This window comes from Chanos chanos, chromosome 5 (genome assembly GCF_902362185.1).
Source record: "Chanos chanos chromosome 5, fChaCha1.1, whole genome shotgun sequence".
Lineage (NCBI taxonomy): Eukaryota > Metazoa > Chordata > Actinopteri > Gonorynchiformes > Chanidae > Chanos > Chanos chanos.
This window is the reverse complement of record NC_044499.1, coordinates 52,190,571-52,252,922: the sequence shown is the minus strand read 5'-3', so window position 1 is coordinate 52,252,922 and position 62,352 is coordinate 52,190,571. Positions and strand designations below refer to the sequence as shown.

The window sequence follows — 62,352 nt, the reverse complement described above, 5'->3', positions numbered from 1 at the left end:
TCATTTCAGCATAGAACAGCACAGAGAGAGATGTAAAAATGATCATTTCTGTATTTAGACTCCCAACACTGTTTCTACTCCAAAAGTAAAAGAAGAAATTGCGATAGACACCTAGTGAAAGTAAGCATGCTTAATGTAGCTGAGAGACGTCTGTGGAAGGAGGACACAGCGGACGTCGTTCTCTTTTGTGTTCTTTTGAGCAGAGCTCACTTCTGTCTCTGTGTTTAATAATAATGTGTTTACACTATCAGGGTTTAGACTCTCAGGCTTTAGGCTCTATTAAGACTGTGGAGAACCCCACTCGTATCGTATCGTATCGTATCGTATCGTATCGCATCCTGTCTTGTGTCTCATTTCTCTGATTGAAGGTGATGCGTATCTCCACAGTGGTGAGCCGGGGACTCTATGTGGCCCTGTTCCATCTGATTGGCTGACAAGGACCCTGTGAGCTGTGATGTCTAGGTTATGACACAGAATGACTGAGAGAAAAACAGCCTGATCTGTCTGATGATTATTTTTCTCATAGCTGATATGTAGAACATCCCCACAGGTGGTAATCATGACCCTGTCTCAGACACACTCAGCCGCCCCAATCCTTTCCCTCTCTGTCTGCTCGCTGATGAAAACTTCCCTGGTGATATTCAGATGTGATATTGGTTTTTAAAACAAAGCTCTCTGAATTCATCTTCTTTGCCAAATCCTTCAAATAAGCATTTTCCTCAACCACAATCTTCATTCCCACCAAAGGTAGTCATGCCGCTGTCCAGTGCCAACGTGCCTCACACAACATGCCCCTAAAATTCTACAACTGACAAAGCATCATTTTCCTCCTCAACCATTTCATCATAAAATTCTCACACACTTAATTACAAAGGATGTGCTAAGAGAATAAATAAAGAGGAATAAATTAACATGTTAATAAATATTCACCATTATTCAGGGTGATCCATCCATTCCAGAAAAAACATTGGCCAGCCTTTGGTGCATTTTTGAGACCTACGAGATTTTCATCAAAGGTATGGCACTAATCATGAGATTTTACATTTGACCTTTTCTTCTTCTTTTTTTTTTTTTTTTTTTTAAGAACATGGACTTTTATTCAAACCAGACTGAATCAGACAGTTGAGACAAAACAAATAAAAATCTGTAAGACAATGGCTCATTGTAGCAAGCATAGCTAAAGGAACTAGTTTCTGCTTTTTTTCATAGCATTCCCTAAATGCAGATGCAGTTGGTTTTTACAAATTCAGTGAAAAGAAATAAATAAAACACCATAAAAATTGCATGGCACGCGTGCATTTGGTTATATTTCTAAGTACAAAACTGAAATCTGTAAATGAACAGATAACGCTCCAGAGGTGTACATCTGAGGAGAGAAACACATCCATTTTAATCCATTTGAATTCTAGTCAGAGACAAAAATAAAGTAGGTCTTTCTTAAGAGTGTACCCACTGCACCTCCCCTCTGTCTCTCCCAAAGCCCCACTATACAGCGCTGCTCTCCTGTCCAGTTCATTCCACTCATCCAGTTCTCCCTGCAACCTCCTCTTCTCTCCAGTGTGTGTGTGTGTGTGCGTGTGTGTGTGTGTGTCTGTGTGTGTGTGTGTGTGTCTGTGTGTGTGTGTGTGTGCGTGCGTGTCTGTGTGTGTGTGTGTGTGTGTGTGTGTGTGTGTGTGTGTGCGTGTCTGTGTGTGTGTGTGTGCGTGTGCGTGTCTGTGTATGTGTGTGTATGTGTCTGTGTGTGTGTGTGTGTGTGTGTGTGTGTGTCTGTGTGTGTGTGTGTGTGTAGAGGAGCGTGTATGTTGGTGGTCTCAGTACCCTGAATCCCAGTCTGTCCACTCATCCCAGTAACATCCCAGTAACATCCCCGTAACGTGCCGTGAGCCTGGCTGGTCGAGACCATCCGTCGGTAGGCAGTGCACATGTCCCAGAGTGCCCGTGCAGCCCTCAGGGTGACCGTCTCTGTCCTCTCCACATTCATAGCTGTAAAGTTGTGTTCCTTTTCTCATCTGTTTTTGCTTTTCTTTGATCTTTTTTGTTCTGTTTTTAATTGTCATTGTTGATGTCTCTCTCTTTTTTTAATCAATGTTTGTTTCTGAATACATTTGGGTGTTTGGGGCAGTGATGTACGCATGTCTGGCATTTTTGTTTTGGTATATTGAAGGCTTTTCTTGTTGTTGTTGTTGTTTTTTTCTTTTTTTGAGAATTGTTTTCCGCGATAATATGTATTTTATTGTAAATATTGAAATGTGTACTGTGCTCCCACTCCCCACCTCTACTGAGATCACTCACCATCAATCAAGAGCATCCCCAATGATTCGTATTCTTTAACTGGGCTGAAATTTTTCAACAGTAATTAACTTTCCAATTTATAAAACCATCTGTTCTCTGGTCAACAACCTACAGTCACTACCTCAGCTTCTGAAGCTCTTCTCAAAAATGCCAGACAAGGGTACAGCTCTGCTCCGAGCCTTCTCCGCCAGCCCCTCCCCCTCACCGATCCAAACCAATCAGCAAACGGCTCCTCTCCTCGTCCTTCTGGTTTTCATTCTTGAGGTCAGCGAAGACCTGGGTGAAGTAGTGTGGGTCGGAGTTGATCTGCAGCATCTTGGCACTCATCAGGTTGATTATGGACAGGCAGCGGTCCCAGAATGTCTCCTTACAGCTTTCCACCAGGAAAGGCTTGAGAGGGTAGGAGATCTCGTTTCCCATGTAAGAGTAAGACAGGTAGAGGCAGGTCAACAGCACCGCTTGCAGCTCGTGTTCTGTCGCCACCTCAGACGAGACCACGTCCCGACAAAGCATGTAGACGAAGACCACGTTGGCGGGGGTGATGAAACCCTGGTCTTGCCAGCCCTGCAGCAACAGGGACCGATCCACACTCCGCAGCCACAGAACCGGGTCGGTCGGGGAGAGGTGTTTGAGCCGGTAACATCTCCGGCACAAAAACTCCCCCAGACAGCGCAGGAGCTCGCTGGTGGAGGCCTGAACCACCACGCGCTTCGGCGTGCCAGCCGCCGCGGTGGACCCGGAGAGAGGCGCCTTCTTGACGGAGGAGGCCCCGTTGTTTGAATTTTTGGAGCTGGGAATGGAGGGAGACGACTGGTCCTGAGTAAAGGTCGAGAGGTTGGCACAGGATTGCGACTTCTTCAGGTTCTCGTTGTTCAGGTGGGTGACGTTGTTCTGGTAAGTAGCGTTGGGCTGAACTTTCTTGGAGCCCTTTTTCTTGGTCGAGACAGCCACGATGCGTTTCCATGGCAACACGTTAATGAGCGAGTGCCGTTTCAGGTTCTTGTCTTTGGCGTTCTTGCTGTTCTGAACGGCGGTGTAGTGGCCCACCGTGGCTGGCCCGTCTTCGAAGAACGCGGCCTTTCGGTAACTGGGAGACAGAGAGAGCACGGTGCCCATGGTGCCAGGCGGGAGGGGGCTCGGTCTGAGGCCTCGCTGTGGCTTGGGAGACGACCACTGAGGATGCCTGGAGTCAGAGCTACGGGTCTTTCCTCACTGCTTCCAAGAGTGGAGACCCAGCTACCAGGCCCACTCTGTCTGATACATCCAAATACAAGGAGCTTCAAAGGAAGGCTAGTGTCAGGATCAGGGTTTTCCGCAGTGCCTGTAAAGAACAAAATGGATGAATCTTTACACATTAGTACTACTGAGATCATTTATTGCCTGAAATTGCTTGTTTTTTTTTTTGTGCAACGCATTTCTGTTGATGTGTCGTCGCACAATCAGACTATGATTTGATTAACCTGATGTTATCAGTTACCCACAATCCTGTCATCGAGAGTAGACTAGTTGGATTTAGAAAACCAGACACATCTGAGCCTTTTATCGGTGATACACGTTTATGTGGACATGACTAGATGACAAAGCAGTTCGTTATGCGTCATCATAACTTGTCATTTTGTTTTTTGTTTTTTCCCTAAACAGTTGCATTCAACATCACTTTGTAATTAAAGAAAAACTGTGATACCCAATACTCAAGAACTGAGATCCGGAGATCAGCATAGAAGAGTCGCGTCAGACACTGGGTAAAATCGTTCCTTTTCCTCCCTTCTGTTTTCTGCGTTTACCCAATGAACAGCGGGATATAGTGAACTACGGACTATGACAAGGATTAGCTAAAGCCAAGAGAACATCCCAGAACGCTCCATTCAAGTTGACGGTAAAAACACTGTTATTTTTGGAATGTCGAAATCCGTTGCGATTCTGATAAAGCAGGAAAAAATAACTGGCGCTCTTCGATGCAATAATTTCCCAGGAAAAAATATATTAACATCGAATAGGATCAAAACACTGACGCATCTGTGCGTCCTCACTTGATCGGAAGCCTTTATTGATCTTTACAGTAACCTACTTTTTTTTCCTCACGGAAACAAAGATGTCCAAATTCGTTTGTGTTTAATCGACACCAAAGGAGACCGATGAAATTGAATATACTTCTTACATGGCCAATGCAATACAGTAGGTAGAGGATCAAAGTGAAGATAAGGAGGAATCCATCTCCACTCCAATGCCCATCCTCCATATTTAGCTTTAAAATGGAAGTCTGGACGTAAACACCCTTACAGTTCAACAATACACACACCACCAAGCAAAAGCCTCAATGCAGAGGGTATATATATATGTATGTATGTATGTGTGTATGTATGTGTGTGTGTGTGTGTGTGTGTGTGTGTGTGTATATATATATATATAAAACATATTCTTAGAAAAGATAATTGAATAAATCTCTTTGCATCCGTCGAGACTTTAAAACTGTGATTGGAAAACTGATCTCATGGACATTTGAGGACTGAACATATCTTAGTTTTATTACCATCAAGATTAAAAAAAATGCTCTGGTTTGAACAATGTAATAATCTCCCAGTTCCTCAATTAAGATCCCTTTGAAATGAATAGAGAAATATGCACGGTGTTGCTGTCGCGTTTGTGTGCGCCTCATTCGCTCGGCTACTGTCCAAGGTTCTGAAAATGTGCGCCCAGTCATAACAAAGATGCTCGATACAAAACACGGACATTCCGATGAGTGGCGTTTTAAAACGCACCCTTTATAGCTGCTTTTGTCAGGCAACAAAAACAGAGGCTTTATTTTCGAGTGTGGATAATTATTCGGATAACAGGGATTCGCATAGATATTACAGAGTAAATAGATCGTAAAACTCGTTTAGAAAATAGAGAAAATACCGTTTAAATTAGATTGGCTCTGTATATTTGCACCAAATATTCCTGCTATTTTGCTGTTTATAAAATCAAGACAATGCGGTAAAAAAAATAATTATTTGTGCTACTCACAGTGAGACGTCCCTCCTTGGCGTGATGTGAGGGAAGAGCCGCAGTAATGGCTGTGTTTGTGTATCCTTTGTTGCGCATTAAGCTGATAACAGATCAACCATCTTAAGGAATGTGTGTGATGAAAAGAATGCGAGTAAATTCCGATGAAAGAAAAAAAAAGCCTTTAATCAAACAAGGGATTCCGCGCCTCGTCTGTCTTGACGGAGGTCTCCACAGGAGCGCCTCTTCTCTGCTGATATTAGTCTGTCTCTCTGCTGGATGGAGATGCAGAGAGCTGTGAGCGGTGCGATTGGTCCTCTCTGTGAGAGGTGTTTGCTAGGCTGACACCAGTTCTGTTGTACAGGGAGGACTCAAGCGGAAAACAGCAGACGAGCGCCGCTCCGTGCCCTGTCCTTGGTGCTGCCCCCCCCCCCCCCCCCCCCCCCCCCCCCCCCCCCCCCCCACACACACACACACACACACACACACACACAACTCCGCCCAATTTTCTGTAAACAAACCACTCATTCTGTAATAACTGTAGCATTGTTGCTCAAATTAGCCTACATGTTGATTGTGATCCCGTTGTGTTTTTGTGTGTGTGTGTGTGTGTGTGTAAGTGAAATCGCGAAACACAAAAACTACACTTGGCAAACAGAGGCAAACCATTTACAGATGTTTTCAGGGGAAGTGCAAACATACAGAACATATTAACTACAATTTTTTTTACAAACAGCACCTTCAGCATCTGAAGTGGTAATAGGTGATTAAATTTAAGTATTCAGCATTAAGGATGTTTGATGGATCATAGAAATTTTGATTTCAAATCTAAATCTGCTTTAATAGAACCCGTCTGACATTTGACATTATTGTAATAGGCCAGAAGGCGCAGGTCTGTTAAGCGGCAGATCAGTGAATTCGTAATGCATTGATCGTTTGTTCTGTTTCATCTTTCATAGGACCTTTCATAGCAGCATGTGCAAACTGTATTCATCAACCTGTGTGTGTCTCGTTATAGAGGCCTACCGCGCGCATCAGTGGCATGGTCCCTCGTGTGTCAAGTCTGGCTGTAAGGGATCTGTGGCGTTGTGTAAGAGATGACATTTTGAAGGTTCTGTAATGTGACAGTATAAAAATATACATAATATAACATAGAAAACAAACTGCAGTGGCAAAACAATTGTCATAAATCAAAGACTATGGAGGAAATAAAGCTAGCTGTAGGCCGTCGTAAAACTACAAATCACAGCTTCCCATTACATTTCCTCCCGGCATGCTTGTAGGTGATGCTTTTTTTTTCATTCTCGCGAGTGTTTAGGCAAACTGATGTTTGAATTGGTAAGATGGCGGCCGCGGCGGTAGTTGAATTTCAGAGAGCTCAGTCTCTCATCAGCACGGACCGAAATGCATCTATCGACATTTTACATTCAATCGGTAAGTTTTGTTAGTGTATGATAACCCATGAAAACCTGGACTTTAAGTACTGTTTTAGTCAATTTTGCCTGAGTAGAAGCCCGTGATTGTTGCCTCTGAGCCGGCTATCACGGTGCTGACTCACTGTAGCGTTGCTAGGCTAGCCCAGTTTGAATGACCATGAACGGGATTGTTAGCAGTTATGCTAGCTGTTTAGCAAAGCTAGCCAAGTTTGAGTGTAAATGAATGGGTTTGTTAGCAGCAATGCTAAGTGGTTATGTGCTGACAAGCTCAGTAGGCCAGAAATGAGAAGCGTCGGTATAGGTTGTGACTCACTATTTAGGGATATAGTTGTGATCTTACTTTATGCATGGTTGTATTTTGCGTTGTTTGCTTGAATAAATAACGAAAACCGTAAAAATGTGAGCAATTAAGGAGTGAAAATCGTCAGTGTGTCTGAACCAGCCGCTCGCCGATTATGCAGTGACATTAAGACATTGAATAAGCCTTAGTATAATAATTTGAAATTGTTTGGATTATTTCTTTCTGTGTGTTTGGATTTTTCCATGCTCTGCTCTCAGGTTTTTCTGCCCAGTGTTTTTGTCAGCTGTCCCGCTAACTTTAACTGTGTACAGAATGTGAAACTAATTTGGATCTCGTCAACTCGAGATTTTGTTTATTCAGAGAACAGCTGCCAAGCCTGAGTCTTTGCTCTGACGGAGGTTTTGCACCCTGCCAAAGTGAATAACCGGCCCAAATTTAGCCTGTTATTTTCGTCCAGATATTACTGTCGAGATGTTCTGTGCTTTGTTAAGGAATTTTAATTAACTGTTAGCTAGTCTACCCCACTGACTTTTTCACGATTTATCTGCACACACATCGTAACAGGAGGATTTAGTCTACTGTTGATTTTAACGTGTTATTGTTATTGGGATGGCCTGTGCACTTGTTTTTAGCGTAAGTCTCTTGTGTTAACATCAAGACCATTTACTAATTTTATTTTTTTGGCTACGAACTTTTAAACATATGTGAGTGTTTTGTTAGTCCGTCTGGGGTTTATTCTCTCCTTCCTGTATGATTCACGTCCAGAACAGTTGGAACACTGTCTCACAGCAAACTCTTTAGCTGAAGTGAGTCATCTTGGGCCACAGTGAAGTCAGTCATAAACATTGTGTTGCTGGGTTTTGTTCAGTGGGCTGAGCTTTTTTTTTCTCTTTTTTTTTCACCTCCTGCAGTGAGGAGAGATGTTCAGCAGGACGATGAGGAGGCGGTGCGAGTTAAGGAGCAGAGCATCCTGGAGCTTGGGGCTCTCCTGGCCAAGACTGGACAGGCTGCAGGTAGGAGTCGAACCCATGCGGTGCTGGGCGAGGTGGAGAGGGCAGGTAGGAGTCTGCCTACGCTGTGGATGGAGAGACAGTGTTGGCAGGAACTCAGTGATTGTGTCTGTGTGGAATAAGAAGAAATCTAGGTGGTATAAGTCTAGTGCAGGTGAGTCACTGGTAATGCCTCAGGTAAATTTTGCTCCATCATAAAAGACAGGCACAGTGTTAGCCTTAGCTCACCTGCAAGAGAACCTGACTCTGTTTCCGGGGGGGGGGGTGGGGGGGATGGGAGGGGGTTAGTGGTTTGAAACCAGCCAGGGTTGTGTGTGTTACGTAAGCTTGTCATTACACATGGCTGGACGTGTACCAGGACCACTGATGTCTCAATCACTCACAGTTTCATCCCCCCCCCCCCACCCCCCATCATAAAAACTGTGGAGTAGCCTATAATGAAATCAGAACTACATTTACCATACTGTTAGCAATGGTATATTGCTGTATAGCAATGGAATATTTCAGTATTGAATTCCTAAATTAACCACGCCCCCTATTTGGAAGTGGTTTGGGAAAAAAAGGGGCTGCCTATAACCAGTGAAAGCTCTTCCACACTGTTTGAAACGTTGTCCGTCACATTCTGTTTTCATTCACTCTGACAGTACAATCGATGAAACAGCATCTTGTCCTGTCAGGCATGTTGTGATGATCTCCATATTCTTCTCTCTCATTAAGGAAATGTGTCAGTTTTCATGATTTGGAGTAGAACTGTGTTTGTTTTCAGGCTGTTATTTCTTCAGTATGGACACAGATCTTGACTGTTTGTCTCTTGGCTGAGTGTTGACACGGCAGGTTGATGCAGACTGTTGTCTTTTTGGAGTGTGACCGGTGTGTACTGTCCCGTTACAGAGCTGGGGGGCCTGCTGAAGTTCGTCAGACCCTTCCTGATCTCCATCAGCAAGGCCAAGGCGGCCCGCCTGGTGCGCTCTCTGCTGGACCTGTTTCTGGACATGGAGGCAGCCACAGGCCAGGAGGTGGAGCTGTGTCTGGAGTGTATTGAGTGGGCCAAAGCAGAGAAGAGAACCTTTCTCAGACAGGCTCTGGAGGTAAATCAGCTCACGCGCTCACGTCTCTGGATTGTCATTGTTACTGAGTCCCAGTGACCGGTGTTGGCCGGTCCATTCCTTTAACCTGGTCCTGCAGAACCAGGTTCGGTCTGACATTCGCATGTCATACGGGGCTGGCTGGGTCAGGGACAGAGGTAGTAAAATAAAACTGACCTGGGTGTGTGATCTTTCTCAAATGGACTGAGAAACTTGGCCTGGAGTCATCAGATTCAGCGCTGTTGTTTGATCTCAGTGCCTCTGCTCTGTGTGCTTTGGAAATGTGAGTCTGTGTTCCCCTCTGTTAAAAAACAAAACAAAACCTTAATCTAGACACGTGTAAGTTTCTTCCATCTTTGAAGTACATCTCATATTTTATTCCTGTCAGATTAATTATCCCACTTGGCAAATATTCTCTTGTTTTATGAAGGAGAAATGTCTAGGATACCATTTTTGGAATTTTGACACCCCCCCCTCTATTTCAAGACCTCTTTCATACCTTATATGTAGATATTTTCATGTCATTGAAGAAATCTGACCACGCCGCTAGCAAATAACTCTGCTTTTTTCCAAACATCTCCTGAGAGCGTTCTGCTTGGTGGTTTGGGAGAGTGTGTTAGTGGTTTTGAGTGACAGCGACGCTGGCCAGTGGATGTATAGTGTCAGTAAAGTCTAACAGTCCCTCCCCCTCTGCCCAGGCTCGCCTGATCTCGCTGTATTTCGACACTAAAAGGTTCCAGGAGGCTCTTCAGCTGGGTGAGTGTCGTACATCAGAACACGTTCACTTTTCACTTTCAGTTTGCACTGAACACGAGTCTCCACATGACTAACGCGTGTCTCCACATGACAGTGTTTGACTTAACGTTCACCCTTCTCCACTGACTTATTCCCACTTCACTTTTTATTAGCTCTGGTCAGAGGCTTTTCAGTGCACGGTGCACTTTTGGGAAACAGGCTTTATTGAGAAGTTGTTCATGTCTGAAGAGAGGTGACTGATCTGTTCAGTATCGTTTGAATGCTATGACGGTGAACCTGGGGCAGGTTTATTGAAGAGGAAAAGCTCTTTGTGTAGTGTGGAGGCTGGGAAAATGCCTCCCCTGATTTAAAACGATGAAACCATCCCTTCCTAGGCTCCCAGCTCTTGCAGGAGCTGAAGAAGATGGATGACAAGGCCCTGCTGGTGGAGGTCCAGCTGCTGGAGAGCAAGACGTACCACGCCCTCAGTAACCTGCCCAAGGCTCGCGCCGCCCTCACCTCCGCCCGCACCACCGCCAACGCCATCTACTGCCCCCCCAAGCTCCAGGCCGCTCTGGACATGCAGTCAGGCAGGTGTCTGCGTGTCGTCTGTGTGTGACGTCTCCGTGTAAAAGCTGTGTGTGTGTGTATGTGAGAGAGAGAGAGAGAGTCTGTTCTCTGTGTGAAGATGGCGTGTGTGTGTGTGTGTGTAACTGCTGTCTGTATGTCGTACAGGGATTATCCACGCTGCGGAAGAGAAGGATTGGAAGACGGCCTACTCTTATTTCTTTGAGGCGTTTGAGGGCTATGACTCCATCGACAGCCCCAGAGCCATCACTGCCCTCAAATACATGCTCCTCTGCAAGATTATGCTCAACACGTAAGATCTCTGTTTGTCTCTCTTTCTCTCTGTCTCTGTCTCTCCCTCTCTCTCTGTCTCTCTCTCTCTCTCTCTCTCTCATATATCTGTCAGTGGGTACACTGCTGATCTGTCAGTGTGAGGGAAATGCACTGTCAGATGAGCAGTGAGACAGACGTGAGGTAGATTGTAATGTGTTGGTTGCATGGCTCTGTTAGTGTGTGTGACTGGAGCTCTTAGAGCTGAACTGCTGTGTTGTGTTTCAGACCAGAGGAGGTGCAGGCTCTGATCAGTGGTAAACTGGCTCTTCGGTACGCTGGGAGACAGGTACAGATCCTCTCTCTGTCTGTCTCTCTCTCCCCCTGCTTTTTTCCCTCCCTCCTCAGTGGCTCTCTGACACAGACCTGGCTGATCTGTCTGACTGCAGCTTGGCCTGTAACACTGCCCAAAAACACATCCAGGCAATCAGCTTTATATGTTAATGACCTCCCTCAAATCTCTCTCTCTTTCTCTGCTCTTTCCAGACAGATGCACTGAAATCTGTAGCGCAGGCCAGCAAGAACAGATCATTATCAGACTTTGAAAAGGTGAGATCTCTGGGCTGTTTAGTCATATAAGGATGTGGTCATATTCCCTCTCTCAATGATTCTTACTTTCATCTCTCTCTCTCTCTCTCTCTCACACACACACACACTCACACACACACACACACACTCACACACACACACACACACACACACACACACACAGGCTCTTACAGAGTACACAGCGGAGCTGAGGAACGACCCGATCATTAACACGCATCTGGCCAAGCTCTACGACAACCTTCTAGAACAGAACCTCATCAGAGTCATCGAGCCTTTCTCCAGAGTGCAGGTGAAGGCCGCCGCTCACACGCCACATACGTCACTCAGATCTCTGTTGGACATGTATTCTCCCCAGCTAAAATAAATCTTATAATCATATACTGTGAGCCCAAATGTACGCCTGTGTTTAGATTTTTCTTTATTTTTTCAGCACTTTTCTGTTTGAATCATTGTCTTTGACCGTTTTCTCGCTTCTCTCCTTTCAGATCACACACATATCAGGTCTCATCAGGCTGTCAAAGGTAATGACCTCTGCCCTCAGTGTGACTCCTTCATCTTTTACTGTGGTGGAGAGAGTTTGTGCTCTTTGACCCCGAACACATGGGCATCATTTGACTCAGTGTGTAGCTAAATTACAGCAGTATCACATCTGCCAGTATACTTCCACATGCATACACACAAACCTGTACTCACAGTAATGTACACACACACACACACAATGTCTACTCACAGTAATGTACACACACACACACACACACACAATGTCTACTCACAGTAATGTACACACACACACACACACACACACAATGTCTGCTCACAGTAATGTACACACACACACACACAGATTTCTGCTCATAGTAATGTACACACACAAATGTCTAGTACTAACAGTAATGCGCACACACACACACACACACACACACACACACAAGACTCATCAGTCTCCAGGTCAGACAGAGCGGGAGCACAGTAATGACACATTAAAGCTTTAGCTGTCAGTGTGCTGCTGGTGTGTGTTTAGTCTCGTGCTGTGATGTGCAGAGTGCAGTCTGTATAAAGTGTGTCTGTCACTGTGGGTCCAGACTGGAGGTGTCGCGTGGTCCCACATCAGTACATTCACACTTATTAAACCCTGAGTAGGAAACTGGAAACAGCACGCTGCTTCTCTGTACTGCTCCAGCTCAGAGGACATGAGACTGTCAGTGTTGTGTGTAAATATGGTCTTATTTAAAATGACATCAGGTGCTTAGGCCCAGCACAGCATACCTGCTCTCCATCTCTACCTGTACTACAGAGTTCTGTTAACACACACACACACAGAGATGAAGCCACAGGGGTAATGTGCTCTGTTGTTTGTCTGCAGGAGGATGTGGAGAGGAAACTGTCCCAGATGATTCTGGACAAGAAGTTTCACGGTAAGTCTGGTCACAGCCCCGCCAGTCCGACGGGTCGAATCATGACCTCTGTTTCGCCCTGCTGTGTGTTAAGACAGCTCTGTCTGTGTGCTGGTGTGTGTTCAAGCAGCTGTCTCTGTGTGTGTGTGCGTGGTAGGAATCTTGGACCAGGGTGAGGGAGTCCTCATTATCTTTGAGGAACCAGCTGTGGACAAAACCTATGAAGCTGCGCTGGAGACCATTCAGAACATGAGTAAAGTGGTGGATTCGCTCTACAACAAAGCCAAGAAGCTGACATAGGTAAGAGAGCGGGAGAGGTGTGGGCTGACATAGGTAAGAGAGCGGGAGAGGTGTGGGCTGACATAGGTAAGAGAGCGGGAGAGGTGTGGGCTGACATAGGTAAGAGAGCGGGAGAGGTGTGGGCTGACATAGGTAAGAGAGCGGGAGAGGTGTGGTCTGACATAGGTAAGAGAGCGGGAGAGGTGTGGGCTGACATAGGTAAGAGAGCGGGAGAGGTGTGGTCTCTCCGTGGTCCTCGGCCGTCTTCATCACCACACTCAGGTGCTGCATTTAACCGACTACATGTTCAGTGTCAAATTAAAGCTGGAGTAATGGGGCTCAGTGAATCACTCAAACACCTGTCAGACTGTCTCAGCCGGCTTTACCACGGTCAGGGTGGGGGGGTTTTATCTTTAGTCAGCAGGTACTTGTGTACAATGCAGGGTTTTACAGCGAGTTAACCATTCACTGCCCTTCACTGTTGGTCCTGTGGTATGTGTGTGATGTAAATTTGTACCGATGTGCGCGTAGTTTCTGGAAGGCAAGTCTCTTCAGCGGAGGGGTCAATGACCGAGGTCACGTCTCAGTCGCACAGTCAGCCAGAGATCATCTCAGTTTGACAAACCAGTGAAATTTCTCACTTAATGTAACAGTGGTGACAGACGTAACACTAAAGCTGGTCTTGAACACTACTGAAGCAGTGTGAACGTGTGTTTCTGTCTTTCTCTTACAGAAAAAACGACAAGACAACAGCTCGATGAAGCGTGTGTGTGTGTGTGTGTGCGTGTGCGCGTGTGTGTGGCGCCAACACGTGGAACCTTTTTTTGTAAGGCCAGAAGGGACAGCGGAATTCAAGACCCAAAATCCACAACAGAATTCATGGTTTCACCAACGGACAGCTCTTACCACAACAGAATTCATGGTTTCACCAATGGACAGCTCTTACCACAACAGAATTCATGGTTTCACCAACGGACAGCTTTTCCCTCATCGTTCAGTGGACAAACCTCATCCAACTCCTTTTTATTACAGTTATTATTAATATTTTTTTTTTTCGTTCTTTTCCTTTTTTTTTGTCCAATGTATTGTTCAGCGGCCCCTAGAGGCCATCAGGGAACATTGCACAACCACAATAAAATATTGAGAAGAAATCATTACACATAAATACACAACTGTCCTACAGATGATATCTCCATTAAACCTTCAGAGGTGCAGTACTGTCCCAAGGCCTCCCCTGTCCTCGAGTTAGGAGCAGCTTTGGTCAGGTGGGGTTTTTATTTTTGCTCCCAAGAGAGAATTTTTATCAGTGTTTCTCCGAGCGTGGAGGCCCTGACCGAGCCCGTGTGTGAGGAGGGACAGGAAATGACCCTGAACTTTACGACTCGTCATTAAGCAGAAATGCAGTTACCAGCTGTCACGTCAGAGCCTGCTTGTTTTTCTTTTGTCTGTTAATGTTCTCTTTTCCCTCATTATGTTGTATAATAGCACAGATTTTCTGGTTTCATCTGAACAAGTTAAGAGAAGAGGCATTATCTCTGCCCTCAGAGCTCAGTGTGGTCGAGCGTCCTGCTGAAGACACTGACCACTGCATCCTCACCCTGGATGCAGAAACACAGATTCTCTGGTTCCTTCCATTCTCTATGTCAACACATGCCCCAAATATTTCATTTCAAGAAATTCACAAATAAATCCTCCGTATTTTTAAGTCTCTTCCCTGCCTTTTGGAAATGTAATGTTTATTTCACGTTTCTTTTTTCCCCCCTTTTTGAGATGTTTGTGGTTTAATTAATATTTTATGCTTATAGTGTTGCAGCAGGAATTTGGTTGAAAATATGGAATGTATTTGGCCGGTCTGGTCTGGTTCTGATTTCTTTTTGCATGTTATTGTGGTAGTGGTACCTAGCATCAGCCTGAGGGGTTGTGGTAGTGGAGGTGTGGGAACGGCAGCTGCGGTAGAGCCCCTGTTTTAGTGCCCGAGGAGCGGATGGGGAGACGGGTGTACCTCGGTGAACAAGGAAAAACAGAACTATGAAATCCACACCGGAGGCTGGAGCTTAAGTGTCTAGTTTACTAAAACCTTTCGCGTATGTACATTGGCTTTGCTTGTCCAAAGAGCGTAACGGGGTCGGTGATTGGTGCATTACAGACGCCTTGACCAATCACTGATCAGTTATATAGGTTTATATTGGTTTCAGTAAATCTTACTCTTAGTCGGACTGTACACTCGATATTAAATTGTTGATCACAGCCAATAGGGGTTTTATTTATATTAACTTTAAATTAAAAGGAGTTCTGTTTTGCTGTCTTTTGAAACCCCGTAGATCGGCTGGGGATGGTGCGAGTAGAGGAAATGCATGCGCGTTTTAAAGGGGTGTGTGTGTATTCCGTTATCATCATATATGTCTGGTTGATCTGCCATGTTCAGACTTCCTACCGTATTCAAATCGAGCTTCAACAAAAAGTATTTACTTTTTAAGTGCCATAGGCTGCACTGAGATCAATCATTTATTTATATTTGAAAGATTTACGCATTTTTTGGAGCTGGTTCATTGGTCTGCTACCGAGCCATGTTCTCAGAACCGCGCTTACTGACAAAGCAGCGCGCTCACTAAAGACCGTGAAAAGGAGAAACGTTCATGAAACTGAATAATGGACGATGAACCAGAACACAAACTAAACTCTGTTTAACGTTAGACGGCGCATCCGCTCATACTCTTAAGTCTGCCGTTGTTTCGATGCCACATACAACTATTTGTATATCGGCCCCTTTTAATCCGTATTTTTCTCTCTCTCCGTTTTCAACTACATTGGTCACTCTTAGGCAGTCTTCAACCCCTGGGTCAATTGCCAAACGAGCCAACACCAACTTTCACTTGCCTGTTCTTTTTATTTACATCACTATCAAATGTACACAGATCGTGCTGACCAACAACGACACAGTATATCTGATGTTCAGATAAGTTCAAATAAATTTTTTTTCAAATGGTTTTCTCTGGTCTTTCTGCCAGTCGAGCCTGGTCCATTCTTTTTATTCAATGAAATGGAAAATTAACATAAAAAATTACACAAGAAGAAATTACACATGTGAAACTAACGTTAATATTTAGCTGACACGACACTGATAAACACTTATGCTACTGACATGGAGCTGCTAATTTGAACTTTATTAACTTCGCTCTTGAATTAACGCAGAGTAGGCCACTGTGACTGAAGAACAACTATATCCAGTATTGATCTGTAAAACCGCTGAAACTACTACAAGAGAGGTGCGACTTTCAGTGCTAAACTGGAAATAGTCCTTTGTTGATACTAATAATTTAGAATGCTGTTAAAGGCTAACAGATAAAATAAAGATGCCTTCCGGCGCTGTTGGTAGCCGTCTCAAACGTCAGAGAGCGCCTCCCTACGCAGCTGCGCTGAGTGAGCTTTGTACGCACCAACTACACGCACTACGGCCGTCAACTGGGCATTTTTACTAATCTACATGCTGAAGCGACTCTGATCAACGAAACAACATGATGATGACTAGCCGGGTGAGTACCACTGTCTGAACTGAATAGTTACGCACAGACGCCTTTAACCCGTCACGATAATTTGAGCTCGAGAGTTACTGAACTTTCAGTGTAAATTTGGAGTAGTCGAGCCAATTGTACTGTGTGGCAGGAACTGAACGTCATGCAGTACCTTACGATCCCGGAAGACGATTCATACACAGTGGATTGCTTCAGTACACATAAAGACTCGACGCAGTTTGCGAGATCTTAAAGTAACATGTTACGTCCTGTGTACTCATGGTATAGTCTAAAGATCGCAGAATTTTGCAGATCTGTGCTGCACGAGTGGGACATAAACATGGCCGATGATCTTATGACTGACTCTTACCAGGAACTGAGTTAGCGGCAGCGCTCTCCAAGTGCTAAGATTCAAAGTTTAAGGGAAAGTCGTTAAAACAGTTTTCGAAGAGTTTGTTAAGTTAATAACAGAAGCTAATAACACAACAGATATTTTGAAGAGCATGCGTGCAGACAGCCAATGACTTTATTCTTAACTACTGAAACTTCGTTTTTCAATGAGCAGCTACATGCTTGAGTTACAAAATGACTACAGACAATAATGTGTTTCCCTGAAAGAAGTTAATTTCCCCAGTAACGTTGTTTATTAACAAAAAATATTGATTCTGAGATGGCCTGAATGTAAGTCAGTTCCCTTAGATCGTCGAAAACGTATTTAATCTTTGTAAATATTGGCTGACTGGAACATTTAAACCTGCTCCTACATAGAAAACGCTTTATTACAACATGCCTTTCTGGAAAGACATTAACTGCATTTCAAACACTACGGTTTCCTTGTTTTAACTTTACATAAAGATAAAATGCCACCTGTTGTTGCAGGGACAAGAGCAAATCAACTTGTCAACCCCAGGGCTTCATAAATAGGAACTAGATATGTCATTTTCTTTCGGGTAAGCCGGTGCAGTTGATGTAACACCCTGTATTCCTGTACACAAACTCGCAAGACTCTCAGACCCAGTCTTATGAATTCACAACCGTCTGTCACTGCACTCAGCTAACATGTCTCTGTCAAAAACGGCTCTGGGGTCAGCAGTGCAGAGTATAGACCTTGTTTTGTTTGAATCAATGTTAAGGGAGTATTTCAGTCTAAGTCTTAGTTTAAGTGGCTCTGTTATTTTAAACGGGTTATTTGTCATGAAGAATATTGGATTGAGATGTTGCTGTTTCCTGTGCTTAGTTTGAAGCCCGTTTTGCGGGCATACACTGCGTGGCTTAGCATATTCTAAAACACAGTACATCCTGCACAGTCATACTCTTATGTAGGCGATTCGGTGTCCCAGTGACCGCTCTCGGTTTGCTGCTCAGCATTAGAGAAGATTAGAGTTAAATCAGAATGTATGGAATTCACGACACACACAAGCAACAACATTGCTGCTGTGTATCCTTCTCACACCTACCGCACAGTTCCTGTGGTACTGTATGTGTTTTCACATAAACGGGCTAGTCGCCGCTTCATAGTATGAAAAGGGTACGGGTGGTGCCACGTAGGCTCCAGTAAGTTATTAGACACATGTTTGGATGAAAACAAGTCAAAAGATCCTGTTGGTCAGATCATGATATATTTGTGGTGTAGTGTTTATAATGGACACAGAGGTGCTGTTTATGTCAGGTTTTGGTTTGTTTGTTTCAGAGTTAAAGACTAGTGACGAGAGGATGGACTGAAATCCTGAACTGTAGCTTGCCAAATATGTTTTTCATAAATGTTTAGTTGGTTATTTATTAGACTTGTATCAGTTCAGCTGATGTGATGTAGTCTCCTCAAGCAATACACATGGTTCTAAAAATAAACAAACAAATAAAAAAAGGAATTTATGGGTTACCAACCTTATAGACCTGGTATACAGCCCTCACTTACACCTGCACTCTGAGACCAGAGTCAGTCTTTACCTGACCAGTTTACTACACTGTTACACTGAGTAACTACACTCTAACCATTGTCGCCGCCCCCCAGAGCTGTTTGCTTGATTAAAACGATTTCCTCCTCTTCATGGAGCCCGGTCTTCCGTCTCTTAAGACAGCAAACGGGTAGTGCAGGTTTTATGAAGAGGATGAGTGATTACTGGGGACATTTGTCTGGAGCATGTGCTATAATTCACACTGCTGGTAATATTCTGTTTCCCTTTCCTGTCAGATTGACTGTACCACCTCCCAGTACACTGGGTTTGCTGGACAAATTTGCACTACATTTGGAATGGATTGTCCAGCTCATGACTTGCCCAGCACTACAAAATCAACTTTCGTTCCGGCCCTGTCTGGAATCCCTGTGAAATCTAAATCACAATAACTTTAAACAGTCAAGTGATATAAACACGGAAATTCCACTGGCCTTACACTGTGCTATTGCCCAGTTTGGCGACATTTTGCCAAATTTCTGTCTTTTTTTTTTCTTTTTAATTAAAGACAGATCTTGAGGATGTTGTCTGTGCCCTGACGTCTCAGTCAGAAGCTGTAAATGTCCCTGTTTTACGCTCTTAATGCATCAAAGCTTTTAATCCTTTCTGGGGAGAAAAAATGCCAAGGGATGCCCTAGACCAGTGATCCTCAACTCCAGTCCTGGGGGGCTGACTGTCCTGCACATCTTTGTTTTAAATCTTCATTATCACAGTTAATTGAGCTAAGCGAGGACTTGATTGTTAATTAATCAGTGGAATCAGGTGTGTCAGTCCTGAGTTAAGACAAAGACGTGCAGGACAGTGGGCCCCCAGGACTGGAGTTGAGAATCACTGCCCTAGACATTTTGATGGAAATTAGTGTTAGTGTTTAGTGTTTGTTGTGCGGGGCATGGGGGATTTCGCATCATCCATTTGGGACAATTAACATGCTCAGTGGTCATGAGTGTTTCCTCGTCTGATCTCCCTACAGCAACCAGAGTCGCCCTATTGCTTAACCCCTCACATCCATCAGACGTCTCAGTCGGTCAGTCGGTCTGTCAGTCAGTCAGTCAGTCAGTCAGTCAGTCTATCAGTCTATCAGTCAGTCAGGGCAGCGGTTTTCCCCTCCAGCCCCGGAGATGCCCTGTCCTGTCGATTTGTTTGAACAATCCATTGATAACGGCTTTGATGATGAGCTGATCTGGGGAATCAGGTGTGTTAGTGCTGGGGTGAAACCAAAAGGTGGAGGGCAGGGAGACCTTGAGGGAGAGATTGGCAACCACTGCTCAGCCTGTCCCTCAGAATTCCCCTGCCCTGCACATTTTGGTTTAGCCCAACACTAACACAGCTGTTTCCCCTGAACACATCATCAAACCCCTGATAGCTCAATGAACTGTGATGATGGAGGGTTCAAACAAAGACACGCAGGGCAGTGGGTGTCCAGCACTGGGGGGTGTTCCAGAAAGCGGGTTTAGTGAAAACTCTGAGTTAGTTAACTCAGAGTAAGTAGTAAACCTACCAATGGAAGAGCCCTCTGGCTTCGTACTCCTAGAAAAACAAAGCCATATGGCTCTTCTATAAGGAGGTTAACTAGTTGGTTAACTAACTCGGAGTTTTCACTAAGCCCGCTTTCTGGAACACCCCCTTGGAGTTTAAAAAAAATAAAAAATAAAAACGAACATTGACCCCGGCTGGTGGTTGTGTGAAAGCAAGTGTTTGTGTTTCTGATGAGGGAACATTATTCTCATGCAGAATTGATCAGTACTTTTGTTTTACCTTTTCACACTAATGTAATACAGTCTCTTTGGTTTTCATGGAAGGATATTGCAGTGAATCATGTGGTGCTAGGCCTAATTTAAATAAAGGACATCTGTGATGTTTTATTGGTCTATGCTCATTACATCTGAGAGAGAGAGAGAGAGAGAGAGAGAGAATGGTAAACTGGATGCATTAGGTGGTAAGTGACTGGTCAGTGCAGGAGGTACAGTCTGTCTGAGAGAGAGAGAGAATGGTAAACGGGATGCATTAGGTGGTAAGTGACTGGTCAGTGCAGGAGGTACAGTCTGTCTGAGTGGGGTAATCGGCTGTCGTTTGTTTGTTCGTGTTCGTCATGCCGTGTGAACAGGTCTGTTGGTGATAAGTCCCAACATTGCGAGAGGCTGAGTGGTGTTAGCGAGAGATTCCGTGCTCATTACAGCTGGGTTATCGGCACAGTCGAGCGGTGACACTGTCTGATCTCTCATTCTACACATGAGGGAGTTTCCCCTTTAGTCTGGACTCTTCTGTGCAGTGTGACAGAGAAGAGCTGTGGCATAGAAACAGGCAAATCCTAAACAATGAGCATTCGATTTGTGTGCTTTAAACTTGTCACGCATATGACATTGCCATAGTAACTCTTCATTTGTGATTTGCAGTTTTTTCCTTTTTTTGCCCCACAGGTTATGCAAGCGGCTCGATGCCCTACTGATGAACTGTCTCTGACAAACTGCGTGGTGGTCAGTGAAAAGGATGGTTTCCAGTCTGGACAGTAAGTTCACCTGTGTGTGCATGTGTTTGTGTGAGACAGAGAGTGAAAGTGAAAGTGAGAGAGAGAGAGAGAGAGAGAGAGACAGACAGAGAGAGAGACAGACAGAGAGAGAGACAGACAGAGAGAGAGAGAGACAGACAGACAGACAGACAGAGCGGCAGAGAGAGAGAGCGGCAGAGAGAGAGAGCGACAGAGAGAGAGAAAGAACATCGCCTGAAATCTTAAAGCACCACCAAGCAGAAAAGCGTACCAGCATGGGAGGTTTTTTGTCATTTGTTTTTGGATGTTTTGATAATGCATTAGCATTCTTGGAGTAGGAAGAAAACCACATGATGTTTAATTCCCGTGTATTTTTTTCGTAATGTAAAATTTTGGGCTACGTGTATAACTCATAACTCATTGTTTTCACTCCTATGTAGGCACGTGATTGTGAAAACCATGCCCAACCACAAGTATGTGTTCACAGTAAGAACCCACCAGGCTGTGGTGCCAGGAACCATCGCCTTCAGCTTACCCCAGGTACTCTAGACATCTCTCTCTCACTCACCATTTATCTCTTTTTTAAATAGGGCCCGATGCTGGACCAAATTTTGTTTACTTAGAGATGTGTCTGTGCGTGTGTGTGTGTGTGTGTGTGTGTGTTTGTGTGTGTCTGTACTGATGTTCTCCGCTGATCGAATTTTTGTTTTTGTTAACAATCTTTGGCGGTCAATCTCCCATAACCGCTCTCACAGTCTACTGAGTCAGTGTAGCTCCCTCAACTCAGCGCTGTGCTCGTCTGTCGTGTTTGTTTTTGTTGGCTTTCCAGTATGACTTTTTTCTCATGCTAATATCTGTCACTTACCTGTTTTTACCTGCCTGCTCTACCTAAAACATGACAACAGCTTGGCCACTCAGGTACTGTGATAACTTTCTCATCACGGCCTTATTGTACAGCGAGAGACCCCTGTGTGTGTTTGGACTGAACTGCTTCAATAACTCCAATGCCACGAATCAGTGGCCACTCACAAAGTGCCCAGAGAACCTGCCCTGGTTAAAAGCAGAGTTCAGCTCACTGCCCCGCACTGACTCGCTGTATAATACGACTGCATGTCAGAGGAAAGTTACAGAACTGTGTTTGTGGAGACATGTACACAATAGTACCTGTGTAATGCAGTGTGTGTGTTATCTAACTGCTTTCTCAAATAAATGAACACTGATTTTTCTGGTACACATTACTCTGGCTGTGAGTGAATAAAAGCTAATGGTTTAATGATTTATCTCTGTCTCTCTCTCTCTGCTTCAGAGGAAATGGGCTGGACTGTCAATCAATCAAGACGTGGAAGGTGAGTTTGGCCAGCATACCCAGTATGACTCATGGCTATACCAGTGCTCCCCAGTTCCAGTCTCACTGCTTATAGCCCTCAGTTTATCATGGTTTTTTACCTGTAAAACAGGTGTGTGTGCTCCTCAGCCAATCAGAGACTGCGGTGATTGGTTGAAGAACCAGCAGGGTTCTTGACCTACAGGACTGGGTTTGGGGAACTGTGATCTGTACCCTAAATGGAGTGTATGTTGGGCGTATGGGCCGCACCCAGATCTCTGCATTAGCTGGACAGGTATTTTGAGCACAGGGTCAGGGGTCAGGAGGACCACGTTTTTAGATCATGGTTTGAGAGTAGGTATTTTGCAGCCTGCTTATTGGACTGAGGAGCTGAAGAATGATCACAGTTCATTTTCAGATTACTTTCGGAGCCTCAGTGAAGTGGTACCAGTGGATACCATCACTGCTATTCAAACACATGGAGTGTTCTGAGGAGATAAACGAGGGATGAATTTCATGGAGCTGATTTATCTTCTAATAGAATTGCAGGGCGATTGTAGCCTCATTACACACGGCCGGTTGACATTTACCTGTTAGCGCTGTTAAGAACATGAGCAGTGTAAGAGATTATTAGTGTCTCTTTGGGACTCACTGTCTCTCCTGTGCTCGCTGTCCTCCAGTGAGCCCATATAACTTCGAGAAGAGTAAACAGTATGTGGGAACCATGACGATAGAGATCGACTTCCTGCAGAAGAAAACGGCCGACAGCAACCCCTACGACTCCGACAAGATGGCTGCTGAGTTCATCCAGCATTTTAACAGCCAGGCATTCAGTGTTGCCCAGCAGGTAAAACCCAGAGCACAGACACGGACAGGTGACATGAATGTTTGATGTATCACTCACATCTCCATACCCATACTGTGTTTGCATTTCCTAGTGATCAGGGTTAATCTGCATTTTGATCTCTGTGATCTGGAGAAAGTAGGTAAACAATAGAAGTGTCACCTGCAGAAATGTTCACGGGGTAGCACTCATCAGACAGACGCGCATAAACTGAGTGTTTATGTGAGAACACACTGAGCCTGTCAGTGGATGCTACGCGAGTTCTGTTGGATTATGGGAAATATGTGAGGGAGGTTAAAGTGTTAGATTAGTGAGTTCTGTTGGATTATTGAGAATATATGGGTGAGATTAAGATGTTAGATTAGTGAGTTATTTTGGATTATTGGAAATTAATGAGTTAGGGTAAGGTGTTAGATTAGTGAGTTCTGTCCGATTATTGGGAATATGTGAGTGAAGTTAAAGTGTTAGATTAGTGAGTTCTGTTGGATTATTTGGGTTATTGGGAATATGTGAGTGAGATTAAGGCGTTAGATTAGTGAGTTCTGTAGGATTATTTGGAATATATGACTGAGGTTAAGGTGATAAGGTGATTTACCACAAACATGGTTTCTCTTTGCAGTTTTCTACAGTTGGGCACAGGGTGTCACAGGGGAATAGAGAACCGTAGTTTTTTGTTTTATTTGCTGGAATGAAATGGATGTCAGTCATTTGATCAGATGAGTTTACTCCACCTTATTTCCATATGGCACTATGGCAGCGACTGCAGCTCAGCCATGCGTACAGGCCAGTCACTATCATTGCCACCAGGTCTATCTGTGTACTGTGGCATAGGAAATAGCCAGTCAGAATGATGTCATGGAAATGTCTCAGATTGCTGATGTGGGATCAGTTTTTGCCTTTCACAATCATAATAAATACAGTTCATAATGGACTTATAGGAAACTGCTCCGACATGAGCACTCCTACTTAGAATCCTGGTCTGGTCTGTTTCTCTGAATCTGTCCCTTTCTCTCTCTCTCTCTCAGTTGGTCTTCAGCTATTGTGACAAAATCTTCGCACTCCAAGTGAAGGAGATCGAAGCCATGGATCCCAGCATTCTCAGGGGGGAGCAGGGCTCCAGTAAGAAACAAAAGGTACGCGCTAACCCCCCCCCCCCCCCCCCCCCCCCCCCCCCGGGGGCTCCGCTTATGCTCCATCTGCCCTTCCCGATTTACGTCATTATTATTGAAACGGAAGCCCAGTGGTATGACCTCTCTTTAGCACTGCAGTCTAATGGGTTTATCACCTCCACACATGGACTCTGGAGTATGGGCCTCCTGACTCCTCTGCTCTCACTGGGGAAACACATGCTGACTGTAGAGGGGAAATACTTGGTAATTGGTCGTATAAGCTCTAATTGTCTGCTGACTTTTTTTTTCCACTCTGTTGTTCTGGCCTTTCATAGATTGAGATTGGTTTGATGCATGGCAACAGTCAGGTGATCTTTGAGAAGGCAGAGAATTCTTCCATCACTTTGGTTGGTAGGTCCCAGCACAACACACACACACAAGAATATGCCTTTGCAGACCCCCTGGGCTGTGTTAATGCCTTTTCTTTGTTGAAGTTGCAGTAAATCCTTCCATCTTTGTGTTAGGTGCAGTGTGCTTGCTGTGCAATACCAAACTTCACCACAAGATGGCAAAAATGATCTATATTTTTGCACACTGTTGTTGTTGCTACAGGCCCATTTTTCCAAAATGTTCAGGAAATCTATCCTTCAACAGAGCCCTCAACTCACCCTTATACTTCACCAATTTGACTGAAACTACAGGGAACATTCTCCTTGATTTTCCATCGTTTTGTTCCATCTGAAGTTATTTTGCCAGTTTTACCTGTGAACGGTTCAGGGCGGACCAGTTTTACCTGTGAACGGTTCAGGGCTGACCAAGCCAATAATTGGATGCAAAAGCTGTATCTCAGAGGTGATGGAGATTGTTGTTTTAACATTGCCCTGTAGTTCTGTGTCTCACTGCTGTTGGCATCTGTGTGTGAAGGGAAGGCCAAGAGCCGCGGGGCACGTCAGTCCATCATTAACCCAGACTGGAACTTTGAGCGTATGGGCATCGGAGGACTGGATAAAGAGTTCTCGGACATCTTCAGACGGGCCTTCGCCTCTCGGGTCTTCCCACCCGACATCGTGGAACAGATGGGTACGTATCGCTTCTTTTCTCCCTTCTTCCTCTCTTTCTCTCTCCTCCTAGATCTGTCTGTTTGTCTGTCTTTCTGTCTCTCTATCTGTCTGTCTGTCTGCCTGTCTCTCTCTGTGTTTGTCTCCTCAGCTGTTGATACGTGTGTGTGTTTGCCTCTCTGATGGACATACTCCTGCAAGAATAAATGGGGTTAATGGGGCATTAGGTCACTGTGAGCGGCCTCAGAGCAACTGGGCACACATTCTCTACTGCTGTGAGGTGGCAGCGTTCTCCCTTGGGAGGGCCCAGACTTCTCTGATGTACTGATGGTGGTGGAGACCACTGTCTCAGTCTTCCATCAGTGTTTGATTGGGTCGAGATCTAGACTGAGATAACGATGGCATATGGTTTACATCATATTCACGTTCATCAAAACACCGTATCTCTAACCAAACTATGTCGTGTTTGAGGAGTTTGTGCATTTGACCTCAGTTGACCCTAGTGTTGACCTTACTGTACCAGTATCACCTCACACGCTGAATCTCCTGCCAAACATACCTGAACATTCGGCCCTCTCTCCCCAAGTCTCTGAGATCTTTTCCTTTGACTCTCATCGCCAGTGTAACAGGGGACTGGGCTTGACCATCCACCTATACGTTTTTATACATCCCTCTGTCTGTCTGTGTATCTTTCTCTATCGCGGTTTAACTCTCTTTTACTCTCAACCTCTGTTTTTCTTTCGACATCTGCATTTATTTCTCCACTCTCTCCTTTTTTACATCCTGTGTGTTTTGCTCTGACCACAGGCCTCAGTCCCATTACGCTGTGGGCAGAGTGACTGATGAATGTCTCCAGGCAAAGGGGAAGTCAGTCAGTGCACTGCTCCAAAGTAAATACTAACTATGACAAAATTATCCTCTCTCTCTCTCCCGGGCTTTCTCACAGCTATTAACCTCTCCATCGGAGAGAGAGGGAGAGAGATTAATCAGGGTGTAGCATATCACGCAGCGTTGGGAGGAACATTCACTGAACAAGATGACATGTTGAAGACTGGTCTAGTCGTCTGGATGGATGTGATCGGAGACAAGGGCGCTTCTTCTTTTAAATTGTTCTTTTTTTAAACTTGATAAACTTTTGTGAGGCACCTTTCCTTCAGGTTTTACTCACTGATTTGTCTTTCTTCTCTGAGATGTAGTTATTGAAGATCTCAAATTGCATTCTGAATTGAGAGTATCCTTTCAAAAATATTTTAGATGGATTACACCCATTCTGTCCACGGTCAGACTTAATCCACTGCCAAAGCACTGAGAAAATATCTTGGCTTACCCTAAATAAATATGCTGATAATATGTAATATGCCATTGGAGAATGGAGTCTCTTCTCAGCTTTTGAATAATGTTGTCTGTGTTTGGGTTTGACTGTCCTCTTGGTGGACTACCTGTGGATTTGGTGAATGCACAGTGCGACAGGATCTCTCCTGGCAGTGATCTGTGCATTCGCCTTAGACTTGTTCCCTCCATGTTGATGCACACGTCTCAAGTGACCCTGCTGATTCACGCTGCCTAAGGGCAGCTTACCTTAATTTGTCAGGTGCTTTAATCACATGAACACTTGCTTTCTCACTCTCTTTGTCTGTGTGTGTGTGTCTCTCTCTCTCTCCCTGTCTCTCTCACACACACACACACACACACACACACAGAGACTCTCGCAGGCAGACTGGTGCTGTCACTGTGACTTCACAGGCCAGTGTGGGAGATGATGACCTTTACTGGTGTTGATGTGTGGTGAGGCTTGGCCCCTGGCGCTGGGCAGCTGGCTGCAGTAATGAGATGGCGGGTGGTGATAACACAAAGGTGAACAGCTAATTGGGGCGTGTTCAGAAGCCCAGGTGCTGAGAGAGTCTGCCTGGACGAGGGGGGGGGGGTGCCTAGGGATGGAGGAGTTCCAGGGGTACAGACAGGATCGGGGTGAGAATACCCTGCCGAAATGCCCCAGGACCTCATGACTCAGACTTCAGCCCTCTTACCCATTAAGTGAGGCAGCTAGTCGACCTGGTCTACACTATAGCCGTGGAGCTGACCCCGCCCTAAACTGCGCCTGTCATCAAGCGTAAATGGCTCTGGTGATACTGATCTGAGCTCTCCCAGTTATCTACAACCTGTCTAGCCTCTCTCTCTGTCCCTCCAAATGCCACTCTGCTACAGCTGCCATCAGACAATTACAGCGCTCTGTCTGGGAATCGGCCCGGCTTGGACTCCGCTGCTCCCAATGGCATTTCTGGAAAATAATCGGACCCTTGTGCCGCTGTGAAAACATTTGTCCGGGAAAGTTTGCCTTGTTGATTTGGCCTGTCATTCTGTACGTGTCACAACAGAAAGGGCTGTCTTTAAGCTTCTGCAGTCTACCATCAAATTACACAAGCCCCCCCCCCCCTTTCTCTCTCTCTCTCTCTCTCTCTCTCTCTCTCACCCTCTGCCCCCCCCCCATCTCTGTCCAGGCTGTAAGCATGTGAAGGGAATCCTCCTGTTCGGGCCTCCGGGTTGCGGTAAGACTCTGATGGCTCGGCAGATTGGGAAGATGTTGAACGCCAGAGAGCCGAAGGTGGTAAATGGCCCAGAGATACTCAACAAATACGTGGGGGAGTCTGAAGCCAACATCAGGAAACTCTTCGCCGACGCTGAGGAGGAGCAGAAAAGGGTAAGCCGTCGGCAGCGTACGCCCAAGCCCTTCATCAGCCCCGGTGCTGCATCACGCGTAAACACGCGGTCTTGGATATCTCTGTTGTACCATCGTGATTAAGGAGTGTCATCCAACGCTCAGTCCTGTTGCTGTTTCTTCCCAAAGGAAACGTCACTCATTAACATCATCATTAACATTATCATTAACGTCACTCATTAACATTATCATTAACGTTCACATGAAATAAAGGAGGAAATTCATGACGTTGATATTTGAAGAGGCATAAAGATGAATAAATGGGTGAATGTTACATTGAACTCAAGTGTGGAACTTCAAGCCTGCAACCTGTGACTAAACAGTTGAGCAGTTTAGCTTGTGTGTGTGTGTGTGTGTGTGTGTGTGTGTGCGTGTGTGTCTGTGTGCGTGAGTGTGTGCGTGTGTGTCTGTGTGCGTGAGTGTGAGTGCGTGTGTGCGTGTGCGTGTGCGAGTGTGAGTTTGCGTGTGAGCGTGTGTGTGTGCGTGTGGGTGTGCGTGTGTGTGTGTCTGTGTGAGTTTGCGTGTGAGTGCGTGTGTGTGAGTGTGCGCGTGTGTGTGCGTGAGTGTGTGTGTGCGTGTGCGTGTGTGAGCGTGTGTGTGTGCGTGTGCGTGTGTGTGTCTGTTTGTGTGTGTGTGTGAGCGTGTGTGTGTGTGTGTGTGTGTGTGTGTGTGTGTGTGTGTGTGCGTGTGTGTCTGTGTGCGTGAGTGTGTGCGTGTGTGTCTGTGTGCGTGAGTGTGAGTGCGTGTGTGCGTGTGCGTGTGCGAGTGTGAGTTTGCGTGTGAGCGTGTGTGTGTGCGTGTGCGTGTGCGTGTGTGTGTGTCTGTGTGAGTTTGCGTGTGAGTGCGTGTGTGTGAGTGTGCGCGTGTGTGTGCGTGAGTGTGTGTGTGCGTGTGCGTGTGTGAGCGTGTGTGTGTGCGTGTGCGTGTGTGTGTCTGTTTGTGTGTGTGTGTGAGCGTGTGTGCGTGTGTGAGCGTGTGTGAGTGTGTGTGTGTGTGAGTTTGCGTGTGTGTGTGTGTGCGCGTGTGTCTTTTTTTGAATATTAAATTTAAATGGATTGATGTTTAGCCTAAAGCAGACATTCCTCGTGTTTGCTGGTGTGGTGTAGCGTTACCTGAGCAGGGACGGTCGCCTTGGCAGCCGCAGACTGGATGTGACTGAAGGAGAGTGACGGGTTCACTCGACACCTCTTAATGAGCCCTGTGCTATCTCTGCGTAACCCCTGAACCCAGCTCAGAGACACTCACCTGCGCTAAATGTTAGGGCTCAGCTCTGACAGGGCCAGAGATGAACAGATAAACCTTAATTGTCTTCAACTGTCCCTGCGTTAGCCTAGCGTTAGCGCTATCCCTTCTCACAGGACCAGTGGGTCTAGAGCTTAACATGAGGCCAGTTAGCAAGCTTTTATGAAAGGTACCATTTTCCTGAGGAGATAACTGGTAATAAAAATGAATGCTTTCTATTTGTGAGAGTGAGAATGGATGCATTTGGAAGATTCTTTGTGGCTGAAGTTACTGTGTTTGGGTCTGTCCTTTAGCTGGGAGCTAACAGCGGCCTACACATCATCATTTTTGATGAGATTGATGCCATCTGTAAGCAGCGCGGCAGCATGGCGGGCAGCACGGGAGTTCACGACACTGTGGTCAACCAGCTACTGTCCAAGATTGACGGAGTGGAACAGCTCAATAACATTCTGGTCATAGGTGAGAACCTCCCAGAGCAGTCAGAAGCGGTTCTTTTGGATCGCAGATGGTTTCTGGATAGACTTCATATGGGTTCATTCAATTTGGTTCAGTTCAGTTCAGTTCAGTTCAGTTCAGTTCAAGTGCTTTACTGGTTTAACTGTCAACAACAGCAAAACCAAAAGGAGATAAAATATAGAAACTTAAGAAACAGTATGAAATGTTAGAATTGTTTCTCTCTCTCTCTCTCTGAATGTCATCCCTCCCTCGTTCTTTCTCTTTTTTCAGGTATGACTAACAGACCTGACCTGATTGATGAAGCCTTGCTGAGGCCTGGGAGATTAGAGGTGAAAATGGAGATTGGTAAGGAAAAGCAGCCTGCAAACCACTTCAGCAGTCCATGCTAACACTAACCCTGCCTCTGAACAGTTCCAGAACAGAACCACTGAAGCCATGTTGAGCTGCAGGTTAAAAGCCCCTGTTGCTATAGGCTAAACCTAACGTCACTCAGTTCCCTCAGCGTCACAGTCAAACTGCTTGTTCTCTCAGGTCTGCCGGATGAGAACGGACGCGTTCAGATCCTGAACATCCACACGGCGAAGATGAGACAGTCCAACATGCTGTCCGGTGACGTGGACGTAAAAGAACTGGCCATAGAGACAAAGAACTACAGTGGAGCAGAGCTGGAGGGACTGGTCCGGGCCGCCCAGTCCACGGCCATGAATCGACACATTAAGGTCAGTGTGCTTGGGCACTGGGTGTGTTCTGGGAGGGGCGTAGGCCAGTTATGCAGGTGACGCTCAGGAATAAGGATGCTATTATTCCAAACCTCAAATAACAGATTTTCTCAAATTTATATTTCTGAACAGATGTGAAGTGGCAGATAAGCAAAGCCAGTTTTGGTTTCAAATCCTTCCATGTTGTGATACGTAATAATCAAAATAAACAGTCTGCATTGCTGAGGCCAAAACCACACATACACTCTTTCTCTCTGTATAAAAGTATAATCAGATGTGTTGACTGTAATTGGCACAGACACACACTCACACAGCTAAAGTGAAGGAGCCGGCTGTCTTGGTACACGCTCACACACACACACACACACACACACACACACACACACACACACGCGTGCGCGCACACAAACACTCCACTCATATTTGATGGTGTTGAAACATTGTGTCAGGAGGTTGCACAGGTGTGGTAGCAATAGTCTTCTCTCTATCTCTCTCACACACACACACACACACACACACACCCCCTCTCTCTTCCCGCGTCCCACTCTCTTTCTTTTTTGACCTTTATATTTTCTTGAAGAGCTTACAGCTTACGGTGTGGTAGTGTGTGTTTAGTGTGTGTGTGTGTAGTGGGATGTGTTGGCTGTGTGTTTTGTGTGTGTGTGTGTGTGTGTGTGTGTGTGTGTGTGTAGTGGGATGTGTTGGCTGTGTGGTAGTGTGTGTGTGTGTGTGTGTGTGTGTGTGTGGTGTAATGTTCTGGTTGTGTTCCCATAGGCCAGTGCCCATGTTGAAGTGGACACAGAGAAGGCTCAGAGACTCCAGATTAGCCGAAGTGACTTCTTTGCATCTCTGAATAATGACATCAAGCCGGTGAGTAGTTACATAATTAACACAATTTGTTTACGTGACTTAACATTAAGGACCAAAGAGATTCACTAAAATTATATTTCATTCTATTTCCTTTTCTCTTTCAGATTCGCTTCAGACATTAATTCTTAGTAATCTTCTTTCTCAGTCATTGATAATATACATAAATGGATTGTATTTTGTTCCAAAATGATCAGATTGACAGATACAATTTTTCATCTCACAAGACCATTAAATTTGCACCTAGTTTCAGCTTCTGACAGCTGTTTTCTCTCTCCCTCTCCCTCTGTCTCTCTCTCTCTAACTGTGTGTGTGTGTGCGCGTGCACGCATGCAGGCCTTTGGCACGAATCAGGAGGACTACTCTAGCTATATCATGAATGGCATTGTGAAATGGAGTAACGCAGTATCAGAGATTCTGGGAGACGGGGAGCTGCTGGTGCAGCAGACGAAAAACAGCGACCGCACTCCACTGGTCTCTGTGCTTTTAGAGGGTATGACACGCAAACACGCACAGACAACTGTCACGTCTAAGGATACACAAACACGCACAGACAACTGTCACGTCTAAGGATACACAAACACACACAGACAACTGTCACGTCTAAGGATACACAAACACACACACTTAAACTCTGTAGGAAAAAAAATGGACCCGTATGAAAGCACTGAGTTTGTGGATTCTGTCTTTGTGAGCAGGTCCACCCCACAGTGGTAAGACTGCATTGGCTGCTAAGATCGCTGAAGAATCCCAGTTCCCCTTCATAAAGATCTGCTCCCCCGATAAGATGATTGGACACTCTGAGATCGCCAAGTGCCAGGCCATCAAGAAGGTGAGTGATTAATCCATTCTCCCAAACCAGTGTTCCCAGTCCCCAAAAACCAGTGTTCTCAGTTGTGTAAACTCTGTAACCAGTTATCTGAAGTACAGTTTCCCTGGTTGTTCCTGCAGACCTCCCTCTCTTAATTAATTTTCTCTAGCGTTGTCCAGCGTGTCTGATTTGACACCCACGTGTAGACTGGTTGATGAGTCAGGCCAATCAGACAGACCAGTGCGGTTAGAACCGGGCTGAAATTCAAACCCAGGGGCCTGAATGCCCTGTAGAGAACTGCTGATCCACACGCCACACTTGGCTCTGTGGATTTGAGTCCATTCTGCTGTAGTGTGGGTGTGTGCCTGAGGTTCTTTACATTCTGCTGTAGTGTGGGTGTGTGTCTGGGGTTCTCTACATTCTGCTGTAGTGTGGGTGTGTGTCTGAGGTTCTTTACATTCTGCTGTAGTGTGGGTGTGTGTCTGAGGTTCTTTACATTCTGCTGTAGTGTGGGTGTGTGTCTGAGGTTCTTTACATTCTGCTGTAGTGTGGGTGTGTGTCTGAGGTTCTTTACATTCTGCTGTAGTGTGGGTGTGTGTCTGAGGTTCTCTACATTCTGCTGTAGTGTGGGTGTGTGTCTGGGGTTCTCTACATTCTGCTGTAGTGTGGGTGTGTGTCTGAGGTTCTCTACATTCTGCTGTAGTGTGGGTGTGTGTCTGAGGTTCTTTACATTCTGCTGTAGTGTGGGTGTGTGTCTGAGGTTCTTTACATTCTGCTGTAGTGTGGGTGTGTGTCTGGGGTTCTTTACATTCTGCTGTAGTGTGGGTGTGTGTCTGAGGTTCTTTACATTCTGCTGTAGTGTGGGTGTGTGTCTGAGGTTCTCTACATTCTGCTGTAGTGTGGGTGTGTGTCTGAGGTTCTTTACATTCTGCTGTAGTGTGGGTGTGTGTCTGAGGTTCTTTACATTCTGCTGTAGTGTGGGTGTGTGTCTGAGGTTCTTTACATTCTGCTGTAGTGTGGGTGTGTGTCTGAGGTTCTTTACATTCTGCTGTAGTGTGGGTGTGTGTCTGAGGTTCTCTACATTCTGCTGTAGTGTGGGTGTGTGTCTGAGGTTCTCTACATTCTGCTGTAGTGTGGGTGTGTGTCTGAGGTTCTCTACATTCTGCTGTAGTGTGGGTGTGTGTCTGAGGTTCTCTACATTCTGCTGTAGTGTGGGTGTGTGTCTGAGGTTCTTTACATTCTGCTGTAGTGTGTGTCTGAGGTTCTTTACATTCTGCTGTAGTGTGGGTGTGTGTCTGAGGTTCTTTACATTCTGCTGTAGTGTGGGTGTGTGTCTGAGGTTCTTTACATTCTGCTGTAGTGTGTGTCTGAGGTTCTTTACATTCTGCTGTAGTGTGGGTGTGTGTCTGAGGTTCTTTACATTCTGCTGTAGTGTGGGTGTGTGTCTGAGGTTCTTTACATTCTGCTGTAGTGTGGGTGTGTGTCTGAGGTTCTCTACATTCTGCTGTAGTGTGGGTGTGTGTCTGAGGTTCTTTACATTCTGCTGTAGTGTTCTCAGCCATCAGAGCTTCTCTCCTTTGACTCCACAGATATTTGAAGATGCTTATAAATCGCAGCTCAGCTGTGTGGTGGTGGATGACATCGAGCGTCTTTTAGGTGAGTGCCAGTCTGAGAGATCGAACACGTAACGTCTGCTGAGAGAGAGAGAAGCTCCGTATTAATTTTCCCATTTGACAATGTTAGGATGTATGTTTTCTGGGAAATTCACAACGTGTTCGGCTCGAGCTGTCCATTGTGTTTAGGGTAGTTGAACAACTTCTCTCTGTCAAAGGACGATAACTCAGTTTAGCGATGGTACTTTTCATAACAGTAGTCTGAAAAGTAATATTTCCCGACTGCATGATTTGTTTTTATTAATGTATTTTTTTTATTGTTTGAGCATTGTGCATGCAAAAATACATTGAGAGTTGGTATTTGATCACGTCACCCTGTCTCTGCCATAAGGCTGCCCCCTCCGGCTGGACTGGCCAATCAATGCTCAGATCTCTGACTCACGGGCTTTGATAGCAACTTCCATCTAACACTCCCCATCACACCAAAAGCCTCACACTGCATGTGGTTTGTTTCACCTGTAACCTGTCTGGTGTCTTTCTTTTCCTTAGACTTTGTGCCCATTGGACCTCGGTTCTCTAATCTGGTTCTGCAGGCTCTGTTGGTTCTGCTGAAGAAAGCCCCACCTCAAGTGAGTACATGATCACACAGAGCCAGTGGTGCTGATCCAGCACACCGCAGTACCAGCCCGTACAGACAGGTGGCAGCAGATCTTATCAGTGATGTGAAGGAACGATAGGACAGTGTTGTAGGGGATTGTTTTGCGTGAACACATTTAAATTTTGGAGGAGTATATGTATTGTAGTGCAGTGTATTCTTACTGATGTTGAGAGCTGGCAGGGTGTTGTGCTTTTATAATGATGCATTGGTGAAGACAGGGAAAACACTGTGTGTCTGTAGTGTTGTGGTGTGTAGTTATGCAGCTGCATAGCAATGTTTGTTGTGTAGTGTTGTATAGTAGTCTAGAATAGCCGTGTTCTGTGGTGTTTGTGTGGCAGTGTTTTTGTCCAGTGTTTGTGTGGTGTTGTGGGGCAGTGTTTGTGTAGAGTTGTTGTGCAGGGCTGTAGTCTGTGAATGGGAGCAGGGCAGTAAAGCTCTGGGCCCAGCAGGGAGTCTGTGTGGAGCAGAAAGCGAGTCTGTGAGAGAGTGGGGACCTGGAGGGTCTGCTTTCTGTGTGGCACCTCATCTACATGCACCAGCACAAACCCCCACGCCGCAGGGGGCTGCCGACCCATAATCCCCTCTGCTCGCCCTGGGCCTCTCTCTGAGAATGACCCACCTTCCAGCTTCACCTAGATCCGCTCCGGTCGCGACTCTCCAGAACGTTCTGGAAAAGGGAGAGCGAGAGAGCGGAGCCGTGGCTGTCGCCGTTATGGCAGTCTGTTATTCTGTCTATATCTGGGTGGTACCTGGGTAGTGCAGTGTTTCTCAGCTCTCTGAAAGCTAATATGAATGCCTGGGTATTCCCCATTCATTGCACTGATGTGATTTGTGTCTCTCTTAACTGATGCATCTGTGTGTTCAGTAGCTAAAACTACACTGCCATGGTCGTGGGTTAAATATCTTATGTGCTAAAATGACTTTTGCATACTGTTGATGTAAAGCAGCCCTGCGCCCTGAGTGGTCACAGTTTGTGTTGAACTCTAACATATGTACTAACATACGCACTAAGCTCCATAATAAACTTTATAACTCAGATTCCCCTTGTGAGATGTGTAAAGCATGTGGTGTGTGTGTGTGTGTTTCTCGGCAGGGTCGTAAACTGCTCATCCTGGGCACCACCAGCAGGAAAGATGTCCTCCAGGAGATGGGTATGCTGGACACATTCAGCACCACCATCCACATCCCCAACATCTCCAGAGGAGAGCATCTCATGGAGGCTCTGGAGGTGAGAGCCACTGCACAGGCCAGGGGTGTGACAGGCCAACAGCAGCGGTCTGAGTGCAGAGAAAGGAGAGATTGAGATTTGGGGAGGGGCAGAGCGGGGGGGGAAAGGGGGCATTTTTAGAGAGAGAGAAAAATTATGAAAAGATGACCTGGCTAAGGTGAAGGAAAAAGAGAGATGATTGAGGAGCAGAAGAATAACGGAGAATTAGATTGACACTGTTTGAATTACTTCTCCTCAAAGCTGATAAAATAAATACTAAAATAAAGCACTGGGGTTAATCAACTTTGTCCCTGTAATAACCTTACTGGATTTTTTTTTTTTTTTTTGTATTTGGAAAAAATCTCATTCTGTAATGGCATTTGTGTGATTGCGTGTGACGTTAAGGGTGCGTCTGCTGTGTGGGGTTGCTGGTGTACACGTTTGCGGTGTTTTGTGATTTTAGCTGTGTTTTTCTTTCCCACTCTCGGCACGGGTCAGCTGCTGGGCGGCTTCCAGGAGAAGGAGCGTGCCGTCATTGCCAAGGAGGTTAAAGGCAAGGGCGTGTGGCTCGGGATCAAAAAACTCCAGATGCTGATCGAGATGGCCCTACAGGTGAGAGAGAGAGCGAGAGCGAGAGAGGGAGAGAGAGAGAGAGGGAGAGAGAGAGGGAGAGAGAGAGGGAGAGAGAGAGAGGGAGAGAGAGAGAGGGAGAGAGAGAGAGAGAGAGCGAGAGCGAGGGCGAGAGCGAGAAACTTCCATCACCTTGATGTCTAGACGGGTGACTGAGTCACGGCACTCGCACTAAATCATGTGTGGTTTGAGTCACTCTTTGGTTTTAATTATTTTCAGTCATGTGCCAAGTGATAATCAAAACAAGTCAATCCAGATGCTCCTCTCTCAGGCTGAGGCAAGGAGAACTCGCAAGTAAACAAGGGACCCCTTCCCATCCTCTGTATGCTCGATATCACGCAAACACACACACACACACACACACGAACAGGTCTCTTGGAATTTATGGCATTCAGCAAAAAGCTTAGTCTGCCTTCTACCTTTGTATCTGAATTCTTAACCCTTATGTCATTCTTCATCTATTATATTCACAAAATAAGGACATTCATAAAAGTAATAGAAATTATTTAACATTATTTTCTGTGCTATTCTTTTCTTTTTAATCATTTCTAAAACCGCTGTCATGTCTCAGAATTGTTATGCTATCATCCTTTTTAATTCTATAGAACATCTTACTTTTGCTGAGTGAGGAGATGTGTGTGATACTGATCATGGGCTAGCGTAAACTCATAATTTCCTAACACTTAAAATGTCTTTATTCAATAATGTTTGTTTTTAAAATGATACATAATACATTTTCACTAGTGCTGCAGTTTACAGAGGTAAAGACCAGTCTGTCATAATGTATCACACACGTGTGTCGCTTTGTTTTGCTCTGACTGCCGTTTGCTGTGGCCCGGTTTGTGGTAAATACTGTAGTGAGTGAGTTAGTTGTGTTTGTGCTCTGTTTATAGTGCTGTTTGTGCTGGGTAAAGTTCAGCAGTAATTCAGCGAGATTTCTTTTTTTGTTTTTCTGCACGCTCCACTGTAGTAGAGCTTGTATTTCTGTACTGTATTTTGCAGTTTAGTGGTAGTTTAACTGTGCATGACTTTTAGTGATAGTTGTGACTCTGTTTGTGCCAGGTTCTGTTGTTTACTAGTAGTTGTGGTTCTGTTTTCGCAAGCTGCTGTTATTTTAGTGGGACTTGTAGTTCTGTTTGTGCTGGATGCTAATGTTTAGTGGAAGCTGTAGTTATGTTTATTTTGGGCTCTGTAGTTAGGGGGACTTGTAGTTTAGTAGTTTTGCGGGAGCTGTAGTTCTTCTTGTGCAGGGTCCTGTAGTTTAGTGGGACTTGTAGTTCTGTTTGTTCTGTGTGTTGTAGTTTAGTGGGACTTGTAGTTCTGTTTGTGCTGTGTGTTGTAGTTTAGTGGGACTTGTAGTTCTGTTTGTGCTGTGTGTTGCAGTTTAGTGGGACTTGTAGTTCTGTTTGTGCTGTGTGTTGTAGTTTAGTGGGACTTGTAGTTCTGTTTGTGCTGTGTGTTGTAGTTTAGTGGGACTTGTAGTTCTGTTTGTGCTGTGTTCTGTGTAATTGCTGTGGTATGCACTAATGTGGCTGTGCTGAGTGCTTCTCCGAGAGGTATGAACTTGAGTTTGCTGGGACATGCTAAGCAAAGCCACGTTGCTCCAACCTGACAACCCTCCTTGTTCTTTCCTGTTTTTTCATCCCCTTTTCCTCTCATTCCCTCCTGTTCTCCCCAATAGTTTTGACAACTCATGCTTTAACTCCAGCAGCCACAGGCAATGTGGAGGATAAGTTATTACCAGTGCTGCCATTAATTTTCTCCAGTATTATGTCTAACCCTCAGACCTGTTCTACTCAGCAGTCTAACATACAGTACTGCTTCCAAAGGTATATTGGCCACTTAGCATTCTTTTCATAGACAGGACCACTCTACCATAAAATACCGCACACTCACAGACAGTGTTTTCCATGTCCAAATGATTTCTCCTGAGGAGGAGGAGGAGGAGGTGAAGGACAGGGTTGTCTATCACTCCTCACCACCCTTTAGCACCCTTGGGCCAGTTGTCAATGGGGCAGTCACCCCACACCCCCACCCTGCCCCGCCCCTCCTCTGAGTGGAGGCAGGTTCCCTAGGCCTGTGGATTTATCACCTGGTTCCGTCACCTCCTCTTCCCAACACTCCTCACCCATTTACAGCACCCCCTCCCCCATGACCGACCCCTCGGGGCTTTCAGAGAGGAGATGAGGCTAAAATCTTTGGGGGTGCCTCAGAACTTTCCAGAAAACTGGGTAATGCGGGGAATGTGGGGCAATGCGGCTGAAAGCTACTTTTTAATCTAACTTCCCTCTCTGTTCCTTTCTCCTCTCCCTGTCTCTTTCTCTCTTTGTGTTTGTGTGTGTGTGTTACAGATGCATCCTGAATACAGAGTTAACAAGTTCTTGGCACTGCTCAGAGAAGAAGGAGCGTAAGTTCTGTTCTAAACCTTTCACATTCCTCCTCTAGCCTGAAATGGACTGCACCAACTTGTCATGTGTTCCACCTCTCCTTCACTCGCTGTTTTTTTCCACCTTGTTGCTCCTTTCCCTGTTTTTTCTCTGCAGGTTGGGTTCTGATAAACATGTGACCATTTAAGTCCATATTCCCAGAGCATAGCCAAGCATACGCAATGCTTCACGGTAAGATTTACATTAATGTAAAGGTTACATTATGTTTAGCACATATAATACACAAATTATCGCCAACGGTACAGAGTGCAGAAAAAAGCGAAACTTTTTTTTTTAACCACACTTAAAATTTCACACCAGCATAAACACAGTGTTCTTTTTGGCCATGTGTTCTGCTCAGCATTTCCCACAATGAGGGGTTGGATCAGTGATACTGGGACAGTTTTATTTATTTATTTATTTATTTTACGTAAAAGCTCTCTCTCTCACACACACACACACGCACACACACGCACACACAGAGTTCCAAGATTCCAAGAAAAGTGTCAGCTCTTCTGCACCTTTTACTGACTGGCTTTCTGAAGTATTTGTTGCCTTTGGCAAAATTGGTTTGACGATGGAACATTTTTCTGATACCATGTCTGTTCTCTACAGTGTCAGAGGAGCAAGTGCCCAGTATGAGAGCGTGTGTATGTATGTTGAGAAGAGAGAGGTCTCTGTCTCCAGCTCTCCATTCATTGCACTGTCCAACTCGCTGCATGTTTCCGTGGTAACTATGAGGCGCCACCTCCTCCACCTGCCGAACACCAGCTATGCTCTGGAGTGGGTCGATTTCAGGGCCTGTCACACCGCAAGCTCCATCATCCTACAAAGCTTTATTCCAGCTCCACTGAAAAACACCCTGTATTCACAGACCTGCTAACTAATGAAGGTCAACTCTAGCTTTTGGAGAGTGGAGTCAGATTTGTCAGATAATTGTGATAACTGGATCTTTCAGAAGGATAGATTTTCGGGGTGAGCGCCGGCGAAACCTGGCCAACTGGACGAAAAAAATGTACACTGTATCAGTTCTTTGTGTGTTTGGTTTTAACAGTAACTTCTGTTGATGGGTAGGTCTTGAGATGTGTGCAGCTTTGTAGATGTTTTGTGTGTACATTGACATGACATATGTGTTTTGTTGTATGCACTCACTATGTTTTGATAAATTTGCATACACATTCCAAAACCTCATAGCCCTGTCCCTTCTTTCTTAATATTTCTAACTGAGCTCTTTGTCTGCTTGTGTTGGACTTGTTTGTGTTTTATGCGGAAAAAGTGCTAATGATCTTAATGTAGATGGACTAAAACACTGAGGGGTCTCTCTCTCTGTTTGTAATATGTATCTTTTGAGGCTACCTGTTTTATAAACATTAATAAATATTAACTTGATATCGATGGCTGTCCACTAGTGGGGAGCAGGTCAGCTGAAGCCCTGAACAACAAAATAGCCTTTTGATATAATTTGTTCTAACTGATAAGTTACTTCTACATTATAAAGTAGTGCTTACAACTACTTTATACGCTAACGGTTAATTATGGAAAATCAGCTGAGAGCGATGTCTCTAAGGATTGAGATCATTAGAAACCGTTGCCAGGGAACTCTGCATTAGAGCAGTTCTGGTTCGTATTGAATCGTCCAGAATGTAGGCGCGAACCGAACAACTTCCCAAAAGGAAAGGTCTATTGCAATGTCTTAACCATTATTACCTAGTAATTAGCCCAGTTAACTAGTGCCTTAAAACACGTAATTTATATTCTCGTGCAACCTATTTAACAAGCAGAAAACAAAGCACGTGATAATTAACGAACATTACTGCAAAATTCTAACGGAATTTTTCTAACTGAAATTTTTGACAAAGCACAGGTAATGGCTATCAGAAAGTTACAACGGAGTATTAGGGCCACACTGAGGGAAAATAATTCTGATATTTAGAGAATAAAGTGGCAAGATGAAAGTCGTCATGTAACGAGAATAAAGTCGTAATTTTACGAAGAAAAAAGGGCGGGAAACGTAGTTTTTAAGAAAACATCTTACCAGCAACCAACAAAATGGGCGACAGGACAGTTAATCACACCCTGAGCCGGCTCCTGGGAACTGCTGTTTCAAAATTCAAGATTCAAGAAATTTATTGTCATTGTACAAGGACAACGTCGTGCTGTGCCACACACATCAAAGTCCTGACATGGTAAGGTGGTGCTGATGTGCCAAAAGATTAAGTATTTCGTTATTTGTGAAACCTATACTAAAGTATAATTTCACAAGATGCTCCACGTTCCTCGTTTTAACGCAGGCGATTGGCAGCTCTTCTGATATTTCCCCTCTAAAATAACACGTAGCCTAAAATTACGACTTTATTCTCCTTAAATAACGACTTTATTCTCGTAATATTATGACCTTTTTATCAATCACGACTTTATTCTTCGTAAGTACGACTTTACTCTCTTAAATTACGACTTTATTCTCGAAATCTCAGAATTTTTTCCCTCAGTGTAGCCCTAGCCGTAGACGGTTAGCCACTATGGCAGACGTTTGATATTTTTTCCCCCCTGTAACCACAAAACAAGGAGCCAAGACCCCGAAACTACAGTTCCTACCGGATCTGAGTTTTGTGTACCGTTTCAGGTGTTTACTAGAAGCGTATTTTTTATGTTTTATATTTTTATTTTTATTATTTTCCCCCCATGTTCTCTTATGCACTCTACCTTTTTTTAATCTCTTATTTTCTATGTTTTATCTGCTCATTTGTAATGCACTTTGAATTACTAATGCGCATGAATTGTCCTGTATAAATAAACTTGCCCTGCCTTGCCTTGTTCCTGGACCCACTAAGGGCTGACCATGATCGGCTTTGAAGATGTTACTGGCGACCACCACAAAACGGGCAGTTGGCCGGTGCAACTGTATTTAAAGCTGGCCTAAAGAGGGTAAGGAAACTAATTTTGGTATAACAAATAAGAAAAATTAAAAAGTTCTTTTGTGATAAAGTACTATAGTTCCTTAATCACACCTTCAAGAGAAAGTGTGTTTTGAACAGAAAATCGAAGCCCCTTTTGTGAAGCCCCTTCCATTATGTTTAGCTTGAAAACGCCATAAAAGAAAAGCTCTGTATGTGATTGAGGTTTGTTACAACCAGCCTACTGCAGTGACAAATGATGCAGTACTATCCTTTAATAAATGGACACCCTAACGTCTTCCCCAGTGTCTCTGTTCCCGTATTTCTCATATGCAAAATATCCATATTCTACTCTGTCTGTACAATATATAAGTGTCACGTTTACGGGCCCTCAGTGAAGTGTATATGTATTTGAAATGGCAACCACGGAAGAAGAATATTCTAAACACAAACCATATGCACTGTAACTGCATCACACACACTAAGCCTCAGTTACAAGCCTGAAATGTCAAGCTTTTTGCATGAACGTAGGTTGGTATGAGGACTTGTGAGTAAATTCTGCCTGCAGCTGCTTCAATAAACAGTATGAAAAATAAACTGATTTTTGTGTGTGTGTGTAACAGGTGTAAAACCACGCACATGACGCTCCATTTAATGCTTTGTCTCTATTTGAGTTTGCATCTTCCAGAGCCAAAAATGGAGAGTGTTTAGTTCATGGTCAGAGGTGTGTGGTCATAGAAGCTGACTGAACCAAAATGGCGCTGCAGCACTCAGCATGTCTGCCTGGTCATGTGATTTTCCTTGTGTACTCTGTTATGTGCTGTTGCGTTCGGGATAGGCTGAGAGCCAGTGTGTGAGAGTCAAGCCAGTAACTTAGAGCAGGCTGTTTCCTTAGCCATAAAACTGATGGAAGTCTTCAAATTATAGAGTAGATATAGACATTGTAATGAGCTGAGGATGATGAGAAAGACTACCATTTATTAAGCTGTGTTGGGAAACTCACAGATGGCACCGTCACGTGTGCCACTATTGAGAAAATAAGTTAAATAGTGTTATTATATGTAATGCATATTTAAAAAGAGGGTGTAAAATATCTCAGCTTACATACAGTCTAGTGTAATGTTTCCAACAGGAGAAAAAAAGCAAGTTAAATGCCAGGTTAAGAAGCGAAAGCAAGAGACAGACAGTCGGTCTTCAAATATATAATCTTAGTTCAGACATACAGATATATACAATGTATAATAAATAATATTTATAAAAACATAACATTTCAGATTATAAAATAAAAAGGGAATTATTAACTTTAAAACTTTTTGTACAAAACTTTGGATATAGCGACAGGGGGTGGGGAGAAACAGAGAGATGCCCGTCTATGTGTGGGCACTTTGAGGGGGTGACGTAGGCGCATAGCTATGGCACAGCACTAGGGAGCCTACGTTAATGTCTACCTTGTGTTTTCGTTGTTAAACATAATTAATGGGAAGCAGGTAAGACTGTTGGAACATGTCACACGGAAAGCTCTAGAAGTCTTTTTCATCACTGTGAACCTGCTCTTCCCTCCTTACCAACCATCACACTAACACACACTGCTCTTCCCTCCTTACCAACCGTCACACTATAACACACACTTCTAGCCTAGGTCAGGACACCCCCACTCACCACCCCCCCTCTCCAAAAAAGCAGCTACATACTCTCCATTATTTTTCTTTTTTCACAAAACCTCCCATTTCTCTGCTCCTTTACTACCGTCCATTGGCTGTTACTCTCTCTTTTTCCACCACGTCAGAGATCAGAGAAAAGTGGAGTCAAGGTAGTTTCAGGGGCGTGTTCAAGCGCAGTGTTATGCATCTCTTGATAATTATCATCTCTATAATCCCTACCGTTAGTATGCTTTCATTAGTAATTTCGTAAGTGCAAAATCAACATCATATGCACATGAACCCAATGTGTTTGCGAGATTTCATCACCTCGTGGTTGGATGAACTCCCTGACCCTTGTCTTCATGTTTTCATCAAGATCGTGTGTTGACAGTTTGTTTTTACAAACACTGCTTCAAATAGTCTGTGTGACCTCTGAGGAGAAAACTTAAAAATGATAATTTTCCAGAATACTACAGTCACATTAAGATGAATGTGTTCACCCAGTGTTTGATCTTTTCAGTGTTGTGTTCTTACCCTCAAACAGCTGTGTAGGTGGAGATTTGATTTATTCCGCTGACTGTGAAAGCTGACTTTCCAAGATCCTAACGGACAGTGTTGATGGCTGGACTCTGTGTGAGTGTATGAGGCTAATGTGTGGTCTCTTACACCCTCACTGTTTTCAGGTGTAGGGAAGGTCATTTTGGCGTCTTTGAATGTAGATATCATTGCCGGAGGAATAAGTCTAACCCCAGACTAAAGAGTTGGTTTAAGGTAAGAACACAACGGTGAAAAATAAGACAAACATTAAACTTTATGTTTAGCTGTTGCATTGGTCTTCCTGTCTGATGTATATTTGTCAGCCAGCAGTTATATTGACTGTGTCAAATGAAATGCATTTCTTTTCTTATTTAAATACAATGAAGGATTGCAGACATGATCAATTTTACATGAGTATGGAAGCCTACAGAGTGTGAGTATGTATGAGCAGCACAGGAAACCCAGCTCAGGGTTTATAGAGATTTTAGTGTCCCGTGAACAGTGACTTGTCTCTTCCTGCACATGTCCTCTGCGTATCGTCTTTCTGTGCATACCTTCAGTTCAGACACCCCCACCTCAACTGATGTTTAAGAAGTGCAGGGCTATGCAATGGGCTTGCAGGTTCTCCAGCATACCTCCCAGACATGCAGGAAGCGCAGTTCTGTTCTACAGTTCTGGAGTGGTACATGAAGGACAGGGTTGGGAAAGCAGGCAGATTGCATCAGTTCAGTAGTCAGGCAGGGTAAAGGAGACCCAGTACCACCTTGGGCTCGGTGTGTTCAGTAGTTAAGTGGGAGGAACCCCCCCCCCCCCCCTCCCCTTGGTCTTTCATGTCTTCAGTGTCAGAATGTGTTGGACAGGGGCTGTGCTCAGGTAGTGTTTCCACCTTGGGGCACAGCGGTGTGAGATGATTAGAGAGATTGGGTGACAGCTGAGAGAGACTGTGTAACCTCAGGAGTTTGTTCTAATATCTGGGATCTATGTAATGTAGTCATCTGCTTCACTGTCTGGATGGTTTGTATATGTACCTGACAATACCTTTTGGGTGAAATCAATTAAAAAGGGTCAGGAATGATAAGCTTGGTAACGAGGATTCTCCCATGAGCATCTTAAAAGTTCCAGTACACAAGTGCCTTTACCCATTGTGTGTGTATGTGTTTGTCATTTTGGGGGTGTTTGCATGCTCTGTTCTTTCGCTCTTTCTCTCCTTTTCTCTCTGTGTGCATGTGTCTTTCTTGTCTTCGCCAGCCTCTCACTTACACGTGTGCACATCATAAACACGCACGCATTCCTGGCAGCTGACGTAGCAGCACCAGTGGAAAATGCAGTGGCATTTCTCCTTACGTTTCTCAGTTCGAGTGTTATGACCACGGCCGCAGCACAGCAAGTCACAACCCTCGATTCCATGGGATGACACGTTGCAGATGCGGTCGTGCGTGCCGAACGAGCCGGTCTCTGGGTTGGGCTCGCAAAAGTTGGGTGAACCCTCATAGTAGACCAGGTCACGTTCAGTGGGGTGCTTGAAGATGGTGTACTTGGCACGCAGTGTCTCCACCCAGCCACGGGACTCCCTGTGCTTCTCCACCACCATCTCTGAAGCGCTGTCGTACTTGTCTTTCAGGTAGTCGCCCAACAGTCGGAAGTCAGGCTGCGCCCACCAGCAGGTCTTCACTTCACAGCTGCCCGACAGGCCGTGGCACTTACAACGCAGGTGCATATTCTCCAGGATAGTCTGATGGACAGAAGAGGACACAGAAAAAGAGCAAATTAAAGGAAAAGTGTTTTGAGATTGTAACAGCGAGGATCCTTAGCTGTGCCGTAAAGGAGCGTATGAGGCTGTCGGTCGGCTAATTCAGATTTTGGCTGTCTGTTCGATTCTGCTTCTGAAAAGACTTTGCTGGCAACATCTTGAAACTCAACTATTATATCCAGCAGACTTGATCAACTCACCCATGGATGACTTTGTTTTGCAGTAGCTGAGAACAATGATAATGATAACTAACCTCCATCCTTCAATGCCCAGGTTAATAAACGGAGTTTATGGAAGTAAGGCTAAAAGCTGATTAACTGTAGTAATGACGTGTGTGCAATGCACTGAGGTGTACTGAGGCAGGGTCCTGATGCATTGTCAGGTCAGGCCATGCAAGACCCACCTACACAGCCCAGAGGACAGGCTACCCCCGCCCCCCCCCCCAGTCTCAGCTGAGGTTAGAGTCTGAGTTTGGCGCAGGCTACAGGTGTTGTACAGCTGCTCAGCTCTCAGGCAGGTTCTTGCAATTCGCAGCTAATTCCCTCTCTGAATGTCTCTGAAGTCCCGCTCATGTGAGGACGCCAGTGGCACTCTTTGGATTTGTTTTGGTTTGTTTGCTTTAATTCCCTGTCTATATTTAGCCGCTGAATTCCCCAGCTGTGGCGGAAGGCAGGTGTTTATGGCCCCTGGGGGCCAGTCTGAAGGCCTCTGACATCACGTCCTGAACTCGTCAGGCCCCGGGCCTCTCCTTAGGACCTCCCAGAGACAATGGAGCGTGAAAGGCAGGTGGAGCTGCCAGGGTCCTGACAGGGGCTGCCTGTCTGATTGCCTGCTCCTGTGGTCTCTCCCCGCTCCTGTCAAGCCCGAGATCAAAAGCTTGCCTTGTTGCCGTGTGGTCCCTCCAATTGCCTCTTAGCACTGCGAGACCTACTGGATTCCCCTTCTGAGCCCTGACAGCATCAGTGACATGCTAAATCCAGACCTCCTGCCAAATTTTTATCTCCCTCCCTCAAAAAACCACTACCTGGGTTTACTCGTCTGTCACGGAATGTAAGATATGAGAAGCACGAGAGGATCAAGGAGGGTAATTACCCCATAATTTCTCATGGAAATGCCACTTTTCAGGTTAAAAGTCTTTCTTAACGTGCAGATCAGACCATTTTTGATGGTGTGTCCGTCACGCATTAACACCTTGTGAACTGCGGCTAAGACCTACCCTGGAGTTGTACAAGCACATCTTTGTTCATTGTGCTGGGAATGTATATGACTTTACTTGTTTTGATTGTTGTTTGCTGCAGGGCTCTGTGATTTATTACTGGTTTCTTTTTGTGTATTGACTAATATATGAGTGGGATTGCGTGTAGCCATTACCAAATCCATTTTTGTGTGCAGTGGGTGGCAATGGCATAGTGGTTAGGAGACTGGCACAGTAATTGTAGGAAAATTAGGAGCTTTGTACTAAAGAGTGTCTGGGCAAAATTTCCCCACCGACAGTTAACCGCTAACATTCCTTGCAAGGCAGGGGGACCCAAAAAGTTCACCCTGTAAATATGAATCGTCTGAGATGGACAAATCAGTATGTAAGTCACTCTGGATAAGACGATGGATGGTGAATAAAGGCATGTGCCTGTACTGATGAATGTTTGTATATGTACACATGTGGTGGAATGACTTTATACACTCATACGTGTGCATGATGTTTGTGCCTGTACTGATGAATGTTTGTATATGTACACGTGTGGTGGAATGACTTTATACACTCATACGTGTGCATGATGTTTGTGCCTGTACTGATGAATGTTTGTATATGTACACGTGTGGTGGAATGACTTTATACACTCATACGTGTGCATGATGTTTGTGCCTGTACTGATGAATGTTTGTATATGTACACGTGCGGTGGAATGACTTTATACACTCATACGTGTGCATGATGTTTGTGCCTGTACTGATGAATGTTTGTATATGTACACGTGCGGTGGAATGACTTTATACACTCATACGTGTAGTGGAATGACTTTATACACTCATACGTGTGCGTAATGTTTGGTCTCTCACCATACGCCCTGCCTCGTTGTTGTGCCGATTCATGGCAGAGCGGGCATCCGGACGGTTTTCGCGGGCATCCGCGAACTCTCGGGACACCAGAACCCCAAATTCGGCGTCCTCGCTGCAGCCTCCCCACTTCCACCCCTCCCCTGGAGGGCCTTTGTGGTGGGAGTCACAGCCGCACATAGTGGAGGTCCCCTCTGCACATGATCGCGTCACTGCGTATGCCACACCAGCCGAAGCAATCGCATGAACAAACGCAGATTCCCTGGTAGCTAGAGAGAGAGAGAGAGAGAGTATTTTGTAAAATTCCTCGATATTTAAATAATAAATATCTGTTATTTATCCACTCACTTACATTGCTGTGAGGATTTTGGTGTGTATGTGTGTATAAGAGAGGCTATCCGTTCTGACGGTCTTGTTTAATGGTTGGTAAGGTTTCTCGGTTTTATATGTTGGAAAGTATCTGGAGGCCACAGATCATTTTCCATAATGCATTCTGAAATCCTAAAGCAGTGTGGCAGTGCCCTGTTGCTCAGAACTACTCTCTTTTGACAGGACAGACCAATTGTTGGTCTGTCATTTGCGTCTAATGCTGGCTGAGGTTTTTCAGCGACACACTGTCATCTGAAAGGTGTGCTTCTTTCTGTCTAGATAATGTTTCAAATATGTTTTTTTTTTCCTCTCTGTCTCTCTGTCCCCCTCCCCTTCTTAAGCTCAGTACCCTGAGGACATGTGTGAAAGCCAACGGTAAGACTGCGTGCTTTCTTTCAGAAGGCATGTGCTGAGAGATGGTATTACACCTCTTTGAACGTAACAGCTTATTATGTAACCAGACACCATTGTTTCACAATCACAGCACACTTACTATGGCTCTCTGGCTTCTTTACCCTCCTCTCTCCCTATCTCTGTCCCATAAGAGCAAATCCACAGCTACTGTAAAACCACTACATAGTCCCTCTCTCTCTGCCATAGGCATCCTCTTTCATTAAAGCCCTGTGGACTCAACGACAAGGACGTTTTCCCATCTACGGCACCTGACGTGAAATGAATAATCCTCCACCACTTTCTCAGTTCAGGTGTGTTTGCCCTTGAATGAAGATCAGTGCTGTGGGTGCCAAGGATTTGAGCTGAAAACCATCTCTCTCCAGAATATGTGAACTCTTAGAGACAGTGGTTTTCAGAACGAGGCCCAGTTTGTGGTGTCCAAGAAGGATTTATATGGTGTAAGTTAATCCTCTGAGCTTCACTGTGCCAGCCCATTTAGAATACATAGGGAAGAATGCTGTGTGTGTGGTGGGTTCCAGCATTTGTGTGGGAGTGTGAACAAAAGTTGAGCACTGTTTAATTCCTAAGACGGTCCTTACATCACCATAGTTTTACAACACCTTTTCTTTTCTTTTCTAATAAACATGTGAATTGCTTGTGGTACATTTTGAAAGTATTGTGTCAGATATAATGAGTCTGATATAATTGGCTGAGTAAAGAGAACGAACCATTCTGATTGGTTAGATAGCACTGTAGACAACGTAGGTGTATTAAAGTAACAGAAGGTAAAAGCGCCATTGATTTTGATGGCTGGTTCACTTTAGACATGTCTTAGTTTAGGAGAAGAGCTGAGGAATAGCCCAGTGATGTCACAGAACAGGTAGTGGACCTTTAACATAGGCATCACCAGACTGCTCAGCCTCACTGTAATCTATAGCTGTGTTTTACTGAAGGAACTACATCCTCTTCAGGGCGGTTTTGTCAACAACTGACATTCCTGCTGTGTCATGAGAAATGCAACCCTCTCTTGAGAGATTTCAGTGTGATATCTGAGATACTTTCTCACTTCATCCTCTCTCAAAGAGGGAGTTTGTACTTATATGTATGATGTACTTTTGATTCTGGAAACATGTTAAGTAAAATGATGCTGTTAGTAAACAGAAGCTAATGGAGAGGAAGTTGGCAGTGGCTTAATGCTAAATACATGATAATAATAAAAGTATAATTTTCCTAATTTTACTGCATCAATAACAACACTTTTACAGATGTTAAGGTTGGGTTGTTTGGCTGTGAACTCATTTTGTTCTGTTACATACATGTCTTGTGAGAATTTGGTGTGATGCAGCTCTTCTTCCCGTGGACTGTCCCATTTTGAATAATTTAGCAATAAAACCCACAGAACTAGCTTCCCGGTGGGACACATATCAAGTATAGCAGTGGCCCCTCAAATAAAACACGGATAATGGAAGCTCCTAGTGTAGTGGTTATTTCCTTGATAGTGTTAGAATGTTCCTTCTTATGCTACCTCTGACGTAGTTAATCAGCTAGTTATTTAATAATGTGTAACTTGACTGACTGATTACAAGAGTGTTTGTGCCAGGCTCTACCAACAAAATAGGGGTCTTTTCAGGCTCAACAACTAAACTCTAGATTATGTTGTTAACAAATCTGATCTTGAACATCTGCTGAATGAAATATCACAGTAACTTCCACTGCTTTTCCACCTTTTATGAGTCTACTGATCCAGCTCCCTCTCCTTTGGTACCACTGTGGCAAAAAGAGCAAGCAAAGTACACACACACACACACACACACACACACACACACACACACACATACACACACACACACACACACACACATACAAACACACACACAGATACACACGCACGCGCACACACCACACACACATACACACACACGCACACAGACACACACACACAGACACACACGCGCGCACACACACACACACATACACGCACACACTTTTTCTTTTTTTCTCTGGCTGTGTGTTTGGGCACACACCTCTTTGGGTGGGAGCGGAGAGGGAGGCCCAGTTAGTGCTGGCAAACCCAGCTGGGTTCACCACAACAGGGGCCTGGGAGCACTGGGCCCCAGGAGCTCTGGCCAAGAGCCAAAGGGAATGCAGCTCTCACTACCTGCTGGGCCGATGAATCCGCCTTTGTCTCCCTGGTGTCACACCATATTATCCAAACAAAAGGCCAGGCAGCACCCCCACACCCCCAAAAACCCAGTTCAACGCTGCCCAGAGCTGGGGCTGGCATTCCCTGAAGGATCCCCCCCCCAGTGCACCCACCCCCTCCCCAACACACAAACACACACACCACACTATCTCTGTCACACAATCTCTGTCGCACATACACACACACATATATATATATGAACACATACACACACACCGACACAGCCACTACCACCCTCTTTCTCTCTCTACAGCTTGTCAGCCACCCAATCATTTCCTCTCCTTACAGGAGCCCTCTCGACACAAGCTACCCACACACCCCAAAACCTCTCTCTCAGTTTGTTCTAGTCTCTTTCTCTCTATTTCTGTTTCAGCCACTGACCCCTCCTCCTCTCTCCGCTCCTCCACCTCGTCTCTGTGCAGAGGGGAAGGCTGGGAGATTCTCTTTCACTCTGTTTTCATGACACAGTCAAAAGGGCGTGTGAATGGGGTGTCCGTGGGAGCCGGGTGTTCACAGGGACACTGAGACAGCTCACAGCAGCCTTCACGCACAGTAGGGGTTGAGCTCAAACCCCCCCCCCCCAGTTCCTTTCTGTTACTTGTAATCTCATTTGGCCTCTCCTGTCTCTCTCTCTCTCTCTCTCCCTCGTTTTCAATTTAGTCACTCTTCCACTTGTTTCTGACGAAGAGGATAGCCAGTCAGATTCCAAACACTCTTCTGAATCATCAGGAAATTGAAGGTCTTCCACTATCTCAGAACTCACTCAGAACTATCTCAGAACTCACCCTCAGGAACTTCTGCGTTCAATTTTTAGTGCACTTTTCCCTCCCATCTTGAGGTATAAAAATCAAAACTGTTTTAACGACTGTGCTCTTTCGCTCTTGTTCACTTCATGGCGTGTGCCTCAGGCCTGTTTACAGATGGGTGGCTGTGGTGTATTTCCCAAACACCATCCAAACATTTCTGGGAAATCTTACCGTAAATGAGCCTTGAAAACTACGCCAATCAGCACACGTATCTCTCTTGTGTCTTTGCTTCATCACGAGATGGAGGCTGGATAAGCTGTCAGCCCTTCCATGGGCACTTGTCTAATTATTTGTTTAACATGTCAAAATATAGCAACATTCCTTTCATTCAGTAATGACTAGCCTGGGGCCGACGACTCCTGCACAAACCAATTAAATGTTCCAAATCTCTCTTCTGTATCTCATTTAATGCACTTTATATCAGTCAATCTCTTCCATCAGAACGTATCAGTCCCAGACCAAGGATTCCATATTTCTCCACACCTGCCTCAGCTAAAGTAGGGCTTTATAATCAGTTTATCAGTTAAACCAGAGGCAGGTTTGTGTTGCGGTGGAGCACGAATAAGACAGTTCCTGTGAGTGAGGTGGAATACAGAAGCCCTGTCTGACTGCGTTGGCACTGAGCGTGATGTTGTTATGGTGTAGTGACTAAGTTATTGGAATGACATCACCATACCTTTGTCAAGGACAGGACCGAATATGGCCAGATTGTCTTTGATGGTGGTACAGTTCCAGCGGCGCCCACGAAACTGGTGCTGGCACTCTTGGATGCCCAACTTAACGCCTTCGGCCACACTGGGCATGATCTCAATGTAGTTTCGACAGAAGCGCAGCTGCTTGGGCACCAGGCCAGGAATGGAGCCGCACAGGATGGGTTGAGAGCCCAGAGATGAGTACTGTTGCCCCAGGGCCAGGGACCTGCAACAGAGGGTGAGAGGGGGAATGCCGTGGATTAGACCCAATCTGCTCCACCCTGCTCAGGGTACATGTGTTGGCTGAGTACCCCTTCATCTGGAGAGCTGTAGATCTGCTATTGACGTTGATTGTGGCACACTTACTGAATTCTGCTACTCAGTGGAAGCAGTCAAATGTTAGGGAGTCCAACTGTGGGACTGCCTGTTTAAAGAGAGCAGAGCAGCTAGTCTGACATGGGGCTTAAAGAGTGAATGAATGTTTAGGGTGTAGGGGAGCATTTTTGTGAGTATTAAGGGGCAGAGCCATAACAACAACAGCTGACAAAATTCTTGCCTGACCATTATTGTAATACCATGGAGAATATTTGCATCCCACAAAAATAGCCTTGTTGAACTTGAATTTTCAAACTTTTACATTGCGTGTTCTTGGAACGTAAATTACGGGCCCAAGATTTTTGAAATCTAATTTCACACAGATGTCAGTCCATGAGATTGAACACTAAAAAATCAACAACATACTTATCCAGAATTCAGAGAAGTTCAGAAATTGAAACTGAGATCGAGAGTTTACGTGGGATTGTTCCCAGCTGTTGAGTTAATATATTTATTGATGTGACATTAAAATCCATCTAAACGGGACACGTTTGGGAATTTCTCCAATCATCCTGCCTTATCCTCTTGACCAATGACTAGCACAGCCTCAGAGTGGTTAATATCTCACAAAGCCTTCTCTCTCTGCACATTAGCAGTCACCCTAACACACCTGGCTCTCTACGCCGGATGAAAAGTACTAATGCTCTTGTCTTTGTTCCCTGGCAATGAACTCACCAGCCTGCATGTTTGGGGAGTGCTAGATCGCACAGTGTCTGAACTGTGGCTGACAAGAGGTGTCCGTGTAACCTCGCTTTGCCCCATGCATATGCCTTCGATGCTGCACTAAGACACGCCAAATCTCACTCATGGCCAACAGCATTAGAGTTGCACTTAGGTAATTAATTTTAATTGCTTCTTTTTCAACCCCGAGATAACGAAAGAAGAAACAACTAGCAACAATGTTTGCTATGTCCGTGTTTTAACATGCTAACTGTTATGACAGGTTTAAACAAAACTGCACCATCTCCCTCCCAAAGGCTCCTTTCATGGGATTTTTTTTTCTTTACACTGTTATTGTTTATTCACTTACATGTGCTGCATTCTAACACTCTCACCCTGTCTCTCTGTCTCTCTCTCTCTCTCACACACACACACACACGTGCACGCCTGAACCCTTCTTGTCCCCCACCCTCGAAGAGATAATCAGCTTCGTATTCGGTGTCATAAATTCTACATGTTTCACTGAGCATACCTGGAAAAAATCCAGTAGTGAGGAAAAGGAATCTATCAAAAGTTTCACCAAGCTCATCACATCGCTGACAGGACGATTAAATCCGTTTGGGCCTCGCCAGGAACCCAGTCTGGATCCAAACTGCAGCACCACAGACATTCTGATAACACTCAGAACCAATGATGGTCACGCAGTTTATTGTCAAGAAATCTATCAAGGTCTGTGCCTGGGCATTTTATTTTTCTGGTCAGCTACAAGCATTGATTCCGTGTTTGTGTGTGTGTATATGTGAGTGTGTGTGTATGTTTGTGTTGATGTACAGGTACACAGAAGTGACAGAATGTAGTCATTTCAGAGCTATGTTTGTGTGTGTGTGTGTGTGTGTGTGTTTGTGCATTTGGGCTCCAGCTTTGAATTACCATTTTTTGGCACAGAGACGCAGACACACAGATACAGCAGAGGTAGGGACTGATTATCCCTGCAGGCAACAGAAGGATTGTGGGTAAACAATCAGCATTGATGAGAGCTTCACTCACAGTGATGACCTCACACCCACCTACCCCCTCCAAACCCTGGGGGTGCAACCCTATCGCCACGGCAACCTTTCTGACAGACGAGTGCCGCATTGCTCTCCCACCTAACACAAAAGCTCAAGGGCTGAAGTCAGAGGAAAAAAATTCACCCTCTTTTTTTCTCTTCTCCTTACCTGATCCCCCCCCCTATACATGTTCTGTTTTTGATGTGCTGGTGAACACAGGTATTGTTAGGGAGCCGCCCGTGATCAGAGCAACCCAGGCCGGGAGGACGTGGAGGGGGGGGGGGGTTTGCTTTTAGTGTTACCGAGCTCTCTCAAGGCCTGGAGCTTCAGTTATGGACCGGCTGAGGTAAAGCTGTGGCCGCTCTGCTTTGATACCCAATACTCTCATCAGCTGGGTGTGTACTGGGGGCCTGACAGTTCCCTTAGCAGCCCAACACCAGTATGAGTGAGTGAGTGAGAGAGAGAGAGAGAGGGACACAGAGTATATGTGTTTGTGTATGTCGGAGAGGGAGGTGGTACACCCAAAGAAATCTTGAAAACACAGTTGTGAATGTGACTGATTGTGTGATTGCCTTCATCAGCTTATAAACATGACAGGATTTGCTCACAGACAACTACAGGAGTGAAAAGTGGTAGAAAAAAAACTGCCCTTGCATGTGACTGATAGATCTGCTACCTTCAGTTCTCTCACCCATACAGTTTAAGGGCAGTTGTTCCTTTGTGTCTGTCCTGTCAGTTATTGTTTTAGAGGTGTAATTACCAGGTTAGCTAGCTGAGTATCTGTCCAGTAATTTCTCCTCCGTGCTGATGAGTGAAGCTGAGGATGTTGTGGTTGAAGGGAAGTGTCAATGAGAGCAGAATAGTTTTTTTTCTCTCTCTCTCTTTTTTCTTTTCCGGCGCAGTTACCCATCCTTCATGCCCTTTGTTCAGTTAAGCGCTGCTGACACAGTGGTTTGAGTTCTGACATGTGGATTCATCTGATTAAGTCAATTACCAAAACCACATAGCACTTTAGTATGGATGCCTGCGTGCTCAGACAGCCCCGCGCTCCGCTCCTGCATCACTCTGCTTTGCTTTGTTTTCTTTTGCGTTTTTTTTTTTTTGTGTGTGTGTGTTGTTTTGGTTTTTTTTATGGGAGTCTTGCGCATCGGTGGCTCTGAAATGGATGAAAGAGGATGTCCCGGGCTGTTTCTGGCTGGTTTGGGCTCCGTGCGAAGGAATGAGTGAGAGAGAGACTGAGGAGGGAGATGCCAGGCCTGCTGGTATGTGTTTGTGTCATAGATTCACACAAACTGCGGTTTATCTGCACTCATTTAGACTCACTCAAGTGAACAGGTAGCACCAACAATGAGGTCATGCCAGTGACGAGCAGACCTACGGGGAATCCACCACAGTGACACAAACACACGGAGGAACTCCAGGGTGTCACAGGTGCTTGTCTGTGCAGGTTGGAGGGCCACTTATAGTTGGCAGGCACTCCTTCAGTTCATTTTTTGGGGGGGGGGGGGGGCAATTGGTGATTTGGGTGCTACGGGAGAACATGACGCAGACTCATGGGCCATTGCAAACCACAGCTATGTGAGAGATGAAGTAAGGGCCTCCTCTCTCTCCGTCTGTCTGTCTGTCCGTCTGTCTGTATATCTCTCTCTCTCCTTTTCCCTATGAAATGACTCTCTCCATCTGTCTGTCTATCTCTCTCTCTCTCCTTTTCCCTATGAAATGACTCCACTCTTAACAGCTTCCAATAAGCCATTGTCATAGCCACCCCGTAAGTCATTTCTTTCAGAGAGACAGACCACTTCACTCTCTATCTCTCTCTCTCACTCACTCACTCACTCACTCACTCATTCACTCACTTACTCACTCACTCACTCACTCACTCACTCACTCACTCACTCACTTTTGGTCTCTCTCTCTCTCTCTCTCTCTCTCTCTCTCTCTTTCTCTCTCTCTCTCTGTCTAGAGGCTAAAGAAACTAGAAGCCTTTTGAACTTGTCAGTTTATTACCTTTGACCCCCTGCGGCCCTTGAACTAAATGCTTTGTTTAAGCAGTTTTAAAGTTCATTACTGGGCCACACACTGACCCTCCATCCCAGGCCTCAGACATGTCAGTGTAAGGTCACCTCACACCCCAGGCCAGTTCCCTCTGCTCTCTGAAGGCTTCTGCCTTTACACAGGTGACTTTGATTGTCTTCTAGTGTAATTAAGCCAAATGTGGGAGAAACAATATTTATTCTCACAGACTGGGACGCTCCCATCTACTGGGTCCTTCCCTTACCTATCTGGTTATTTGTGTTGTTTCCATGGACAGCGTACGATTGGTGTAGCTGGCTTTGCCCACTTGAAATAATTTAGCAGACTTTGCCCACTCCAGACCAGGTTATGACAGACAGGGTATCTGTGGTCCTGAGGATGATGTAGTTTGGCCTTTAAGTTTCCAACCTTTGTCAAACCCAAAGAAACTCAATGTTTCAGATATGTGCTATCATTTACGTGCCACTTTTTTATGGTTCATAGTAGGTCAGTAAAGTTTTTAAACATTTGATCAGTGTTACTGCCAGTGTTTTTTGTGCCTGCCCTTCAGCTTAGACCTACAGATATATCTGATCACCTGTATTGATCAGGGAGCCGATGTCCATCTGTATAACAAAAGGAGTCTGGACTAACATCTAGTGTTGTGGATTGTCATGTTGTCCTTTAAATTGTCTGTGCATTTGGTCACTGTAAAAAATATTGTGTTGTGACCTTTGTAGTGATAAAAGTGGCATTTGAACCCAAGACCTACAATATGAACACCTTTGCCCCAGTCTTTCTCAGAGCTCTGTGGGTCAGAAATACCTATACCTCAACCAGAGAACAATATCTCCTGACAAATCCTTGTAAAGATGCACATTGCTATTGTTTAGAAGAATTCTCCCAAGTGTTTCAAGTTGACACATTTTCCTCCCTCCATTTAACACTAAAATATTTCCAGAACAGAAGTTAAAGTTAAAGTAGAAGTTTTTGCATTTTTGGGGAAAGCATGTTGCCCTGAGGCACTGGGACTGAGATGGGGCCCAGGGAGAAAAGAGAAGAGAAGAGAGAAGGATTAGAGAGAGCAGCAGTAGCCTGTCACAATCCATCCCTCTCCACATTCACTCCTCCACATATACACCTCGACCTTTACTCCTCCACAACTACTCCTCTGCATTTACTCCTCTCCATTTACTCCTCCACATTTACTCCTCCACATCTACTCCCCCACATTTGCTCACCCACATCTACTCCTCCAGATTTACTCCTCCACATCTACTCCTCCACATCTACTCCTCCACATCTACTCCCCCACATCTACTCCTCCAGATTTACTCCTCCACATCTACTCCTCCACATCTACTCCTCCACATTTACTCCCCCACATTTACTCCTCCACATCTACTCCTCCACATTTACTCCTCCACATCTACTCCTCCATATCTACTCCTCCGCATTTACTCCCCCACATTTACTCCTCCACATCTACTCCTCCACATTTACTCCTCCACATCTACTCCTCCACATTTACTCCTCCATATCTACTCCTCCACATCTACTCCTCCACATCTACTCCTCCACATCTACTCCTCCACATTTACTCCCCCACATTTACTCCTCCACATCTACTCCTCCAAATTTACTCCCCCACATCTACTCCTCCATATCTACTCCTCCACATCTACTCCCCCACATTTACTCCTCCATATCTACTCCTCCACATTTACTTCTCCACACCTACAGTTTACCCTAAACTGATTCATGTTTGCTTTGAAGGTAGTTTACGTATTATTGGCTTTAAACTGACCTCTCTACATGTGAACTCTACTCTAAGCCTACACAGGAAACTGAAGCTGTTTCTCGTGTGCTTTTCTTGAGAAAGAGACACTGTTTGTGTCAAGAACAAAAAAGTGAAAGATAGGGTTTAGCAGTGTTGGGGCAGTTACTCAAAAAAAGTAATTAATTATGTTACTAATTACTTCTTTAAATTACTTTATTTTCAATGCAATAGCCTAGTGCAAAATATACAGTGCAAATACAGTTAAGACATAACTTATCAGCCTTTAATTAGAAAACAGTGTAGCCAATACTGGTTGGAATAGCCCACACAGTAAAAATGATACATCAGATACAGTGGATAACTACTGGTAGTTTCTGAGGTAGTTAGTAATACGATTTGGAATCATCATCAGCCGACAGCTGTGTCACCTGTATTTTTTGATTAAAAGTAACGTTAAAGCTCGACATTATTATTGTCCTGGTTGGCTACACCGTATTTTCGGGTTCTCTCAAATGTAGCAGACCTTGCTAGCTAGTGAACTAACCAGTTGTTGGTCTTGTCCCATTTAACGGGAGCTACTGTCAAGGATCCAATCTCTTCATAGCTGCTTTTACAATCATGTATTTTAACATCGCTGGAACGCTGTATTGAACAATAAGCGCCCAGGACCAGAACTATCCATTTTATTAGTCAAATTTAAATATTCAGCACGAAAAACACTCTTTTGAAACGGCATGTGTAACGCAGGAAAGATCATTTTAATAATCCAGTAACTGTAATGTGATTAGTGAAATTTGAACTATAATGCTTTACTTCGTTATGGGAGAAAGTAATATAATTGCGGTAACGTGTTACTTTGTAACTCGTTATGCCCAACTCTGATGGTCAGCATACTCCTGCATTAAGCAGAGTCTTATTCACGAATGCCACTCATCCATTCACTCACTCTCGTTCCTCTCACATGTGTGTACTTGCGGTTCATCCCTCTGCAAACACACCCTGTTACTACACTTACGACAGGTCATTATTCTAAACCAGTGCTTATCAAAGTGAATTTAGTGTAAAGCAAAACATGTTCAGAGGTGCTAATGCTTTGACTGGAACAACCAGCAGCTGACAGCTCATCCACAGGTGAGAGTCAAAGTCAAGGAAACAGTAAATGAAGGGGAGACATCGTAGACTGAGAGCAGAAGTTTCCACATGCGGTGGTTCCTCAGTTCGTGAAACAGTCGGCGTGGCATCACGCTCAGAGTCATGCGTGAAAACATTGACTGGGCTGTGTGTAACAGATAAGGTGACGCTGGTATAGAAATCTCATTAAAAGACATCATCAGACGGGGTCCGCTGTGTCGACGGCACATGCTCCATGGCCAGTGCATCGATCTGAGATGGTGAATATTAATCTAGGACATGAACAGGCGCTTTAATGAAGAATGATCTCATGAGAACATCAGAATGATCTCATTAGAACATCAGAATGATCTCATGAGAACATCAGAATGGTCTCATGAGAACATCAGAATGGCCTCATGAGAACATCAGAATGATCTCATGAGAACTTCAGAATGATCTCATGAGAACGTCAGAATGGTCTCATGAGAACATCAGAATGGTCTCATGAGAACGTCAGAATGATCTCATGAGAACATCAGAATGGTCTTATGAGAACATCAGAATGGCCTCATGAGAACATCAGAATGATCTCATGAGAACTTCAGAATGATCTCATGAGAACGTCAGAATGATCTCCTGAGAACATCAGAATGGCCTCATGAGAACATCAGAATGGTCTCATGAGAACGTCAGAATGATCTCATGAGAACATCAGAATGGTCTCATGAGAACGTCAGAATGGGCTGCAGGGAATCAAGCCCTTATCGCCTCTAAAAATGCATGTTTCTTTCTCTGACCAAACTGGTGCAAAGAACCAGAGTCAATGAGTAAAAGTCTTACGGTCAGACAACCTTCACCCTGTTCTTCATAAGGAGATAAGTTGCATTTGTGTGACATTCTGTGTGTCACACAGCAGAAGAAATCTCCAGGCTTGCGGCTCTGGTTTCTGTGGTGAAGGCTTTTGACCGCTCTGTTACGGCGTGGGGTGTTTTTCCTGACGCGGTTCAAATCCAGTCAAGCCCTTAGAGAGTGAAGCAAACCAATAAACACAGAAATACATGGATTGTGAGAGATCATTCCATGGTGGAGCAGTTTGATGCTTATGGGAGTGGGCTCTTACCACCATCAGTGCACAAACAGTCTCAAAGTGTTTTCATAAACATGAAAATGATATAACCATTTGCCATTGTCATCACTGGATCCCGATCCAGTTGAACACTAACGGACTGGCGCCTGGACAGGATTTTTCACCACGATCAATAAAACATCCAAAGTGGCTGTTCTCATAATTTCAGTGGAGTTTCAGACAACTACAGAGCCTTGGCCAAGATGCGCTGAATTTGTTGAAGCGGCTTATGGTGGGCCAGTGCTCAGTGAGGACACTTTGTGTTGGTGTTTCCTTTACTTCAGCAGGTGTCTTTACTGCATCACTGTTTCGTTTGACTTCTGTTGGCTTTCTTATCTGGTTAGAGAATGCTCTCTCTCTCTCTCTCTCTCTCTCCCTGTACGCGTTGACTCTCCATTCTGTAAAATTTCTGTTAGATTTAAGCTTATGTTTTGCTGTTAGTAGGGTAGGCTGTGATTTTATGACTCTCAAACATCAGATTTCATTGGTTAACGGTGCTCCTGAGGCTCAGAGGAATGGACTCCTTATGTAACAAAAGTTTAGGGCTTTTCCTCAAAGCACATCGAGACCCCTGTCACTCCTACTCTGTTATGATTTTGTGTTTTCTTCGTTACCATGTTTTTGATTTGCCATGCGATTGCTGTGGGCCAATCAGATAAAAAATGACAGAATCCCTTGAAAAATGTTCAAACCTGTTTTTGCTTTCTTCCTATCTCTCTCTCTCTCCCTTCCACTCTCTCTCGCAGTCTGCTCTCTCCTCCCAGGCAGAGACAGGCAGATTGCACTGGGACAGGAATCCCCTCCAGTCAAATGCAGGGGCTCAGGGGTGAGAGAGTGAGGCTGACTGTCAGGGAGTTCACTCAGCACTAACGAGAAGGCCCTGCACAGCGGAGCACTCGGCACTAACGAGAAAGCCCTGCACAGAGGAGTCTGGGCTGAGCTGCTGACACGTCTGATAGCGATGGGATTAACCTGAGCATCAGTTAAACTTCACAGACAGATCTGACAGGGAGTTTGGTGTGGAGTGCACCAAACTCCTCTCCAGAGTTACACGCACACACCTTTTACATGTGAAATACACACACACCTTTCACATGTTAAATACACACACATCTTTTACATGTTAAATGCCTGACTTCCAGAATTACACACATACACTTTTTACATGTTAAATGCCTGATCAACCAGGTTGCGTAGCTCTGATTACATTTTATCTGTGGGGAATTTGGAAAAGTATGGATATAGAGTACTGTATGTAGCAGCTGTATGGAAATACTGATCATATGAAACGTGAAAGATGCATCACCTGACTCCGTTCTGTCTGCATTCTCAATAATGAATTTGTTCCTGTATAGACATGAGGACTAATGTTATGTTCAGTTAGAGAAGGCCTAACTTTTCTCAGGAAGAAATCTCTCTCCGTCTCTCTTTCTCACTCCCTCCCTCCATCTTTCATTGTTGTCCTCTCTGTTTATTGCATTCTCACGTGCAGAGACAGAAACACAGAACAACAGAAGGTGTGTGTGTGTTTGTGTGTGTGTGTGTGTGTGTATGAGAGAGAGAGAAACAGGAGGGGGCAGGGGAGAGACCTGTTATCTTTGCCTCTGTGTCGTTCTCCCTCTCTCATCCTCTCTCTCTCTCTCTCTCTCTCTCTGTGGGAAGGGATGACCTGAGAGATAACCTGGTTAGGTCTGCGTGAGGGAGGAGTGCAGGTGTAGTTAATTCCTCACAGTCTGCGGCCTCCTCACCTCTAAAGACTCTGTGTCTTCTTCCTGATCCGCACAAGGCTCCCTTTGTGTGTGTGCTTGTGTGTGTGTGTGTGTGTGTGTCAGGGTCAGTGATTGTCATCTTCACTTCATCAGTGTCTTGTTGTGTATCAGAGTTTTGCACTATTGCTTGTCACTCACAATGTTCTCTTTATACGACGCAATATGATCTTAATATATAATCTTCTCACTGGAGAAATGTTCTGAAACATCTGCTTAACGCAATCTGCATGCCGTTAATAATCATCTATAATCATAATTTAATGGGGGTCGTAATCAAATCAGTGTGAAAAACAAGTTCTTCTATGAATAAATCAGTCATACTCAATTATTCCTGCACTGAAACTCCACTCAACATGCTGTCTCTGGAACTCCACAGCAGTGTGGGGAATCTGAAATCAATTGCTTTTAAGGATTTTTTTTTTCTTTTGTTAATTGGTTGCTGAGGGAGAGGGAGAGTTGTGTGTGTATGAGAGTTTTGTGTGTATGTGTGTGTGTGTGTGTGTGTGTGTGTGTGTGTGTGTGAGCTGTGAAATGGC

General features: G+C 44.9%; 4 protein-coding genes across 5 annotated transcripts in view; 2 read left to right on the top strand and 2 right to left on the bottom strand.

Moving 5' to 3' along the window:
- Nucleotides 1-2,493: 2,493 nt before the first annotated feature.
- cdk5r1b (cyclin dependent kinase 5, regulatory subunit 1b (p35)) lies at nt 2,494-3,408 on the bottom strand. Its single transcript, XM_030775775.1, has one exon. The coding sequence runs from the start codon at nt 3,406-3,408 to the stop codon at nt 2,494-2,496; it is 915 nt and encodes a 304-aa protein (XP_030631635.1).
- Nucleotides 3,409-6,620: 3,212 nt separating this feature from the next.
- Nucleotides 6,621-14,658, top strand: psmd11b (proteasome 26S subunit, non-ATPase 11b). Of its 2 annotated transcripts, none has more exons than XM_030775506.1 (13): nt 6,621-6,711; nt 7,926-8,027; nt 8,916-9,112; nt 9,808-9,865; nt 10,240-10,434; nt 10,580-10,724; nt 10,970-11,030; nt 11,228-11,290; nt 11,454-11,579; nt 11,776-11,811; nt 12,654-12,705; nt 12,842-12,984; nt 13,697-14,658. In XM_030775506.1, the coding sequence occupies exons 1-12, from the start codon at nt 6,621-6,623 to the stop codon at nt 12,982-12,984; spliced, it is 1,269 nt and encodes a 422-aa protein (XP_030631366.1). In that variant the 3' UTR covers nt 13,697-14,658. The 2 variants fall into 2 exon arrangements, with proteins under 2 accessions (XP_030631366.1, XP_030631367.1); XM_030775507.1 differs by lacking the exon at nt 13,697-14,658 and adding an exon at nt 13,018-13,088.
- Nucleotides 14,659-16,417: 1,759 nt separating this feature from the next.
- On the top strand, nt 16,418-39,772 carry nsfb (N-ethylmaleimide-sensitive factor b). Its single transcript, XM_030773736.1, has 22 exons — nt 16,418-16,496; nt 20,845-20,933; nt 21,353-21,452; nt 22,219-22,258; nt 22,917-23,083; nt 24,106-24,213; nt 24,525-24,600; nt 25,114-25,269; nt 27,746-27,945; nt 29,499-29,664; nt 29,932-30,006; nt 30,193-30,380; nt 31,155-31,250; nt 31,584-31,740; nt 31,946-32,079; nt 33,648-33,714; nt 34,221-34,300; nt 35,423-35,557; nt 36,035-36,148; nt 38,518-38,573; nt 38,710-38,784; nt 39,208-39,772. Exons 1-21 carry the CDS (start codon nt 16,479-16,481, stop codon nt 38,738-38,740), a joined length of 2,253 nt encoding a protein of 750 aa, XP_030629596.1. The 5' UTR covers nt 16,418-16,478; the 3' UTR covers nt 38,741-38,784; nt 39,208-39,772.
- Nucleotides 39,773-44,915: 5,143 nt separating this feature from the next.
- wnt3 (wingless-type MMTV integration site family, member 3) overlaps nt 44,916-62,352 on the bottom strand; it is a 22,102-nt gene continuing 4,665 nt past the window's right edge. Inside the window, exons 2-4 of the mRNA XM_030774111.1 lie at nt 51,916-52,157; nt 47,472-47,737; nt 44,916-45,395 (exon numbers count right to left, since the gene is read on the bottom strand). Coding sequence (XP_030629971.1) covers nt 44,916-45,395; nt 47,472-47,737; nt 51,916-52,157 — 988 coding nt within the window. The remainder of the gene's footprint in view (nt 45,396-47,471; nt 47,738-51,915; nt 52,158-62,352) is intronic.

What these genes read in the sequence shown, in the direction of transcription:
- cdk5r1b (XM_030775775.1), bottom strand. Translation starts at nt 3,408, where the DNA reads ATGGGCACCGTGCTCTCTCTGTCTCCCAGTTACCGAAAGGCCGCGTTC.
- psmd11b (XM_030775506.1), top strand. Translation starts at nt 6,621, where the DNA reads ATGGCGGCCGCGGCGGTAGTTGAATTTCAGAGAGCTCAGTCTCTCATC. An exon ending in CGACATTTTACATTCAATCG is followed by an intron (nt 6,712 to 7,925) that starts GTAAGTTTTGTT and finishes CACCTCCTGCAG; the next exon opens with TGAGGAGAGATGTTCAGCAG. An exon ending in GTCTCATCAGGCTGTCAAAG is followed by an intron (nt 11,812 to 12,653) that starts GTAATGACCTCT and finishes GTTTGTCTGCAG; the next exon opens with GAGGATGTGGAGAGGAAACT.
- nsfb (XM_030773736.1), top strand. An exon ending in AGAGGTGAAAATGGAGATTG is followed by an intron (nt 30,007 to 30,192) that starts GTAAGGAAAAGC and finishes TTGTTCTCTCAG; the next exon opens with GTCTGCCGGATGAGAACGGA. An exon ending in ATCTCATGGAGGCTCTGGAG is followed by an intron (nt 35,558 to 36,034) that starts GTGAGAGCCACT and finishes GGCACGGGTCAG; the next exon opens with CTGCTGGGCGGCTTCCAGGA.